The sequence below is a fragment of the Acomys minous genome (genome assembly GCF_964271855.1).
Source record: "Acomys minous genome assembly, chromosome: 4".
NCBI lineage: Eukaryota > Metazoa > Chordata > Mammalia > Rodentia > Muridae > Acomys > Acomys minous.
In genome coordinates, this window is record NC_140486.1 from 4,029,015 (window position 1) to 4,101,103 (window position 72,089).

Here is a 72,089-nt window from a genome sequence, read left to right on the forward strand (position 1 = left end):
AATTTCCAGAGCACAAATTTTCCCATTCCCTAAAGGTTAACAACAGCCCTCTCATCCCAGAAACTGGAATCAGGTAGAGAGTGTGGTCTTTTACTGACTACTCAGGGGTCTGTGGCACTTTATTTCCCAACACAAAGGCAGATACAGAGGGTGGTGACCTGCAGGAAGTTGAGCACAGTTCCAACGGCCTTGGCAAACAGGCAGTGCCACGGCCGCCCAGAGCCTTGCTGACAGCATCCGGTCAGTGAGGACTTGATAATGGATATGGTCCCCAACCAGTCACATTGCTAGAGTCACACAAGGCTCAGTGACAAGATCTTCTCAGCAAAACCTCTGACCCACTGGGCTGGAAACTGGCTACAGCAGCACCAGAGAGTCCTCAACCATGAGGAATTTTGCCCTTGCCTGGGGCCCATCCTGATTGATTAAGAAGCAAACAATTTACTTTGCATAAGAGAAAGATTGCTTTAAAGTCTGGGAAGAGACATTCCCTTAGAGTGAGCTAATTCTCCACTGATGCCTCTCTGAGGGCTTTTAGAACTCTGCCGCTGTTGGTGAATGCTGGCTGTTTCTCTCCATCTCTGTTAGACAAGGTGAATTAACCTATTTGCTGAGTTTTATGGAAAGAGACTCCAGATTTGTTACATTAAAGTGCTGGGATCAAAACCATTTAGCAGTGTAATGCTGGAGCCCCTGAACTCTACCTGGAACCCCGCACTCTGGGGACTCATCCCTGAGAGCACTGTCTGGCTCTAAGAGAGCCTATAAAACTACCACCTTCCAGACTTGAAAAGCTCTGACCACCGAGCTAACTCCAGGAGACACAGGACCTTCAGCATGGCTGAAAGGGATTTAACTCAGCTTGTGGATGTGAACCCTACCACTTATCAAGGAAACCAGAAACTCGGGTCTTTACATTGCTTTCTGAACCTGTAATGTGTAAGACTCCTACTGGAAAGAGTTTTTGGAATCAGTGCCTACAGACTATCTGTATTTTGTCAGACTTCTCCCATCTTCAATAAAGCCTGAAGTCCCTGATGGTATAACAACTAGATGTTATACTAGTTCATCCTGACCCACGAAGTACAAGCTGCTCAAGGTGAACCCCATTCCTTCCTCCTACAAGCAATACAATATGTAATTTTATATTTCAGCTCTTATTTGGTAGTTTCTGTTTGTTTGTTTGGTTGTTGTTGTTGTTGTTGTTGCTGTTGTTGTTCAATGGATCATTCTACTTTAAGTTTGGGAAGATGGGGAAGAGAATGGAAAGATGCATCCTTACGAAACACCTTGTGTTCATATGGTGTCTCTCACAGCTTCATTTTAGTTGCTGTGATACTAACACTCAACAGGAAGCAACTAGAGGAGGGGTTATCAGCGCACAGTTCCATGGACCAGCCCCTCACCTGGGGAAGACACAGTGGCAGAAGCTTGAGGCCAGTTAGTTATATCATATCTGGCCAAGGACAGAGAGAAACAAATGCATCCATGCAACCTGCTTCCATGTGTTCTTCCCTGTGACATAGTTCAGTGCCCACCATTACTTACACAGCCTAGGGAATGGCACTGCCCACAGTGCAGCAGGCCTCACTACATCAATTAACACACAAGACAGACAGTCTTCCACAGACAAGCCCATAGGCCAAGCTGGTCTAGATAATTACTCATTATCTATCTCTCTTCTAGGTTGACTCTAGATGGTGTCAAACTGACAGTATCTGTGCCTAGAAATCACCAGTGATAAGAAAGGAATGTGTCTGCACATTACCACCATCCATGGAAGGAATGCGTCTTTCATTACAAAAAATAAATAATAGAAGAGTAGAGAAACCATACTAAGTTAAGCATCACCTGCTACATCAAGTGCAACTAAATGAAACAATTTTATTAGTTATGATGCCGTTTAAATGGGTCATATTTTGATATGGCATAGAGAAGAGCCCTAATCTGTATGTGTTTGCTATAAATTTCTTTAAAAACATAAACAATGTCATGGTTCTTCTGGAAAAAAAATAGAAATTGGGCTGTTACAGGGTACTTCCTTAAAGTATGATATCATTCTGAGCACTCCGTGGGACAGGAATGTTGACTGTGAAGATGCTCCAGACTTGGAGGGAATAGAAAGAGATTCCATTCTGATATGAGAATAGTAATTAACTAAGATGGACTCAAACATGGTCAGGAAATGTTCCAAGCAAAGGAGAAACTTCAAAATGGACCTGATGTGGGGAAAAGGAAGACAGTAGTGAGCTGCAAGCTACACTCACAGTCCTGGGCGAACATACTGGATGCCTGGTTTCTACTCAGCTGGAGCTCAGAGTGAACACAAAGATGGCCACAAACTGAGGAACTGGTATCTTCACACGTAATAATCCAGCACAGTGGTCATGAGTAGCAGGGGAAAAGTAAATGATAGAATTATAATTAAGTTAAAGTTCTCTGCCCATATTCACAGGAAGAATTCTCTCTCCTGCCTAAGAGAAGGTCATGTAAATTTTTTCAGAGAAGTTTCTGTTGAGAGTAGGTCCTTCCCCCAACCTGCATCCCCACATTAGCCCCTCCTGTGGTGATGAGCTAACACTAGCAGTATGAGAGTCCCCCAAGCCTGGATTTGCTTTTCTGGCATATAAGATTAGAACAAGTCTCCACTGTTCCAACAGTCCCATAGGGTGAGAGACACCTTCAGATCAATGCATCGCTGCCCCAACCATGTTGTTTTTGTTTTTGTTGTTGTTGTTGTTGTTGTTGCTTACAGAGTGTCTATGCCTACATGCCTCCCTTTCCAGAAGAGTACTCCTTAGCCCCCACTTTGGTTCTAAATAGCCAGGTTTGAAATGCAGTTTTTTACCTGACAGATTGATGATACTTTGGTCAGAGGGGAGTCCACATGAAAAGTTCTAGACTGCTGCTTCCACAAGCCATCCCTCCACACCCCTCCTCATGCCCCAGGTGGCATTTCAAACACAAGGATTAACACAGGGGGGCCTGAGTTGTCACTTGTACTTTGCACTTAGCTGTATCTATATAAAAGAGCTGGTGGATGAGCAACACACACTCCTGAGAAATCTGAGCCAACAAACTCCGATGTGTCCCAGTGCCCAAGGAGATGTGCTCAAAGATACACCTCCCCCAGGCATTCCTTGTGCTTCCGATGTTTAATAACAGACAAGAAAGAAAGAGTTTAGTCATAGACAGACAAAATATGAAATTTAAAAAGGTTCTATAGTTTTAAACCCAGGTAATTGAAACAAACAACGTTATTTTCAGACATTACGAGGTGCTAACTACTGCATTTAGTACTTGGAAGTAGCATTCTGTAGTTACTTTATTTGAAGTCAGCCAGGAGAGTAATCTGCATCTGCACACTGGAGCTCCTTGCCATGGCTTTCTATGAATAACAAGGCCAGGCTTCCCAGCTGTGAGCTCTCACCCTGTGGAGAGGCCAGCTAGGCAGCAAACAGGGTAGAAGGTAGATACCACAACTTCTACACTTCCAGAAAAAAGACAAAGGAACTTTGGAGGTCTCTAGATGTAAACATGTTATGCATCTCATTGTCAATGTTCCCTTAGATTGAGCTACCAACCCTTTCAAGGCATCTAGACACTAAATCAATTAGAAGAAAAAGTAGGGAAGAGCCTAGAACTCATTGGCACAGGAGACAACTTCCTGAACAGAACTCCAACAGCCCAGGCCTTAAGGTTAACAATTAATAAATGGGACCTCATGAGGCTGAGAAGCTTCTGTAAGGCAGGAGACACTGTCAAGAGAACAAAGCGACAGCCTACAGACTGGGAAAAGATCTTCACCAACCCTACATCTGACAAAGGTCTAATATCCAAAATATATAAAGAACTCAAGAAATTAAACACCACCAAACCAAATAACCCAATTAAGATATGGGGCTCAGAACTAAACAGAGAATTCTCAACAGAAGAATATCAAATGGCTGAGAAACACTTAAAGAAATGCTCACCTGTTGTTTTTTAATTCAAAAAAAAAAACTTGATCTCTAAACTTCTGCAGGTCTACAAAGTATAAACTGTGCTGCCTGGGGTTGCCATGCATTGATCCAGGAGGAGTGCTGATTATTAGCAGCCACCATGGAGGCAAGTTCTCAGGGTCTGGAATTCAAAACTCATCCCTCCCCATGGCACGAGTGGTCAGTGGTCTGAGCTTGAAGGACTGAAATCTCTATGAAAATATTTTAAAGAAGACCGTTTTTACACTGATTTTTTTCTTCTTCTTATGTCATCCAATAAATATCCATGTTTGCCAAACATTTACATGAAAAAAAAGCCCAATAGCTGTGGGTATATTGTTCACAAAACAATCGTATATATCAAGCATAAAATATGGACGCTAATAAAGAACAGGGAAATCAACGACAGTGTGGCTGGCTGACTCTTCTCTTTACTCAGCTCGGGTTTAAAACTGAGGAGAGGAAAGAGGGGGGATACGGGGAAGAGAGGAGGAGGAAGGGAGGAGAAAGGGGTGAAGCAGGGGTGAGGAGAGGGGGAAGAGTGGTTAGCCGCAAAGGAGAGGCTGACTATGTGAGAAGGGATGAGGCGGAACAAAGCGGCGTCAGCAGCCAGGTGCAGTCCCAATGGTCCTCTACACCCTTACCCCTAAGGAAAGTGACAAATGAGAAATTATGTCATTTGCAAGCAATCTGATGCAATTAAACAGAGCAAGTCAGAAAAAAGAAAAATCACAGATCTCCTCTCATTCACTTGTAAATTCTAGATTATCCATAGGTTCATAAAGCCATATGTGGACATAAAATACGTATATAAAATTAGAATGTGAGATTATAAGCAAGACCAGTCAAGTGAGGAGGAGTTCAGACAGAAGCAGGGAGCTGGGGGTGTAGTCTGATTACATGACACACTTAAAGGAGAGCTGTCCGTGAGACCATGACTACGTAGAGTGGATTTGTGCCGATTGTTTATTTTATGTCTCTGAAGGTTTTCCCTGTCTTGGTCTTCTTGCGTTTGAACTTTATTCCATGGTGCTATGTTATGAAGAATTCAAAAGAGAAAACTATCTCTATTTATCACCACTTTGCAGAGCTGGCGAGTAGAAAAATAAGAGGCCATTGCTGTGCATTTACATTTTTCTCCACTGCCAGCTTCACACAGACAGGATTTGAAGAAAAATAAGTCTTGTGTGGCTTCTGATGTGCTTTCCACAACAGGCCTGTACTGTGCTTTTGTACAGGTTTGGGGTTCCTACCATGTCCTCTACATCCTCTCCCTAGTCCGGCTGAGACCAGAAGTGTTTGTCCGCAGTATCTCTTTGGGACCTAATGGGCAATGCCAAAAACCAAGTTCTCTAAGTGGTAATCTGATTCCAGTACTCAACATCTGATGCTTTAATGACAAGACAGAAATGAACTTCTGTGTACAATAGAGCACCAGCCACACATTGTTCAGCAGTAGACAACCAATGGCTAAGATGTACTGCACATCAGCAAGGGCCAAATGCCACACTCAGCAGTCTGTGGTGGAACTAAATCAGGACTGCAGTCACACAGCATGGGGAGACGGAATAATCAAGTAGGGTAAAACGTTATGAGCATCATGTACGGAAATTTCCCCTCTAATGGCAGGTAGCTTCTATAACTGACTCGAGTGCTTAGGCATAAACTTCCAAGTGCTGATGGACAGAAGGGGGTGGTAAACACTGGTATCCAGAGAGGATCACGTGGACCATCAGCCTGCGAGAAAACCCAGAGCATATCCCTCCTTAGAACTAACAAACAACAACCTGGTCAGGAGGGCCACCAAGTTCCACGGGCACCCTTACATCCTCAGAGAGCAAACAGTCACACATCACATAGTATCTAGTGCCCTGCCATGACCGGATGATTATTCAGAAATATAGTTGCTCTGGAAAATGGAAGTGCCAACACGGAAGAAAAATAATGAAGAAACGCAAGCAGCCATGGATGGATGATTCTTAGTCTCCCCACCAAAGGGGCTTGGGAACCAGGATCGGGAGCCCCTGCCTCTCACGCAGACCTTTTAAGCACTGAATTTGTTACTTTTCTTCTTGCTGTGACAAAAGCAATAGAGCAAAAGGTTTGTTTGGCCCAAAGTGTGTGAGGGTATGGCCTATCATGTGGGGAACCAAGAGCATGAGGGAGCTGGTCCCATTTCACCCACAGTCAGGAAGCAGGTAGAGACAACACTTGCTCAGCGTGCTTTCTCCTGCACCATCAGCCCAGGACCAGTCTGTGTGGTGGAGCTGCCCACAGCTAGGGTGTGGCCTCCCGTGTCAGTCAACCTCAGCTAGGTAACCCCTTGTGAACAGGCTCAGAGGGTTGTATCTTCAGTGATTCTAGATCATGTCTAATTAACAGTAAAAGTTAACTATATCAGATGTTTTCTAGTGACAAAACTCTTCCATCCTCACACCAACATCTGTGTATACCTAAAATGATGCCTGGATAAACATCATCTGCATGTGTTGTGGGTGAGAGATGGGCTCAGCTCTTAAAGGAACTTGTGGCTTTCCTAAATGGCCACAGTTCCCAGCACCCACCTAAAGGCAGCTCAAGGTCTCCAATAATTCCAGCTCAAGTAAATCTGATGCCCTCTTCTGGTCTCTGTTGGTACTGGCGCACATGTGGCGTACACGCACATAGACACACAAACAATAAAACAATTATAATAATCTTTAATATCTCCGTCATCATCCTCACCATGTTTATCATGCCGTAGCTAAATCATTTCCTTTGGTCTCTGCTTGAGCCATTTCTGAGACATTGGGGGAACAAAGACTAAAGTGAGCCATAAGGCTCTGATTCTTTGAGCGTGGCAGATGAATATCACCACCTCAGCAATTCCGAACTCGAAAACTCAGTTCATTTCTGAAGCCGTTCTAGTGACTAAAGGAAGAACAAAAACACCTACATTAGTATATGGCTGTAAAGATTTGTTTTGAAAAGCCCACATCTGGGTTTTAAAGATACCTGTCTAAGCTGAGGTATGAGATGAGGCAGAAGGAGCTGCTCCAGCCCCACTGTCCCTGGGACTCGGGAGGACTCCACACATGCTCTGTGGATGACCCTCATGTAACATCCAGAATCCTAAGCAACATCGGCCTCAGACTCCGTGATAGAAATTTCAGCGAAGACCTTAGATACCAGAATCAGCTTATGGCCAGGACAGGAAACTGTGAGAACAAAATGTCCTTCCCATGTCTTCGTATTGTAGAACGGGGCAAGATGATGCACTTGCTGTCGTGTTTTTGACTGAAGCAGGAAAAGCGTGAAATATGCCATTTTCTTTCTAAGCAGTCACTGGCTCCTGCAGGGCAGCTGGGTTCTTTCAACACACCACCCCCCTCAAAAGTGACTGACAGAACACTTTTCATGCTATTACTGCAGCTGTCCCTTAGGCCTGTGATTCATGTGCTCGTGAGCTAGATGCCCCAGGAATCCTACAAGCAGCAACGAGGGAGGAGATATCGATGCGATCAGCATGGGAAGAAGAAATGGTGCAAGCATGAATGTCAAAGCCCCGAGCGCAGGGCACTGCCAGCCTCATCATGCGTCCTGTCTGGGCGCTTCTGTCTGAAAATTAATTCCGTATTGATCACAGGGTTAAAGTAGGAAAGTATTTGCAGAGCTGACAAGTTATGTGGTGTGTGTGTGTGTGTGTGTGTGTGTGTGTGTGTGTGTGTGTGTGTGTGTGTTTTAACCAGAGACAATTTCATGCAAGTATCAGAATATCAGAAGCTTGATTATGTTATATTGAATTATTTTTTAAATAAAAGAAGGCTTTTTATTGAATATTTAATTTGAAGATAACCAAATTACAATATTTTTATTCTTTGAGAAGCTCATATGTGCATATAATGTTTTAATAGTCTTCACCATATGCCCCTGTCTCTACCTCTCCTGGATCCATCCTCGGCACTCCCCCACGCCCCCTTTCAATACCAATTTGTGACACAATACTTTACTGATTATATAAATGAAAGTTTCTGTAGTGAAGAGGACAAGTTGTGTGTGTGTTCATAAAATACGGTATTCACATTCATTTACAAAGCAGCAAAATAGATCACTGAGTCCAGTTTGTGCTGCCTGTATGCCCATTAGGGCATCCACTGGGACACAGTCCACCTACCACAGGCCTCATCTGTAAAGAAAACTGACTCAATCCATTTATCCACAAATTTTGGGAATTCCTTGTTTTTAATAGCTGAATACTACTCCATAGTGTATATGTACTACAGTTTCTTTATCCATTCTTCTATTGATGGACACTTAGACTGTTTCCATGTTCTGGCTATTATGAATAAAGCTGCTATGAACATGGTTGAGCAAATTTTCTTGTTGTGTGCTGGAGCAGTAGAGTGGAGAGTGGGATATGACTTTCTCACGTACTCTAGTGTCTCGCATTTGACCATGTCCCCTGAAGGGGGAGACTTGGTGGCACTCAGAGGAAGGACAGCAGGTTACCAAGAAGAGACTTGATACCCTATGAGTATATACAGGGGGAGGAAATCCCCCTCAGGAACAGTCATAGGGGAGGGGAGTAAGAGGAAAATGGGAGGGAGGGAAGAATGGGAGGATACAAGGGATGGGATAACCATTGAGATGTAACAAGAATAAATTAATTAAAAAATAAAAAATATAAATAAATAAATAAAAATAAATTAATTTATAAAAAAGAAAGAAAACTGACTCTCTCCCTCAGAAGCCACTGACTATCCATAGCGCCTCAGGCAGGCGTGGGGCTCGTGCTCCCTTCCTTGTCATGTGCTAGAATGACCACCGCCTTGATCATGTGCAGGTGTTGAGTTCACGAGCACTGTGGTCCTGTCACGTCCAGTAGAGAGTGCCTCACGCCCCTCCTCCCAAGACTCTGGCTTTTACAATCTTTAATCTTTATACATAAAAATTTTGAGTAATGTATAAAAACAGATAGGAACAAGTTTCCAAAAATATGATTTTAAAATAATCAATTCATATTTACTTTGTATATTTTATGCAAAATATTCCTTCATAAATGTGGGTGTGTTTGGTTGTGTTTTTTAAAAAAACGAAAAAAGAGTATGTTATGTAAATCTTTCTCTAAACCATCATTTGCCTGCTGGGGTTGCTTATATAATATCTTTCACAACTCTGGAGTTCCTTAGAAAGGGGTCTTCAATTGACTTCCAAAATTAAATAGTTGTTATAACTTTTGAATTTATTTAAAATTTGATATTTAAAAATATCTGTCCAATTTTATTTTCTTCCTGATAAATCTCTAGTTGTGCCTCCAATATTTATTAAGTGTCTTATGATTAAAATGAAGTTCTACTCATTGAATTTCAGTAAATCTAGACTATTAACACTACTTGGTAACTTTGATTCTATTTGAGGATGATTGATGCATTTTAGTACCAGCCATTGTTTATAATATTCTCAAATACACAACTTCCATGGAGAATATTTAAGCTAATTATAATGTGATTCTAATTAGATTTTCCTCAGTGAAAGAATAGATTAAGAAACTGTGGTACATTTACCCAACGGAATAATGCTCAGCCATTAAAAGCAAAGACATCGTAAAATTTGCAGGCAAATGAATGGAACTAGAAAAGATCATCCTGAGTGAGGTAACCCAGACTCAGTAAGACATGCATGGTATGTACTCACTTATAAGTGGATATCAGCCATATATTACAGGATAGCAATGCTGCAATCTATCGACCCAAAGAAGCTAAGTAACCAGGAAGGCTCAAGAGAGGATGCTTCAATCCCACTCATAAGGGAAAACAAAATAAACATGTGAATTAGATAAAGGGAAATGAGTGGGAGATGGGGATGAGGGAACGGTGGTGAGATCAGGTGTGGCGAAGGACTAGGAGAGAAAACAGAATGTGGGACAATCCTGGGAGTCTATGGGGGTGACCCTAGGTGAGACTTCCAGCAACAGGGGATATGGAACCCAAAGTTACCACCTCCTGTAGCCAGATGGGTTTTCCAGTAGAGGGAGGGGAACACCAATCCACTCATAAAATCTTCAATTCAAAACTTGTCCTGCCTACAGGAAGTGTAGGAATAAAGATGGAGCAGAAATTGAGAGAATGGCCAACCAAGGGCTGACCCAACCTGAGACCTTCCCTGCAGGAGCGAGCCAACCCCTGACACTATCAATGATGCTCTGCTAAGATTTTAAACAGGATCCTAACATGACTGTCTTCTTAGGGGATTCACTTACTTCCAAATCTACAGAGCAGAGCATCTCTCAATCCTCACCAGAGAAGCTTCTTCGCGCAGTGGACGGCAATTATCTCAGTGATCCACAAGTGGCCTGTATTCAGAGAATAAAGAGGCTGCACAGCCCTAAAGGGGACGTCCACAGCACACACCCTTCCTCATGGCTCAGGGACCGGAGTGGAGGATTGGGTGCAAGTAATGTAAGAGCCAGGGGAAGTGAATGATGTCAAGAAAGCATTGTTTTCTTTTCTTTTCTTTTTTTCTTTTTGAAGCATTGTTTTCTTGACACAGCATCACAGCTGCGGATGATCTCATCTTATGTGTGTGTTTGTATTTGCGTGTAAGAGTATGAACGTGCACCACGCACCATGTGCATGCAAGTGCTCAAGGACACCAGAAGAGAATGTTATGTACCCTGGGATTGGAGTCACGCTGTTTAGGAGCTGAACCACATGGGTGCTTGAAACTGAACTCAAGTCTTCTGAAAAAAAGAAGCAAGAACTCTTAGCTGCTAAGACATCTCTCTAGGCCCCACAATTTAATAAAAAAATTTTTTCAAGACAGTCTCATATAGCTCAGGCTTGCCTCAAGCTCACTGTGTAGCTGAAAGTGACCTTGAGATCCTGATCCTCCTGCCTACCCCTCGCTAGTGCTGGGATTATAGGCATGTGCAACCTGCTCATGACTGACTGAATGCAGGGCCTTGAGTAAGTGAGGTAAATTCTTACTCAAACTGACCTACAGCCTGTGGGGTGTTCGATAAAAGATTTTAATCACATTTGTAATAACTACTACGGCCTATTCAAGTTTTCTACTATCTTTAGTCTACCTGTTTACCATGGAGTCATTAACTGCCCATAGGTTTTCAGATCTGTTGTCAGGATCTGCACGCACATGATCATCTCTTACAATCACCCTTTCTTCACCTTTCCATTATTTTTCTTAAACTTACATAAATTTTATTTTTTCCCTTTGGATGCCTTACATAATTTATTGACACTTGTTTACTTACATATTTTCAAAATATCACTCTAAGCAATTTCAACTCTCTTTTGTGTGATCTCTCTTTTTTCTTTCTTTTAATTTTGTTCTGACGTGAGTCCTCGATGAAAATGAGCCCTCTGCTCCTAGCCCACCTACCTTACAAACCAGTGCGTGTAGGATGAGCATCCTTGCTGTGTGCATGTACTTCTGGGTGTCTCGTCTTTCTCTTCTTTTCACTGGTTCCTGGACTTATTTTTATATCCTAGTATTTTAGTTATTTTTATTACTTAGTTAAATAAATACATCTTACTTTTTCATGTTCTGTCTTTTATGGACTTCTGTCTAAGTTACCAGTCATACCTCTCATAACCAAATACATTTCTCCAGCCACGTGAGGGACAGACGCCAAACACTTCCCTGCTGGGTGATCATGTTTTTCTTCATTTTCATAAGATACTTAAAGTATAACTATTTTTGCATATTTTCTCTTCTTCCTTCCCTAGGAAAATTTTTGTAATACTTTTTCTTTTTTTCATCTCATTCTCAACACCAATTCATAACTTTTGGTGATGGGTCTGAAGACTCACATCTGGAAATTGGTTTATTGCCCAAGATTCCCTTTCTCCATGATCTAAGGTAGCTTTTCTTTCATTTGTTTGAGAATTGGCTATCATGCTTATTTTGAGATTTGAAGTTACAGGGTGATCTTGATTTAGAAACTTCGTTTCTTAAAAGGTGAAAATTTGATAAGTGATAATAGAATTTTTTAAAAGGCTTTGTTTCTACTTTGTATCTGAGGATGTGTATGTCTGTGCACCATTGTGTGCCTGGTGCACACAGAGGCTAGAAGACAGAATCAGATGCCCTATAATTAGAGTTGCAGAAGGCTGTGAGCTCTGAGACCTCATTTTCTCTTTAGCTTCATCTATCACTTCTAAGTGCTTTTTTATGACACGGAAGAGTCAACATTTACCTGGAACTGCCTTACACACATTGATCTTCATCAGGAATTGAAAGAGGAGGCATTTGTCTTGAAGAACACATAAAAATATAAGTAATTTGAGACTTGTTACTCTTCTGAAGGCTTGAACTGACACTTCTGCATATTTGCAAAATAAAAGCCTAACTACACTTATTGCAAATTATATTTTATGACTTGGAATCAAATAGCTGGCAGCCCTATAGGGAAAATGGGTTGCAAAAATGGCTTGTCCCGCGTCCTGTTGTTACAAGGACGAGAAGTGTTGCCTTCCTGCCCCTAGCATTAAAATTGCCTGATTGCCTGTTTTATTCATTTAAATTTGAAAAGACTGGAACATTTTAATTGTTCCTAAAAGAATAGGGCTCCCTTTTGACTAGAAGAAAACTCTGAAGGCATTCGGTGGATACTGAAGCAAGAGAATGAAGTCTGAAAGATCAACTACAGAGGAAAATTCAGTGAGAGCAGAAGAAAGTGAAGTCATTCAAGTGAATAAATGAATAGCAAAGGACTTTAATTTACCTCAGCCGCACTGGCTTGGCCAGTGTGAAGGGCTGCTGGACAAGGATGTAGGCAAGACAGGTTGCAGCTGTGGTTAGAGCCCACAAAGAGCCCAGTGGGCTGATCTCCCTCCTGTCAGGACCATGGACAGCACTCACAGGCACTCTTCAGTGAGATCAGTGTCTTTCTCCAGCAGAGCTGCTGAGAATCTATTCTATGCCCTTCTAAGATGTGCTTCTGGTCCAAAGTAAAGGCTCTGATATGGTGGCAAGAATGTAAGACATCTGGTTCACATTGTACCACAGATGAGGAAGCAGAGAGAGAGAGAGATGAGTGCGGAACTGAGCTTGCTATCTCTTTTTCATTTAACCAGAATCTGAGAACAGAATATGGGAACATCCAAATTTAGGCCCAGTCTCCCCACTTCAGTTAATAAGACCTAGAAACTCTGTCACAGTCATGCTCAGAGGCTTGTCTCCCACATAATCCTAACTCATGCCCAGGTGGCAGAATTAACCATCACACTGATACTATACCGGGCACCCTTGGTGAATATTTTGGATGGCTGTTGTTGATGGTAAATGTTCCTCTCCTCCATGGTCAGTGGCAGCTGTCTCCAGGACCATGTAGGTGCAGAGCATAGGGAAGTTGGGCAAATCACAGTGACAAACATGAATCAAAGTGATCTTAAAGGAGAACACCTAGCATTATGTTTCCTCACCCAAAGTCTCCAAAGTAAAGCGGCTCTCCCTTTTTCTCTCTACAACTTAGGACCTTCTCGGTGGACTCTTTAGTGAAACAGCACCATATTTTCGATGCAGCGGCATTCAGAAATCCAGGTGTTTTCCCTAGACATGCTAGCTGCTGTCAAAATCCCACACACCAATCTGCTGAAGCCACAACATTTGGACTCTGTGACATTGGGAGATTTCTCCTGAGCCTGACTTTTCTTCCCTCATCTACTCTGTATGTACAATTAGTACTTATCGCTTGCTGGAGACCACCATACTTCAATATGCCACCATCTCTGTTAGAGTAAGTCTCGCTCAGCCTCCTAGCCAACTTGCCCTAGTGAGTCTGACTCAGTATAGGAAACACTCCTCCCAGAAAGGCTCTGCAGTGCCCTATAGGCTTATATGCCCTATATTTGAACATAGGACCCTATTTAATATACATAATACATAATTCCTGTTTTAATAACAATACAAGACTATAAAATTCTTATAACTAAAGAATATGCCTTGGTTACTACCCTCTTTGCTACACCTCTCATTGAACCTGCCCAGAAATATTGATTCTTTGTGTCTTTGTGTCTTTGATCACACATTTTTGCCCTCTCTTCTAACAGCAGGTTTTTTTCATTACTATGATTTGTACACTGACAGTAGTCCAAACAGAAAACACCAAAATATGGTATATAATTAGAAGAACGATCAGTGTTCCAGGGTATAACTGTAATAGATAAGTGGGTAAGAGATGTTGCTAAGGCATCTGGGGTCCTTAAACAATGGCACGTTCTATTGATGAGAAAAATTCTTGATGCACATGCCTTTCTTCATGGTCATCTTAACTCCTGTTTGAGATTCTCATAATGCTCCTTCAAACTCTTGTGTATACTGAGAGAGAGTCCCAAAAAGAATCTTTAAATATAATGCCTCCATTGTCCATAGACTTTGTGAAAGATGAAGTGTTACACACAGAGGGGGCTGTGTGTAAAAGAATGTAAAAGGAGATTTTTTTTCACTTTAGATTTACTGTAACACAAATGATATTCTTCAGTCACAAGTTTACTTGGGGTACTTTGCTACAGTCCATGTATCTCATTCATCAGAGGGTTTATCTCAGTCTTTAACCCATCTGTAATGTAGGTATCACTTTTAAAGAAACTTTGTGGTACACACACTCCCCAAAACCATGGATCACTTGTGCTTTCCCTTGCTGGCCCAACACCATCTCCAGAGTCTCATAAGCTCACTGGAGTTTGTCCAAGGACAGACAGTTAACGAAGCCAAATGGCGCACAGTCAATTGTTGAACTCTAATGGTGGCTTTCTTCCCATTGCCATTGAAGACACATAAAATTCCAAGGACTGAACTCCGAGACAAGAGAAGATCTATCTACCCAGCATTTCACTTTATTAAATGGTATACATGGAGATAGTTACAGAAAGTTTAATTTATAACTAATCTATAAGTATAAAGACAACTCCAAAGGGAAGGAAGATTGAATGTATCATGACAAGTTTAAGATGAGGATCGTGAAAGCTTACATGAAGTTTGTACAGATGATAAACAAATGGTCTTGTTTCCCTTACTTATAGAATAAAACTGTTGCCTGTAAATGAGATCTTCTGTTTGTTAATATAGGCAGCTTTGTAAGGCTCCTGGGATACTGGGAATCTAAGATACAGGGCGCTATCTTTCTTGTCTGCCTACAGTTTGTTACTTCAGAGATGTATGGGAGGAAATTTCACATGTCTCCCTCGCTTTTCACAAGTGTTATCATGGATGGCACTTCTTACAACAAAGCATGTATTCTCAGGATGCCAACAAGAAATTAATTTAGCCATAGATGCACGTGACACAAGAGCCTTGAGAAATAAAGAGCCAAAGAGCCAAGGAATTCTACTTGATTTTGCTTGTTTGATATGGAATAAACATGACCTAATGGGATAAACTTCAGGCTAAGCAACAAAATCTGTCAAAACTGGTTTTGGCTTCCAGATATGGGCTGGCAACCTACCACACCCATTTTATCACATATTTCAGGGGAAGTAAACTAGAATATTCTGCTACGGACAATCCTGTCTTGAAAATGGGTAAGTCATAATGATGTCTAGCTTCGGCAGTTTTTGTAATCTCTGAGAATACACCAAGGTGCTATGCCTATGGGTACCCTGCTCTAAGCTCTGGGATGAATAAGAAGACATGTGATAATGAGAGAATCCAAAGCCCAGTGGACCCGTCTTGGTCATATACATTGGGGTAGGTCTTGAGTCACTAAAGTGCACATACTCATGCTTTGTACCCTTTAACTGTCTGCCCAGATGTCTTCATTTCTATTCAGATCATTTTCTATCTTCCAAAGTGTTGTCTTTACCATGAGGAAACTCCCTAGTATGGCCTCTGCCTGCCTTCCTGCGATGCCTGACAGTCTTCACCTTACATCATCTCACTTTGCTTCTCCTGTTTCTGCATTCTCACTCACCATCCTCCTTCCCTGGTGTTTATACAGACCTGACTGGTGCCCTTGGGGTGCTGCTCAGGCATTCTTCTTCCCAAGGGTTTTCCCTCATATACCTCCACCAATTCCTGCTGTCTTCCAGCTGTAAACATTACCTCACCTGAGGACCCTTCCCTGCCCTTCCTGACTACACAGATTACCCCTGCCATAGGATATTAAGGAATCATTTATCATACTTGTGACGCTTGTCACTGTTAAAATTTACTATGTTTATCTAGCTATATCATTGTCAGTTTCACCATTAAACCTTAAACTCTAGAGAATGGAGGGCGGGGGGGGACAGGGGGACAGGGAGGATGGGGGTAGGGGACAGGGGGACGGGGGGCAGGATCTGTAGTCGATATCCGTGTTCATTCACTGTCTGGTATATAGTAAGTACAGATTTGTTGAATAAAGCAAAGAAGAGGATAAAGGAAAGTGTCAGAGAGCAAAAAGAAAGGCGGGTAGTGGAGGGATAAAAATTACTTAGAAGGACTAGAGAGATAAATGTAGTCTGTGCAGTGAAAACTGGATTTGGGGCATATCTAATGGGTACGGGAGGGAATGATTCATATTCACGTCCCTATACCACTTCCTGAGCCATCCTCTCAGCTAGGTTGCTTCCAGCTCCAGCCTTATCCTATAAGATAAAGAAGAGCTGCCCTTTTTCTACACAGTTCTCTCAGTAAAGATGAGAAATGAGGTGTCTACAGAACCTTTTGAGATTGGTCTTGTGCATTTATGAGGAGAGGGGTTTGCTGTGTTTCTCTGTATGTAGATCTCAACATTGTCTTCATTAAGAAACAAATCATCCCCAAATTGATCATAATGGAAAGCCAATCCCAGTCTCTGAACTATTTCTTTTTTTAAAGATTTTTATTTATTATTATGTATACAGTGCTCTGCCTATATGTACAGAGATACCATGTGGTTGCTGGGAATTGAACTCAGGACCTCTGGAAGAGTAGTCAGTGATCTTAACCTCTGAGCCATCTCTCCAGCTCCCGAACTATTTCTAAAAAGATCCATCAGGACTTTCTCCACACTGAGTGTTGACGATTTTCTCTGTGTTAACCAAACTCCTAATTGGTGCTGCTGACTACTTTTGCTCAGTATCTGGGCACCTCTAGAGTCACAGAGGTACTGCCATAAGCAGTGGCTCAGGTTGCACAAGGTGGATGGTACACACTGAATTAAATGATAATGTATTATGTTATTGTAACAAAAATAACTTAATAATGCAAACCCCTGGAGCAGAGCCTGATGTGCAGTGAGTGCTCAAGACATGTCCCATGGACTTTGGAGGTTTTGCTTCCCATATGGACTCTGAATTCTTTTATCCACTCAAATAAGAACTCATTGAAATATAGACAATATATTCCTTAGACAATTCTGGGTGTGATGTTTCCATTCTACCCCTAATATCACACAGGGTAAAACTTGTTCCCTCTCATATATCCTTCCCTGAGAAGACAACAAATTGGAAAACATTTCAAAAGAACCTACTGAGTTCAGGATTTTCAAAGAAGCTGAATACTAGAAAACACCACAAGCTAACTGGATTTAAGATATTTAGGAAGCCTCTACCCACAAACTGAATTCATATTCTTCTCATGTGCACAGGAAATAGCTTCCAAACAAACTACAAACTGGCCACAAAGCACCTGTCAACACATTTAAAGGATATAAATCATATAAACTATGCTCTCTGACTATACAGAAGGAAATTAGAAATGAGTTTTTTTTTAAAAAAAAAAAGGAAGCAAATTTACAAAGTATGCAAATTAAACACACTCTTTGTGATTATCACATAAGCCTTAGAATGTGCTAATGCTGACCTCTTACACTAGACAGATGAGTTTATGGTACATGATTTGTGTCTTAAGAGAGCGCTTATTGTAAAAGATCATATGTAGCCATGAACACGCACACACATACACTGTCATCAACACTAAGTAAATATGGAAAAGGCAGTTTTCATAAAATAAATAATTGGAAGATGTTTCTTAGTTAGTATGCTCCTCTGCATATTCAAAATGATTATTTTATATAATTCTTTGTCTGGTCATCCTTTCCTGGATGATGTAAGGAATTCCTTTAAGGATAAGGTCATTATGTTTTGTGAGGTTTATTTGAGGATGGGGATGCAAGTTCAAGGTGCTAGGGATTGAAAACACTATGCAAATCCCCACCACTGAGCTACACACCCATCCCAGAGAATGACTCTCTTAAATAATATCCAGTCTCCTTTGACAGGAAGGCTCCATGGGAACATCAGTATCACACTGAGGTGTCCCTATCAACTTGAAAGAATGAAGGATGCGTTTTAAAATAGCATGATGCAAGACCTTCTCTTCATGAGAGAAATAATGTGTCAGCTTGAGTAATAATAGCACAGCAAACTAGAGCATCATTTTTGCATTTTCTCCCATCAGTGTTCTTAAGATCACTGCAAAATTTAAGCAGAAATATACGTCTAAGTAAAATCTAAATAGTTAAACTGACTCTTTTCCACCAAAAAGCTCCATAAGCACCAAGCTATTTCCATTTGTAACAGCAGTCACACCAGGCAGAAAGCACAGTGACAAAGCAACAAAAGAGCTGATGGACACTTCCTGCTCCCCAGGCACTGGGCTCGGTGCTGTGTGAGCATTATCTTATGAGATTCTGGAGGTCAGAGCATGAGTGACCAACACCCAGATAAAGGCACCAAAAGCCAGAGAAGAAAACAACCTACCTAAAGGCAATCATTTGGCCAAGATTTTAAAAAAATCGTCTTTTCATGGCATCAGCACACACTTTAAGAAAGCTGTGCCAGTTGTTAAATATCAAAATAACTGAATGTTCTTATAAATAGCTTCTTTCCAGCCCTCCCCAGTGTTCGGTCCCCTCTTCCTTCTCCCCACCTCCCCGGTCATCCTGGTGCATCCTTGCACTGCAGAACTCAGAACCTGTGCCTTGAACCCTGTTCCATCCTGATGGCTTGGCTGTGCCCATGTCTTTGTATTACCATTTAATGAATGCTTGTTTGTTTGGTATGTGTGTGTGTGTGCCTGCATTAACTTACATTTACCACACACATGTGGGTGTACACAGAGGCCAAAAGAGGGCAACAGATCCCATGGAGGTTCTGAGCTGTCATGTGGGAGTAAAGAATGGAAACTGGTCTTTTAAAAGAATAGCAGTGACTCTTGACCGCTGAGCCAGATCTTCAGCCTCGTGTCAAATGTTTCAATATCGTGGCCAGCTCTTGGCCTCCAAAGTGCATGCAGGTATATACACTTTCACAAAAGGTTGTGAGAGAACACACTGAGCAATGGCGCCAGGCTGGTGGAGGTATAACCTGAAACCTCTCGGCATGTGTATCATCCCTCACAGGTCACTAGTGCTAATAGCAATTTTAGCAGGATTTTGAATCTCATTTTTATGCTTCAAAAACTTAGCATGCCAGAGATCGTGTGAAAGTCAGACCCCACTCTCCACTCAACTGTGGAGAATGTTCTTTCCATTGGGTAGATCTTGGTAGGGGTTCAAAGTTTACTGCATGTATTGTCCTTGCCTGGTGCCATAGTTTGAGCAGGACCCCTGGGCCCAGATCCACCCATTATAATGTTCTTGTAGGTTTCTAGGACCCTCTGGCTCCTTCTATTTCCCCATTCTCCTATAAGGATAGTAGGCTACCAAGAAAAGACTTGATACCCTATGAGCATACACAGGGGGAAGAGGTCCCCCTCAGTCACAGTCATAGGAGAAGGGAGTAAGGGGAAAATGGGAGGGAGGAATGGGAAGATACAAGGGATGGGATAACAACTGAGATGTAATATGAATAAATTAATAAAATATATTTTTTAAAAACTCAACATGCCACTTGGTGCAGTAGCCTCTGTTTCTGATGCAACACATGACCTCATGCAGCCAAAGAAAAGATATTGGAATTCCACCAGAAAGACTATCTTCTGTGAAGGTGTCTCCTGTACACTTGTTATCGAAGTTGTCACCACCACCAGACACCTCCAGAACTTTTCATGTCTGATGGAGACTTTCATCATTTGCTTACAGGTTTCAAGGGAATCCATCTAACTTTGCCCTCACTGTAAAAAGATGAATGCCAAGCATTGTGTGTTGCAAACAGCATTCCCAGTGATGCTGGAGATTCAGAAGAAACCAGTAATAAGATGGAAATGCTGTTTATGACTGGACTGTGACAAGAATGTAACATTATCAAATATTTGAGCACACAAGACAATTTGGTTTGACTGAACTAAGCAATTGAGAAAAATGGTCATTTCTGGGCATAAGTTATTCTACCATCTCCCTTACTTTCCCCTGAATAATAAATTTAATGTCATAAAGGGGTAATAATTGGCATGTAGAATCTGAATAGTAAGGAGTAAAGGTTGACTGTTGGCCAATACAGGCACTTAATGGTTCTTCACAGACACACGTGCCCAGAATATGTCTCACAGTCATTAACATGCCAGCTACTTACTGTGAGCACCTCAATATGGTTCTGTGGCTACTCAATGCCCCAGGTTGGATATGTAATCATTTCCAGTGTAACAGAGTGCCAGGATCACGGCATCCACAGAAGCAAAGCAGGAACCGGCGCTGCTCGGATTGGAAGTTGATAGACGTGAATGCAAGAGGTAATCTCTAAGCCTCCCGGCCCATTCACTCAACAGCTACTGTATGATAAAAGGCTCTCCTCTGTCCCTGACTGACTTCTATGCCCAGGATTTTTCTGTTGCACCACAGAAGCCTCAGGACATCCTCTTCTGACAGGGAGCTTCAACTGTAAGCGGCAGAAGTGCATATCGAAGGCTCCACCCACGATCCCTGGAAGCTAGAACTAATTGCCGTTTGGGCTGTGACACCTCCTTTTCCTTAGCCTTTAGTGCATGCTAATTGCGCAGATAATGGAATCCAATGTGATGTCTTTATACACGCATAGAACATGTGTAACATACTGACCATGTTCGGCCACTGCACGCTCCTACCAGCTGCTGTCTTATCCCCTTCCACACACTGAATAGTCCTTTACTTTGATATCCTGCGGCCCCAAACTCCCCATGTGAGAGAAAACAGGACACCTGTCTCTCTCTATTTCACTCATCCACTTAATACAATCTTCAGCTCCATCCATTTCCCTTATTCATCTATTTAAAGATTTTATCATTTTAATTCTGTGGATGTGTGCACACGAGTGCAGATGCCTACGGAGACCACATACGGCAGATCGCCATGGAGCTGGAGTTACAAGCAGTTGTGAGCTGCGTGACGTGGGTGCTGATAACTGAAGCTGGGTCCTCTACCACAGCGGTCTGTGCTCTGAATCACTGGCCTCTCCGGTATCATTTTCCTTCAGACAACGGAATGTTACTGATGTGGCTGAATAGCAGTCCACTGTGAGTACGCCGTGTTTTCTCTGCATTCGTCCACTGATGGGTACCTGGGCTGACTGGATAACTCAGTGATCATAACAAGCACAGGGATAATCATGGACCTGCAGGTGTCTGTGTGGTGTGTCGGCTTTGATTCCTTCAGGAATATACCCAGAAGTGATACAGTCAGATTAGTTAGCAGTTCTGACCTTGGTCTCTGAGGACACTGATTTTCAGAGTGGCTGGACTAATTCACGTTCAACAAGCAATTTATAAGAGCATTTCTTAAATATTTTTGATGATAACTATTCTAACTGGGAAAAGGTGAAATCTCAATATAGTTTTGACTTACATTTTCCTGATGGCTAAAGGCAACAGATGTTTGTTTCTTGTACTTGTTAGCAATTTGTATTTCTTCATTTGAAAATGGTCCAGTTACTTTGCCCATTTATTGCTTGGATAATTTGCAAACTTCTTAGTGTTTAATTTCTCAGCTCTTCATGTACTCTGTTTATTGGGTCCCTGTCATTTGAGTAGCTTGAGAGGATTTTCCCTTTCTGTGAGCTGTCTCATTATCCTGGTAATTGCTTCTTTTATTATGCAGAAGTGTTTTAATTTGATGCAATTCCCACTGTCAGTTCTTGGTATTATTTCGTGAGCTATTGAAATCCTGTCCAGAAAGTCATCATCACTACACTTTGAATCATCTAGTATCTAGAGTTCTCCACATACACCAGAGACAAGCCTTTCCCGTGTGCTGTCTTCCATGTGGTTACACTGAGCAGCTCCCAGCGAGTGACACCAGAGACAAGCCCTGCACCTTTCCCATGCGCTGTCTTCCATGTGGTTACACTGAGCAGCTCCCGTGAGTAAGGGCTTCTCATGATCAAGAACCACATTCTGTGTTTGCCTGTTTGTGAAAGTCTTCTCAGGCCTCTGCATTTGGCTATTTTTATTCTTGACTCTTTTACTATACTTACATAAGAAATCAGCATATATGAGGACATCCTATTGGGACTCTAGGTGAGAAAAATATAGGAGATAGGGAAATAGAAGGATCCAGAGGGTCCTAGAAACCTACAAGAAGAACACTATGATGGGTGGATCTGGGCCCAAGGGATCTGCTCAAGCTATGGTACCAACCAAAGATAATACGTGCAGTAAACATCAAACCCCTATCCAGATCTAGCCAAGGGACAGAACATTCTCCACAGTTGAGTGGAGAGTGGGGACTGACTTTCACATGAACTCTGGTGCCCCATATTTGGCCATGTCCCCTGGATGGGGAGGCCTGATGGCACTCAGAATAAGGAAAGCCGACTACCAAGAAGAAACTTGATACCCTAGCTTCATATTCAGGGGGAGGAGGTCCCCCTCAGTCACAGTCATAGGGAAGGGGAATGGGGTGAGAGCGGGAGGGAGGGAGGAATGGGAGGATGCATGGGACAGGATAGCAAATGAGATGTAATGTGAATGATTTTATTTTTCAATAAAAAATGTATTTAAATTTAAAAAACAAAGAAATCACCATATGTATTTTCCTAGAAGATTCAAAGTTCCAGGTCTTATGTTGGCATCTCTGATCAACTCTGAGCTGGTAATTTTACAGGCAGAAAATGAGGAATCTCTCAACTCAGTCTTCAAATGTGGACATCCAATTTCTCCAGAGTGTTCTCCTTGGCGGCTCCCAAAGGGTACTGTTCCATCCAACAGTACCCCACTTCTCTCAGAATCCCTCCTAGGACATAATGAGTTCTACCCCCTGCATCCAGATGGTATCAGCAATGTCTCTGCATCACACTGTCTTACTGTAGGAGAGTCACCTCAACATTGCGTAAAGCGTGTGCGTCCACTTGGAACAGGCTGCATATATCCTGGGATATTACTCAGTGAAGGAACTAAGGTACACCAGTTGTCCTTCTTTGATTTCGATTTACAAAGCATTTACAAACTAATGTGAAAATCAAAGTACGTGACTGCAGAGAATGCATTCCAATTCTGCCAACCATTAGGACTTTTCTTAATTGCATTAGGTATTGCAACCTAGGATTACTGACTTGCCACTCTTCAAATTCTCTAAATATCTGTTAGAAAAATCTAAGCTGTTTGAACATTTAGATCAAAACAGTGCTGACTTTTAAACAGGGAATTCTAGAACAAACTCTGAAGAATTTAGAAAATCCTGTAGCGCACATTGAATCTTCTGAATTTCATTAAATTATCAACTTTCTCTTTCTCCAGGGTCTTTGTAATACATTTCTTGGATTAAAACCCAGGCCATAAACTCATGTTTATCAAAGCGTGTATGTAAATATCCAATAAATAAACACAGAAAGATCTATACTAGTCTTTAAAAACTTAGCTGTAATTGTAAAAAAAAAATCCACTTTGAATCTTTGGCTGTAATATCATAAAGAATTGTATAATTGGCATGCATCCAATAATGAGCAGCAAAATCCAATGTAACCATCATCTCCAATATCTTGGTCAAAATAACACATAAAATAACTTATTAAAATTTAATGTTTCTTGTTCCAAATAATCTTTTGGTACAAGTAGATTATTTAATATTATCTTTTAATCTGTCCTTCCTAGCCATCTGGACTAAAATACTTCTTTGATAATACAGATTTTTATTGTGTTAAAATATTTCTGCATCTAAAGGCTTAGAATGAATGCATAATAAATAAATATAGAATAAGCAAAATGTTTACAGAAATCTGCAGTTTTAGGATAAAATGAAGCTCTTCCAACAAAAACTTATCTAATAAGTGCTTCAAATAATGTTCCTGATGTATGTATGGTGTATGTGTGATGTATGTATGATGTATGTATGATGTATGTATGGTGTATGTGTGATGTGTGTATGATGTATGTATGGTGTATGTATGATGTATGTATGATGTATGTATGGTGTATGTATGGTGTATGTGTGATGTATGTATGATGTATGTATGATTGATGTATGTATGATGTATGTATGGTGTATGTATGGTGCACTGCTTTTTGTTGAAACTAATTATATTCATACAATACAATTTGATCATGTTTTTTCCTCCCTCCGTTCCTCCTGAACCCTCCCCAATTTTATGGTTTTTCCCTCTTCTCACTCTTAAAAAAGAAGTAGACAAAACCCAAAAACAAAACAACAAATAAAATGAACCAAGAAGCAAACACACATTTTTAAAAACACAAAAACAAAAATAAACAGGCAAAAAAAAAAAAAAACCAACCACACACAACAGGACGAAAAGGATCCAAATAAAGCAGCATGAGACAAAAAGTCTATAAAGTACCACTGAGCTTCTTTTTGTGCTGCCCAACTCCTCCCAGGCATGGTGTGGGGTCCAAATAAGACCCCACTGGAGAATTCATCCTTTACCAGAAAGTGTCTATAGCAGAAAGCTTCTTGTTAGGGATGGGAACCATGTCTTCTTTCTGGTCTCAGTGCCGAGGACCCCTCTGGCTTGAACTGCCCAGGCCCTGTGTTGCTGCCTCAGTCTCTGCGAGTTCAGCTGTGCATCAGTCCTGTGTGGCTGGAAGACACTGTTTTATTGGAGTCATCATCACCTCACGTTCTTACAACCTTTCTGCCTCCTCTTCTAGAAAGATCTCTGATTCCTGAGGGGAGGAGTTTGACACCCCATTTAGTGACCCAAAGTCACTCACCATCTGCACATTTGATACACTACTTTTCAAAACGGATTTTATTGTGCACACAGGATGTTCAGAACATGATATGGTAGCATGTGTAGAGATAGTAAAATGGTTACTATCATGAAGCAGAAAATATTTGCATATAAATTAATATTAATTGAAAATGTTTACATATCAAGCACCTAGGATATCCCAATAAGAAAACATCCTTATAATTTTAGAAATAGTCCTTGCTTTAAGTTTTTCAAAGGTCAAACTGCCCTCCCAGAGCCAGTAGTTGATGAACTTGGGTTAGAAAATGACTCTGTGTCCTCCTGAGACTGTTAGCAGCACTGACTTTATGAAGTGGGTACTATCCTTAGATTATATGCCATTTGTAGTTTTTTTCTGTTTTATAATGATAGTGCTCAAGTCTGTTCATATAACTCTTTCTCTGGTCTGGGATAAGTATAGTAGAGTCTTTCATTAGTTTGGGAAGACTTTGAAGCATTGATTATGACCCCAAGGAAAAGGCGGGTTACTTTAGAGAACACTGTCCAAGTGTGCAATGGGGTAGCTCTTCCCAGCTTAAGGTTAGATGTGCAGTAGGGTAGACATAAAGGGGGTGACCCTTCCTTGTGTGTGGTTGTTGTAGCCAACTGCACTGAAGAATTGTTTTCAAAAATCCTATTATTGCCAATTATGGCATGAAATTACTACCAAGTATTAATCATCTAATTCAGTCATATGAATATGTGATCAGTCCATTACTGACCTGCCATTTCCATCACTGAGAGCAGATCCCACAGACACAGGAGGAAGAAGATAGCAAGTCAGGGAGAGCTTCTGGTCCTCCCACAGAGGCAGCCTAAGTCTAAGCAGGGTCTCTTGGATGCCACACACTCCTTAAAACCCCCAACCTAGTAGTCATGCCACATTCCATGCCTCTTTATGTAGAGGAACAGAGAAAGGTCAGAATTGTACAATGACCCCTGAGATGCCTCCACTTCTGGGCCACATTGTCAACACAGATCTGTTGATCCCAGATCTCAGCAGTCCACTGTGGCATCCTCCACAGGAATGGGCACTCAGTGTGGGGCATCACAGTGACACTGGTTATCCTTGACTTCTCAGTGCAGCACCTGGGTACCACATGCATGCGCAGCAATAGCATGTATAATTTCTGGCAATAAGCCACACAAAATCAGATCTGGGTTTGAAAAAGAAAAGGAATAAATATGTCACTGCCTCTTTCATTCTTTGTTTCAATGACATCTTTGGAGCAATGTTAAGAGAAAGATGGTCAGACTAGCTGAAAACAGGAAGGGGGGAGTCAGCCAGCCAGCAGGTGCAGAGTTGTAATCAACCTCTTCTCTTCTTCTTCTTCTTCTTCTTCTTCTTCTTCTTCTTCTTCTTCTTCTTCTTCTTCTTCTATCCTTCTCTCTCTCTCTCTCTCTTATGGAGGCTTTTTCTCGGTTGAGGCTCCCTCCTCTCAGGTAACTCCAGCTTGTGTCAAGTCGGCATAAAACTATCCAGCACACTCACCCTAAGACACAGTTCCGGGGCCCTTTCTGAAACATGTGGAAGCCGACTGCTGGTGCTCTCAGAAAACCCAGAAGCACAGCATGTCCTCCCAAGGGGACAGTGACAAGGTGGTGTTCTTGTGAGGATTCAGCTTCATTCTGTTAGGAGATCAGGCTGTCCCCCTCCAGGCATCTCTGCGTGGCTCTGCTCTGAGGCACGTTCCCTGGAGAAGATCCGATAAGCACAGAGTTGCTGTTGGCGTCATGTATGAAAACAGCCCTGTGGGGCATCAGAGTAGGTCTGAAGGATCTTTTTAAAAAAGCACTCCCTTGGAGGACCTCCGTTACTTTGTTCAGCAGAGCATGCTCCAAGTGTCCTTAAAGTTACAGTTCCTTATGCCTGTTAGGTATTTCGGAAACGCTTAAGAGACCAGTGGAGAGTTCTTTGGACCCTTGGGTGGGGAGCGCACTCTTCGTTTGACCCACTGCCGAGAGTCAGCATTCTTTTTTTTTTATTATTAATTTATTCTTTCCTCTGAGTGCCACCAGGCATCTCCATCCAAGGGACATGTTCAAATATGGGGCACCAGAGTTTGTGTGAAGGTTAGATCTCCTTCTCCACTCAACAGTGGAGAATGTCCATCAGCTAGTCCGGGTAGGGGTTCAAGGTTTACTGCCTATTTTTTCCTTGGCTGTTGCCACAGTTTGCGGAGGACCCCAGGGCCCAGACTCGCCTGTAGTTTTCCAGGACCCGCTGGATCCTTCTATTTCCTCTTTCTCCCAGGCTTCTCACACCTAAAGTTTCAATAGGATGTCCTCCCCTCTTACCCACTTTCCTGGTAGGTACAGTTTTTCATGGGGACGTACACCTTGGACTAGTGTCTCGATATAAGTGAGTATATACCATTTAGCTCTTTTTGCTTCTGTGTGAACTCACTCATTATGACAATTTCTAGTTCAATCCATTTGTCCACAAATTTTGGAAATTCCTTGTTTTTAATAGCTGAGTAGTATTCCATAGTGTAAATGTACCACAGTTTCTTTATCCATTCTTCTATTGAGGGACACGTAGGTTGTTTCCAAGTTCTGGCTATTATGAATAAGGCAGCTATGAACATGGTTGAGCATATGTCCCTGTTGTGTGGTAGTGCATCCTCTGGGTATATTCCAAGGAGTAGAATAGCTGGGTCTTGAGGAAGCCCTATTCCCATTTTTCTGAGAAAGCGCCAGATAGCTTTCCAAAGTGGTTGTACTAGTTTGCATTCCCACCAGCAATGCAGGAGTGTTCCTCTTTCTCCACACCCTCGCCAGCATGAGGTGTCAGTTGAATTATTGATCTTAGCCATTCTGATGGGTGTAAGATGGAATCTCAGTGTCGTTTTGATTTGCATTTCTCTGATGACTAAGGAGGTCGAGCATTTCTTTAAGTGTTTCTCAGCCATTTGATATTCCCCTGTTGAGAATTCTCTGTTTAGCTCTGCGCCCCATTTCTCTATTGGGTTATTTGGTTTGGTGGTGTTTAATTTCTTGAGTTCTTTATATATTTTGGATATTAGACCTTTGTCAGATGAAGAGTTGGTGAAGATCTTTTCCCAGTCTGTAGGCTGTCGCTTTGTTCTCTTGACAGTGTCACCTGCCTTACAGAAGCTTCTCAGCCTCATGAGGTCCCATTTATTAATTGTTGATGTTAAGGCCTGGGCTGTTGGTGTTCTGTTCAGGAAGTTGTCTCCTGTGCCTATGAGTTCCAGACTCTTCCCCACTTTTTCCTCTAACTGGGTTAATGTCTGTGGTTTTAGGTTAAGGTCTTTAATCCACTTGGACTTGAGTTTTGTGCATGGTGACAAATAGGGGTCTAATTTCATTTTTCTGCATGTAGCATCCAGTTAGACCAGAACCATTTGTTGAAGATGCTGTCGTTTTTCCATTGAATGGATTTGGCTTCTTTGTCGAAAATCAAGTGAGCAAATGTGTGTGGATTCATCTTTGGGTCTTCAGTTCGATTCCATTGATCCACTAGCCTATTGCAGTGCCAGTACCATGCTGTTTTAATTACTATTGCTCTATAGTACAACTTGAGATCAGGTATGGAGATTCCTCCAGAGGATCTTTTATTGTATAGGATTGTTTTTGCTATTCTAGGCTTTTTGTTTCTCCATATGAAGTTGAGAATTGTTCTTTCAATATCTTCAAAATATTTAGTAGGTATTCTGATAGGGATTGCATTGAATCTGTAAATTGCTTTTGGTAAGATGGCCATTTTTACTATTTACATGTTGATTCTTCCAATCCACAAACAAGGTAGATCCCGCCATCTTCTGATGTCATTTTCAATCTCTTTCTTCAGAGGTTTAAAGTTTTTTTCAAATAAATCCTTCACTTGCTTGGTTAGGGTTATTCCTAGATATTTTATATTGCTTGTGGCTATTGTGAAGGGAGTAATTTTTCTAATTTCTTCCTCTGCCTGTTTGTCATTTGTATATAGGAAAGCTACTGACTTTTTTGAGTTTATTTTGTATCCTGCCAGTTTGCTGAAGGTGTTTATCAGCTGTAGGAGTTCTCTGGTGGAATTTTGGGGGTCACTTATATACACTATCATATCATCTGCAAATAGGGATAATTTTGCTTCTTCCTTTCCCATTTGAATACCCTTGATCTCCTTTTGATTTCTTATTGCTCTGGCTAGAACTTCAAGAACTATATTAAAGAGATATGGGGAAAGTGGGCAGCCTTGTCTGGTCCCCGATTTTAGAGGGATTTCCTTGAGTATCTCTCCATTTAATTTAATGTTGGCTATTGGTTTGCTGTATATAGCCTTTATTGTGTTTAGAAAAGTGCCTTGTATTCCCGATCTCTCCAGAACTTTAAACATAAATGGGTGTTGGATTTTGTCAAATGCTTTTTCTGCATCTAAAGAGATGATCATGTGGTTTTTCTCCTTCAGTTTGTTTATATGGTGGATTACATTGATGGATTTCCGTATGTTAAACCATCCCTGCATTCCTGGAATGAAGCCTACCTGGTCATGGTGAATGATGTCTTTGATATGCTGTTGTATTCGCTTTGCGAGTATTTTGTTGAGTATTTTTGCATCAATGTTCATAAGAGAAATTGGTCTGAAATTCTCTTTTTTTGTTGGGTCTTTGTGGGGTTTAGGTATCAATGTGACTGTGGCCTCATAGAAGGAGTTTGGTAATATTCCGTCCATTTCTATCTTTCGGAATAGCTTGAATAGTATCGGTATTAGCTCCTCTTTGAAGGACTGGTAGAATTCTGCGCTGAAACCATCTGGCCCTGGGCTTTTTTTGGTTGGAAGACTATCAATGGTTGCTTCTATTTCTATAGGCAAAATAGGGCTATTTAATTTGTTTATCTTGTCTTGGTTCAATTTTGGCAAATGGAATCGGTCGAGAAATTTGTCCATTTCCCTTAAATTTTCAAATTTTGTGGCATAAATGTCTTTGAAGTAGGTCCTTACGATTCTTTGTATTTCTTCGGTGTCAGTTGTTATGTCTCCCTTTTCATTTCTAATTTTGTTAATTTGGATAGCGTTTCTTTGTCTTTTAGTTAGATTGGCTAACGGTTTGTCTATCTTGTTAATTTTCTCAAAGAACCAGCTCTTGGTTTTGTTGATTCTTTGGATTGTTCTCTTTGTTTCTAATTTATTGATTTCAGCCCTGAGTTTGATTATTTCCAGGCATCTACTCCTCTTGGGTGTTTCTGCTTCTTTTTTTTCTAGGGCTTCCAGATGTGTTGTTATGTTGTTTATGTGGGATGATTCCATTTTCTTTTTAAAGGCACTTAGTGCTATGAATTTTCCTCTTAGCACTGCTTTCAATGTGTCCCACAAATTTGGGTATGTTGTTCCATCATTTTCATTGAATTTCAGGAAGTCTTTTATTTCTTCCCTTATTTCTTCCTTGACCCATGTGTCATTAAGTAGAAAGTTGTTTAGTTTCCACATGTTGGTATGCTTTTTGTTATTTCTATTTTGTTGAAGTCCAGCCTTAGACCATGGTGATCTGATAAGATACAAGGTATTATTTCAATCTTCTTGTATCTGTTGAGGTTTGCTTCGTGACCAACTATGTGATCAATTTTAGAGAACGTTCCATGGGGTGCTGAGAAAAAGGTATACTCCTTTGCGTTTGGGTGGAAAGTTCTGTAGATATCTGTTAGATCCATTTGATTCATGACATTGGTTAATGAGGTTATTTCCCAGCTTAGTTTTGAAATCAAAGTCCTATCCTTGAGTGAAAGTGGGGTGTTGAAGTCTCCCACTATTAATGTGTGGTTATCGATGAATGGGGCAAGCTTTGTTAATAACTTTTTTACAAATGTCGGAGCCCTTGTATTCGGAGCATAGATGTTCAAAATCGTGATGTCTTCCTGGTTGACTTTACCTTTGACAAGTATGAAGTGACCATCCTTGTCTCTTTTGACTAATTTTGGTTGAAAGTCTATTTTATTAGATATTAGAATAGCTACCCCAGCTTGTTTTTTGTGACCATTTGCTTGGAATATTTTTCCCCAACCTTTTACTCTGAGGCAATGTCTGTCCTTGTGGTTGAGATGTGTTTCTTGAATGCAGAAGAATGTTGGGTCGTGTTTATGCATCCACTCTGTTAGTCTGTGTCTTTTTATTGGAGAGTTGAGACCATTGATGTTGAGAGATATTAATGACCAGTGATTGGTAAGTCCCTTCATTTTTGGTATTTGTAACAATCGAGTTTTTATGAAGTTGTGATTTTGCAATGGTGTAGTTATTTATTTCTTATGTATTTTTGGTTGTAGTTTGACCAGTTGGGGTGGAGTTTTCCTTCTAGTAACTTCTGTAAAGCCAGATTTGTTGCTAGGTACTGTGTGAATTTGTTTTTGTCATGGAATATCTTGTCTTCACCTCCAATGGTTATTGATAATTTTGCTGGATATAGTAGTCTTGCCTGGTATCTGTGTTCTCTTAGGGTTTGCAGAACCTCTGTCCAGGCCCTTCTGGCTTTCATGGTCTCTGTTGAGAAGTCAGGAGTGATTCTGATAGGTTTGCCTTCATATGTTACTCGTCCTTTTTCTCTTGCCGCTTTTAATATATTTTCCTTGTTCTGTATATTTTGTGTTGTTATTATTATGTGGCGGGAAGATTTTCTTTTTGGGTCTATTCTATTTGGTGTTCTGTAGGCCTCTTGTATGTTCGTATGCATCTCCTTCTTCAAATTGGGGAAATTTTCTTCTATTATTCGATTAAAGATATTTTCTGGGCTGTGGAGTCGGTTGCCTTCTCTTTCCTCTATCCCTATTATTCTCAAGTTTCATCTTTTCATGTTGTCTTTTATTTCATGAACACTTTGTGTCAGGAACTTTTCAGATTTAGCATTATCCTGGATGATTGTTTCCAATTGTGCGATTGTATCTGCAAGTCCTGATATTCGTTCTTCCATTTCTTGCAATCTGTTAGATAAGGCCACCTCTGAGGTGTTTGCTTTCTTTTCTGATGCTTCTCGATCATGTTTTTCTTCCGTGTGTTCTTTTATGATATCTTCCATTTTTATCTTCAGGTCTTGAACTGTTTTAATAATTTCCTTCATCTGGTTATTTGTGTTTTTCTGAAATTCTTCAAATGCCTCTTTATATGACTCTTTTAAGTCATCAGCCCTCTTGTTTGCTTCCTCCTGCATTTGTTTACAGATTTTATTTGTTTCTTCCATTATCATCTTACTTACTAAGGATTTGAGGTGGTTTTCATGTATATCCATTGTTGTTGGGTTCTCCAGGTTGTTTTCATTAGGATTGTTGGGATCTGGAGATGCCATCCTGTTTTGGTTTTTGTTAGCATTCTTTCGTTGTCCCCTTGTCATTTTGGTGACTCTAATGTTGGGAGGTGGTTTGTGGTGACTTTCCCTACAGTTCTCAAAATCCAGCAGTCTGTGGTTCCATTCAAGTCCCTGGTCTCCTTGGAGAAGATCAGCTATGGTACCTACTGGTCGACACCATCTTGGAATTCTGAGAGTCAGCATTCTTAAGTATGAGTCAGCAACCCACAGACACAAGCAGCAGGGTCTCTGTCTTTGTTGCCAGGAAACACAAGCATGTTTTCATTTCACTTCAAAATGGCCGCAACCCTCTCAGACTCACTGCTTCGTAGTTGCCTGTGTGCAGCCAGACGGCATCATTTAACGTACTGTGTTTCTCAAATTTGGTTTAGGTTTTTCACTGGCTGCATTCTAACATAATTTGCTTCCTTTGTAGTCTCAGTGTTTTCTCCGCTTAGAAACATCCCGTTAAGGATGCATAGGTTTCCCCTGACCAGCAGCAGCAGTGAGAACACCAGAGGCTCCTCTGCTTGCTGGGCTCTCAGTATGCTGCTAGGCAGGCCAGACTGATGAAGACACACTGTCTTCCTAAAATGGTATTTAAAATACCCCGTGGGACACAGGACAGTAGGAGACAAGGACTCAGTGGCATGGGCCTTGCACAGAGCGGGAAGAGGGGAAGGTGTCCCATGAGGATCTAGCAGAAAGGCCACACTATCCCTTTCCCTGGTGCCTTGAGCAACCTGGTGGGTCTCAGAGCCACAGCTAGAGCTCTGGAAAGAAAGAAAACACAGGAAAGAAAACCACAGGCTGAAAAGGACAGGAGTTCCTCTTGGAGAACCTTATCTGTGTGTCGAATTCTAAGCGTAAATGGACAGTGGAGGGCTGATGCGATGGCTCAGTGAGCACAGAGTCTTGCTTCCACATTCACTCCTAGGAGGCCACATGGTTGGAAGAGAGAAGTGATTCCCACAACTTTTCCTCTGACTTACGCACAAGTGGCCTGCCATGGGATACGGACAGACAGATTGACACACACACACAGATACACACCAAACAAACAGAAAAGAATAAACAAAAAGAATAAAGGAACATTCTAGGTTCTCCAGAGAACCAGTGGCTAAAGAGAGGCGTACTGTAGTCGCACTGGGATGGGGAGTGAATGTCAGGCCCAAGGCCGGTGTTGCAGCTGACAGCCAGCATGCTGGCCTCAGCCTGTGGGCAAACACCTGGCATACACAAAATTAGATTCGAACTCCCCTCTGTGACTGGCAGGAGAAGGGCCTCACTCTGACTTTATCAGAGGAAGATGTGGCTGTGAACGGGCCTGACAAACAGGAGGCAGAGGCATCAAGATGTTGTATCTCCACAGCATAGCAAGTACTGTGGAGAAATAATTACATGCACACATTTTTTGTCATATGGGCTAGAGAAGACAGCCGGGGGGGTACAGCCGTAAATGCAGCAGCCACACAGAACACATCCTAAAAGGAAGGAAAGGAGCTATTCCCTTAAACTACTGGTGTATTCCTTTTGAAAGTTATAAAACACAAATGTCTGGAACCCCAGGCGCAACACACTACAATCAACATCTCTGAGGCCTGAACTCCAGTTCCCGCAAAGCCTCCCACCCTCAGCCTCGTGACCGTGAAGCAGGTTGACAATCACACTGTCAGCTCAGCTCTCCAACTGTCTCAAAGTCTCAAGCATCAACAAAAGGCAAGGTCAAGCAAGCATGCCCAACTGGTGGCCAGCCTTTATGTGCCGGTAGTCAAGCAGCAAGCAGCTGACTGGCAGCATCCCTGGCTAGAATTTCTTAACTGACTTCCAGTCCCAGCCCAAGTGCTCCTGTCTGATGACAGTAACTAATTACTGCTGGCAACATTCCCACTGTCAGCTGGAAATCCTCCTGCAGGGGGCCTGAAGAGGGCGAAGGGAGGAAAGAGAAGCTTCCAGATCCAGAGAAACAGGATCCACTTCTCTGTATGATTTTGCATAAAGTATTTAACCTTCATAGGGTAAACCAATGGTGAAGTAAATCCATATTGCATTATGAAAGAGTGCGTGTGAGCAACCACTGCATCTCCATAAATAAACTCTGATTGGTTTTCTAGCAAGAAGTGCCTGTTTGTGTTTTACTGTAGTGAGTGCCACTGTAGTTTGTCTTTGCTGAAAATTTAGCTTACCTAAACCTAAACTTCTTACATCGTATGCACCAGAAACCAACTCCATTACACTGCGCCAAAAGAGCACCAAGGCCCAGCACAAGACCAGAATTCCCCATACCTGTTACTGTCTTGTATGCAGCAGCACCCATGGCACAGTCCTAATGGGAATTTCATCTTGACTCATCTGTGATGTACATTGCCACATCATCACAGATGCCCGGTGTATAATACACCATGATTTCCACAACATAGTAACTCAGGATAGAAGGAAAAGGATAAAAGTAAAGGCAACATTTGAAAAACTACAGTTTCATACTTTTCATGTACAGATCAATTTCATTTTCCCATAAATACATACTCCAAAAATCAACCTTTTTGCTTTAACCCTATCTGTATGTAATGAGGTATATAAATATATATACCCGTGTGTGTGTGTGTGTGTGTGTGTGTGTGTGTGTGTGTGTGTGTGCGCGCGCGCGCACATGTTGGAAACCACTGCCTGAGGTACAGGCAGCAGTACAGCATGCATGCAGGTATCTGTTTGTAATGAGAACACAGGAGAACAAAACCAAAAGTTTTCTTCCAATTTAATTATCATAATGAAATGATAATTGAGAGATAATTTACATATTTTAAGATGGTAGCATGAGCTAGGTAATGGTTACTCTGAATATTAAGGCTAAGTATACATTAGTGAGAATGAGAAATCAATCCAGTGGTTCTCATATCATCAACCAGATAAGAAAAGAGAAAAAGAACAGGAGGACTGTGGGTTGGAAACACGGGAAACAGTTGTGCTTCCAAGGGCTTGCCCATCAAAGTCTGCGTGAGTGTGAAGACGCTATGGAAATCATGCTAGCCCCTTCCCTAGTAAAGAGTGGTGGTAAGTCGTCAGCCAATCACCTATATTTATACAAAATATTCCAAAACTTAGTGATTTAAAAGATTAATTTCATTTCACTGATGGTTTAATAAACAGAAGTTGTTTATCTCTGACCCATGAGCCTTCTCACCTGAGGCACTGAGAGCCAGCAGGTCCACTGCCGAGATGTAGTAGACACACACACACACACACACACACACATCTTCAGGGGCTTCCCCACAGGCTTTTCATACTCACAGTCTGGTCATCTCAAGAGAATCAGACTTCCTGAATAGTGACCACTAAGTCCAACACTTCAAGGTCAAGTGATTGCTTAAGCCCTGCGTTTAGACTTGGGAATCCATCATTTTTGTAACGTTGCTCCCACCTTTAAGGTGGTGGGTCTGACAGCAAGGATGTAACCCAGAGAGAAGGGACCAACATTGTTAAGGAGCAGTGGGGAAAAACCAAGAATTCTATGAAACAGCATAGTGCCTAGAGAAACAGCAAAGTATAATAGTGCCCACGCATCCCCTGTGACCACGGCTAGCCATGATGTCATCGCTTCCCTCAGCAGAACCGAGGGATTGCTGAGTGTCACTTTCTCCACGCAGCCTTTGGAGCCACAGCAGATTTCAGAGGGAAGTGGAATCCATAAGGAAGGTAGCGTCGTTCAATGATTTTTAAATCAAGAGGAACACTGGGACCCTGACGTATACTGAGCGCCATAGGGAGGCCAGAGACCTATAATACATGATGCTTGCCTTCAGGAGAGGCGGGGTCCAGTAGGTACAGTGTGTGCACCAAAGAACAAGTGAGCAAATCACGTTTATAGAAGGAGAGAGCAGAGATAGAGCAGTGGCTCTGCTGTTAGGAGCATTGACTGCTCTTCCCGAGGGCCTCAGTTCAGTGGCCAGCACCCACCTGTAACTCAGCTCCGTGGAGCAACATGCTTCTCTGACTACCCTGAGTACCCAAACACACATGGCCTACACGCATAGACATGTACACACATAATTTAAAATAAATACTAAAAAATGAAAGAAGGAAAAGAAAACCACACCTGACAGGCGGATCAACAGCTCTGGCTTGAGCTAGGTAAGTTGCAGGCATACCACAGTTGCTCCATAAGTAGCTGTCAAAAGAACAGTGGATCTGAGTTAGCAAGAGAGGGGCATATCTAAGGCAAGCCTGGCTTCTCCTCATAGAAAAAGACAGAGCTAGCACCCAGTGCCCCCCACTCCCAGGGACCCTCGAGGGGCCACTCCTCACCATCAGCAAGGACACACTGACTAGCCCACACTAGGCTAATAGATGAGAAAGGGACAAATGAAACTCCAGGTCTGGGTTGAGGCCGTGACCGCTGCCTTGAGGTTTGTATGGCTTCTCTGTCATTTGTTTGCTTCCTCTTGTTTCACCACAGTGTAAAGCCACCTGATTCTCAGTGTTCTAGCTAATTTTCTGTTGCTGTGATAAACACTATGAGCAAGAACAATTTAAGGGAGCAAAGGGTTTGCTTCAGCCTACGTTTCGGGTCAAAATTTAACACTGGGGAAATTCGGGGCAAGCATGGCCGGAGCTGAAGCAGAAGCCGTGCAGGAGCATCTTTCGCTCCCTTGCTCCTGCCACGCTCTCACCCCATCTTTCTCTTACAGCAAAAGCCCAGCATCCTAGGGATGCAGTCACCCACATGGGGCTGGGCCTTCCCACATCGACCGTCAGTCCAGACACTTGCTCATAGTTATGGTCAAAGGCTGGTCTGGTGTACACTGAACTTCTGTCTTCCCAGTATCAACTTGACAATGGAAACTCACCAGGATGATCACTGAAAAGAACAAAGGACAGAAAGTTCCAGAAACCATTCTCCAGAGTAACCCAAATGGTAAGAGGAAAGCGCCAATCAGTACCCAGACTGGAAAGAAAGCTGACAAGGGATTGAGCCCTGTGAGCAGGGGAAAGGACCTAACGCTGCCTGCCAACATGGCGCAGAGGTCTTTGACCTGTTGTAGATCATGAGGTAAAGCCAGGTTTCACACAGGGTTAGGGTGAGGATGGGAGAAAATCTAATCCTTGCTATATTACATTAATTTGAATGATCATTATTTTAAAAATCCCTAGGTCCCACGAAATATAGGTGTACTTGGTGGAAAAGTGTGTTTTAAGTTTTTACAAAAGTCACAACTCAAAAAAAAAAAATACCTAGCACACATAACAAGAAATAAAAATACAATCCTCATACTTAAAATCTAAATAATTAAAAAGTAAAATGCCCACCTCTTGTAAAAGTAATTGAAGTAAACCTAAGATAGGAATGCATTTGGTGAAAGATGTGTTATTCAGTTAGGCATTAGGCCTAATGTTATTTTTCTAGGAACAAAACATGTTCATCCTGAAAACACAGAAAAGGGGTATGAATAGGATGATTATTGTGTAAAAGAAATTTCAATGAATGCGTAGAATAATGCTCTCTCCTGATAATAAAAGCAAATAAGCCCAAATTAATAAAGTATAAATTCAGTTATTTTGTGCAAAAATATTTTTAAAGCACAGGCTATGAATTGTTAAAAGAAATTTAGGGACATTTAGCAAAGAATTTAACAATATACTAACCTTTGAGCTACAAATTCTATTTCCAGAAATTTGTTCTAAGTAAATTGGTGAAAAATGATCGAAGGATGTAATAAAGGTGGTTCTAACCAAATTCGTAAGGAATCTGGTCATCTAAATTCAATGAGTAAATGTTGAGTCAAGTGAAGATAGTGTTTCCGTTCACAGTGGGATGTGCACAGTTATGGAGATGGGAAGATGTCTGTGATATTAAGTGGGAAGAGTAGGATGCCAGAATGCATTTAATATAGGATTCTGTTTTATTTATGTGTTCACAATTGCAGGAAGAAATAAAAAGTTTAAAATGTGCAGAAGCTTAACGTATTGTTCTGTGATTGTTGAGTAATATTTTCACCAATAAGCATTTTAAGAGTAAAAAGTAAGGAATGCAAATCTTCATTAAAGTATCAGAGCTCTGCCAGTGTATTGTAAGATTCTAAGTGCAGATGGAAAAGGAACCTTGAATAAAATTCATGATTGTTTTTATAGTCCCCTTTCTATAGTCAAGACCAAGGTACTAGTAAATTGAGTCCCCCTACCCCAAGAAGATGTCATTTCAGAGAATTGTTGACAGCTTTAATTTTTTAATACTAGCCCAGTTAATGTTAAATATAAATGTCACTGTCTCGAAATAAACATTTGTTTTTGAAAGTCTACGGTATCTGTTGATTCAGAGTTAGGGTGGAAAGAAATATTTAGCCACTGCCTCCAGATACATTGTAGCAACCCAGGGAGAACAGGAGGGTCTAGGTTTGTCTGCAGAGGGCATTCATTGATTCACTCAATTTGGAAAATCTCTAGTGATTGACTCAGCATTATCCATTGTCCCCCTTTCCTTTTCAGAGAGCCTAATAAAAAAAATCCAAGTAAAATTCATGTGTGAGCCGCAGTAATAGTTTAGCATATGAAAACAGGTTTTTTTCTAGGTCTACAGAAAATCCACCTAGGTATTTGCTGCTCTTCATATTTAACTAGGTGCAGCATTCAAGATCCCACTCACTCACTGCATAGAAACTTTAAAGCACTTTTTCAATCCTGCACCGGTGGTGTGGGGACAGCTCTCCCTCCTCTGTGAAGACCACACTGCCTGACAGACGGGTGGCTCGAGGAAGGAGCGTAAGGAGCGAGAGAGCGCACTCCAAGTTCTGATTCTGCCCTTCTCTCTAGCTTTGTGCTGCTCGTATGAAAAGCAGGAGAAATAATGGCTTCTCTTACCTGCCTCCTAAAAAAACTAATGAATAATTGTTCAGCACTAGGAATGGAGAATTCAGACTGTGGAACTGGCTTTGGCTACACATTAAATGAACAGCCTAAGTTTAAAACACAATTTCATGTATACCGAAGGCTCCTTTATGGAGCTGCCACTAAGGAAGTTTACGGGTAAGAAGCCTCCTTGATGTCTTACTTCTTGTCAAAGCTGTTGAGCTCCCTGAATAAATGAGGTGAGGCTGGCCTCCTTCCCCAGGCCTGTTTACACTTAAGGCCAAATGCAGCCCCCAGTCATGCTTCACAGTTTAATTGCTCATGATTTTGTGAGTGCCCAGGGCTCCAACCACACTCCAGCATCAGTGAATACCAACGAGGGACCAAAACGAAAGGAAAGAAAAAAGCACACATGAAAAAAAAAAGTTAACTTTGCAAGATCTGAAATCCAAATACTTATTCAACCTTGCTAGCAATAGCTAAAGATTGAGTTATTATCTGCAAGCAGCTCACAGATGTAACTATGAAAGACAGAGGGACAGACAGGCAAGGAGAGAAATGGTGATACCTAAGCCAAGTGGATGAGACAACATATTAGTCTCTCTCCTCTTCCTCGGGTGTCAGATTTGAATATAGATGTCTCTGCAGGCATAAATGTTGCGTGCTTGGTCCCCAGTGCATAGCAGTGCTTGGGGAGTTGGTAGAAACCTTAGGAAGTGAGGCCTGGCTCAATGAACCGGGTCGGTAGGCGGGTGTCACTGAAGATTTAAGTTGCATCAGATCCCACTGTTTCTCCCTCTGCTCTCTGGCTGTCGTGAATTCAACAGGCCTGCTTCACCGCACCCAGACCCTTCTATTATAGTGGAGTGAAAGTGTTGGAAATCAGTTCTTACTGACTTGCTTATTTTGTACTTTTTAATATTTCTATAATTCTTTGAGAATTTCATGCAATGTATTTTGATCGTGTTCACAGCCCACCCAACTTTGTGTTCTCCTTTCAGGCACTCTATGACTGAGGAGGGCTAAGCCGCATAGTAAGTAACAGAAATAAGGAAACAAGATTTAATGCTCTGCCTTCCCCAACCAAAGAACTCATTTCACACATATACATGAAGATGAATATGAATATGTAACCTTTCCTGAAGTGTGTGCACTATATAAAGGACAAAGGGAAAATAATTAATGCCAGCATTATCTGCTGTGTATATTTTTCAATGACTGTGATGTACCAGATGCAAATATTTGAAAATAAGGCATATATTTGAGAAAAGATGCTTATGAAAAACAAAAACAAATAACAAAAAAAACCCCAAATATTTCTGACTTGAATCTAGCCTGCATAGCAGTTGAATAACCACAAACCCATCTAAACCATCTGAATATTAATATATTTGTGTACCTCCCTCTCCAAGGGGCCTCCACACGTGTCCCATATTGTGACCTACCCACTCAATCAGACACCTATATTGCCTTCATAGAAGCAGACCAGCTCAACAGACCAATAGCAGCTGCTGGGGATTTGAGGAGAGAAGATGCAGACCTTGGACTGGATGGTTTAACCATAGCGTTCACTGCCTACCTGGCTTGAGCTTTATTAGCTGCCCACACTAGCCAAAAGCACACTAAATGGTCACTAGTCATTTCATTTGTATCTTGGTTGAGAAGGTCGTGTTATCCACAAAATTAGTTCAGTCCAAGTAAGAAGGTAAAGACTGGCTGCAAAGAAGCCATTTCTTACTCAAGGAGGGCTAGTTCCCCCAAAGCAAAACAGTGAGACATGTTTTATTTTCACCACATTGCCTCGGAAGCTTCCGCGAAGCAGAAAGGCTGGGAATGTAGGAAACACTGAGACTAAGATGAAATCAAATGGCCAAATGAAAACGCCAAGTTCAATTCAAAAAATAGAAAGAATATTGAATTTCTGAAAATGATCGCACAGCGTTTCCTGGAAACACTAGAGCAGCAGTTCTTATACTTCTGGGGATCATTTCAAGATGTGGAAAGGCACAGGCAGTTCAAAGACACTTTGAAGGCTGCATGGACCACACAGTACGTGAGGGGAAACCGTTGCTTCTGGGCATCTGCAGATCTCCTCTGCCATCCACTCAAGCCCGTGCCGTGTAGAACACTTCATCAAAGTGGCTCTGGTGAGCCAGAAATGAGCATCTCTGTGTCTTGCAAGTAATCCTTACAGGAGAAATTCAGAAGAATTGTCATTCCAGTTCTAAATTGGTGTTGCAGAGAAGTTAGGGACTGAGGTGCTGAGGATGGGAGCACACACCGGGGAAAGGGCAGCCCAGCACCCTAGGTTTGTGCTGTAGGAAAGGAGAGAAAAGAACCATGGAGCTACATGCATAGGCGCCTCGGACCTCTGGACCACAGTAGCCGAGACACTTTCTGTTTGTGTGATATGCGCTCTCTGGTAGGCTTCCCAAGCTGTGTGACCAGCTCACCAAACAAAATGATGAGCATATATGCTACCTCCACTCAACACTTCCTGTCATGATTAAAACCTGCCCTTCATCTCTGGGCCACAACTTTAAAGGGAAGAGGGAAGAAGAAAGCGAGGCATAACGTTAGCATGATATTTGCTTACTGGTCAAATAACCAAATTCATTATTAAATACTCATGGCTCATAAATAATTGGAAACAGTTGTCTAGCCTTATGCAGATACACCTGGAAAGAATTGAGGGTGGGAGCTATGTGTGTGTATGTTTATGTGAGTGTGTGCATGCATAATAATGCATATGTAAAGGTCAGAGGACAACTATCTCAAGCCATTCTTTCTTTCCCCTGGGAACTGGCTAACAGACCACCAGGACTACATGCTGAATGCCTTTACCCATGCTGGGCCATCTTGCCAGCACTGTTTCAGACTACTGAAAGACTCTATTAAACAAAAAAACAAGCCAACAAACAAAAAGGTAGCACCTAGAGAATGACAGCCAAGATTGACCTCTGCCCTCCACATCTCTCTGCTCTGTCTCTCTCTGTCTCTCTGTCTCTGTCTCTGTCTCTGTCTCTCTCTGTCTCTCTGTCTGTCTGTCTGTCTGTCTGTCTGTCTGTCTGTCTCTCTCTCTCTCTCTCTCTCTCTCTCTCTCTCTCTCTCTCTCTCTCTCTCTCTCACACACACACACACACACACACACACACACACACACACACACACGTAAGCATCATTTAAAAAGCAACTCTGTCCTATAATGTTGAAGTTTGTTCTGACTTCCCTCCCTGGACCATGACAAACCTGAGTCCTGGGCTCAGATCAAGGAGCATGGGCCACTGGCAGAAGTACTCTCTCTGTGGCTCCTCACCACTCCCACGCTGCCTTGGTTTCCGAGGTCTCTTCAGCACTAGAAGTGCAAACCCCACGTAGGGGACCACAAGCCCAGGTGTCATAGCATTGAGCTCATCAGTGTTGCCCGGTTTGTCTTTTACTGTTGGGATTGATTTTCAGATTCACCTATCACAGAAGATCTGGGCACATCGTCAAGGACAGATGCATGCTTAATTAAGCTCTGAGCAGCCTCACTCTTGATCTCACGCCCTTTTGTTCCTAAATTGTAAATCAGGCAAATGTCAGCACAGTCAGGTACCCTGGAATCATATGCAGGGAAAGTGGCCAAAGCCCCATTAGGCACTTCTGGGCAGGCAGACACATTCCAACAACGCACCCTTGCCATGCTGGTACTCCAACACCACACAGGGCTCCCCCTCAGCCTGACAGAACCACTTCCAGAGGGTGTTGAAGGCCTGCCTGCCTGCACAGTGTGGTTGCCAAAGCTTTGTGTAGAAGCCCAACTCAATAGCTATGCCTGAGTAGAAAGATCATGGTGTAAACTGAAGGATCACTGCCCAGGCTTGGCTCCTAGGTTTTTGTTTGTTTGTTTGGTTGGTTGGTTGGTTAGTTGGTTTTAGTTTTTCGAGACAGGGTTTCTCTGTGTTAGCCTTGGCTGTCCTGGAGCTCACTCTGTAAGCCACGCTGGCCTTAAACTCATAGAGATCAACCTGTCTCTACCTCCCAAGTTCTGGGATTAAAGACCTGTGCCACCACACCCACCTTGGCTCCTAGTTTTTAATCTCCATTGTTCCAGGATCCCCATAGGATTGTCTGCAGGCTCAGAGCTCTGGGGCTGCGATGCAAGCTTTCACTCAGCTTCTGTGTGGTCATGACATCTGTCCACATCTTCACCATGGACTTAGCAGAGGCTGTGGATCCAGCACTTGTAACAGTGTAAATGTAGCTCATAGTATAACACCTCGAATATAGTATAACAATTTGCTTTCAGGCTGTGCCGTTCCTACCCTGCCCCCAGCATCCAGCCACATTATATCCAGAGGTGCTTGTTTTGTGATCAGGTGTGTATGATACTGAGTGCTCTGACGCTTGGGAGGCCATTGAATCTCTTAAAGTACCCAAGACAGCACCACACAGAGCTATTGGCCCCAAATGTCAGTGGAGCAGATTGAAACCTCCAGACTAAGGTACCCCAGTCTGATATCTGGAGTCTTTTCAAAGGTTAAAATAATTACCACCTACTGTAACTTGACTGTTTTTGCATATACCTTCAAGCCAGTCCACTTATTAGCAGACATTTTCAACATATTTAAGATGTTAATTTGCCATGCCTCGCTCTTAATTTGCATCATGTTTCAAGGTTTTTCCTTAAACATGTTCGGACATTGAGTACCTACCTATTCTGAGGCAGAGGTGTAGTCTTTCAAGAGGACAATGCAGACCCCACGTGTCCCTCTACCAGTCAGAGACTACCTACCCGCTTCCTATTTTGAGGAATGTGGAAGCACTTTTGCTCATGGATCGTAACAGCATTATGGCGCATCTACAGTCAGACAGCGAACACCAACAGAGAGTAGAGATGACTACAGTGGTCAGGAGACTTAGTCCAGAGAGACTTCCAGGAAACTGAGACTTGATGTGGCCCTTCAAGGAAAGGCAAGGTAGAACATCCATGGAGGAGAACAGTGGGGTCAGTCGTGACCACAGGCTTTGCTGTACAGACCAAACTCCACACTAAGAGCAAGGAAGAAACTAAAAGTGGGCGTTCAGTGGCAAGACTTGAGTGCAGCATATATCAAATAAACTGGAAGCCATGATTACCGAATGTGGGGACTTTGAGCTGGAGCTATGGAGGGAAATGGGGTGTATTTGAAAATCAGTGCATGACTACGGAGAGTCAAGATGCGAGTCGGAGGACAAGCAGGAGGCACATAACGCAGTGATTTGGAAACTGCGAAAAGTACCATGGTGGGGGTGAGATAGCCCCAAAAGTAAATGAACAATGGTTGTTCTCATAAAGAAATTACAGTTTTCCAGAGGAGGAAGGAGAAATAGATGTTTGATCAGTTCTATGGGTGAGGAATTAAAAAAAAAAAGTCATGCTATTTCCACAGTATTCCTCAGCACCAAAGCATGTATCCTTTTTTGGAAAGGTCTATAAAGTCTCAATAGCCACATAATTGTCCCCTCTAATTGCTTATTTTTTTAACCATCATCTTATTTCTCTTAAGAAGCTTTACTTACTTGAACGTTCTGTGTTTTAAATGCACTTTCAATCACATTAAAGTGGTATGTTATATACCAGGGCTACACCCACATGGTTTCTTCCATCAGTAAGCTTATGTCCACAGGAAACATCCTTTAAGCAAATAATTGAGCACAAACGCCTTGCACACATGTAGTCGTGGTAAGTATGATAAGAAAGCAGAGTTGAGTTCTTGGGGGAGTGGCTAAGTGGTTAAAATGTTTTCCAAGCAAGAGGACCAGACCTTGAACCCCCAGATCCTATATGATCATGCGCCCTCTCGTGAGGTGGTTTCATATTCCATACTTGGGATCAAAACAAAAACATGTTTACCTAACATAACCAAAATCTCCACTACAAATGACACTGCCTATGACATTTACTTTTATAGGGGTTTGTGCAGGGCTCCTCTTTGAACTAGGGTAGTAGCAGTGATGTGACAAGAGATCTGAGGAGAGGTGGGCAGAGGTAACTTCCCTGGGAGGGAGGATGGAGAAGCCGGTGTGGATGTATGTGCAAAGTATGATTTGCCTGTGACACGCCAGGTTCAGTGTCATCGAGACGCAGTAGAACACAGCCTTGAGCTCAGCACTCTCGCTGCAACGTCCCTCGCCACAGCCTGCTCCCCCTCCCCGCTGCCACTCGTCCTCTTGTCTAAAGTCCTTCCTCAGGCTCCTCCTGGACGCATCATTAGCTCAGGTCCCCTCATAGCAATGATGAGCAGCTGCATGCAAAACCCACAAGGCTTTTCCTGGCAGCCTTTGCACACTGGGCTGACCTCTCCCTCACACAGGCCCTAGCTCAGTGCCTGTGGATCCCAAATGTGTCTGAATCATCGTTAGTCACATGCAGGTCAGAGCCACCCAGAAGCTCTTTACCTGTGTCTCCTTTGTGGTACGTTCTGCAGGTACCACACATTAAATGATCCAACCCTGTGTGCATCTTTCCTAAAAGAGAAAGGAAAAGGGCCCCCTGCTCTGTGACCAGCTCCTACAGGAGGCATTACTACCCACCTCAACGCCTGCCTAAACATAAATATTACTGTCGTTAGCATCAATTTGGTCACTCATGAAGACATGCCTTAGGGCCCAGATCGCTCTTTGTCTTTTCCCTACGTCCTGCCCCCAAGACATCCCTTGCCATGTTGCTGACCTGAGGCTACCGCTACCTCCTCTTTGGCTCAGCTTTTCTGACTCTGTACTTTCTGCAGTTCATGCTGAGTGTGCTATTTTAGCAATCCAAACGGACCGTGTTCCAACTGGAGCCTCCGCCAGCCCGCATGCCTAAGGGCACATGTTGAGTTTGGCTGGCAGAGTCCTGCGCAGCCTGGTCCCTTCCTGCTCCGTGTAGCTGTCTTCTCGCCGTGCCTCCGCTTTCGGTTCCACTGCCATTCCTTGCCATCCCGCGAACACAGACTGACTCACAGAGCTGTGTCTTCGCAGCTGCTGCTCTCTCCACCTAAACACCTCTTTCCTCTTAGGATAGCTGTTCTCTGTTCAAATGCCATGTCTCCTCTGAGGCCCGCCTGCTGCCTCCAAGTGAGCTTCATGTCGCATTTGCGCTCACAATAGTCCTCCCTCCCTTCTTTGTATCCTTTAGTTCCCTGAATCCTGTCGCCAAGGGTGAGCCTCATCACTGTTCACCTGCTCTAACCCTGTCTCCCTAGGAAGTGACCTAAACACCACCCTGCCTGAGAATCACCTCAGAAGTCCCTACTCACGTGGTGGGGGGTAGACTGTTAAGACAAGTCCCGGAAGCCACCCAGGCAATGATGGAATAACTGCCGGAGCCAAGAGCAGGCACAGGAAGTGGCAATTGTCGCACCAAAGGATTGGGAAGATGTGGCCATAAACGAGGAGAAGAAACCGGAAAATATCCCACCTCCCCACACTCAGCTGGGACTGATGCACCAACCCAGGCAACTTGGCAGTACCGGAAGCAAGCAAGCTGCAGGGCCCGGGAGGGGGATGATGGGCTGGACTTTGCCTAACAATGCCCGGACCAGATGGAGAAAGTGGAGATGGGGTGCTGTGCGGTGAGCAGGAAAGGGACCCTCCTCTCGGTATTCACAGAGATGAACACACAGTGCATCTCCACCTATAATAATAGAATAGGCGGTCACACTCTTAGTGTTCTCGCTCCAGCCCTCCATGTACCTCGCGGATCACAATACTTTAGAGTGAGTCCATTACCAACAGAGAAGGAGAAGTCGGCATAGACACCACCTCACAGACAAGGCTGGCCAGAGACACCCTCCCCACCCCAGCTGCCTGCTTTACCTGCCTTCTGTGGCGTGCACCCTGACTCAAGCTGCTCTCATTCCTACTGATTCTGCTCACCAGCACTGACCACTGGGAGCCCTGGTGACCAGAGTCAGGGTAAGCAAGCGTTCCTGACTTTCCACACACAGCTCAGGTTCAGCTCAGTCGCACATGCAGGACAATAGACAGGCTTGGCTGGAGTCAAGCCTGACCTTCCCTAAGCACGGGGTAAAGTGCCCACCCCCACCCCCACCCCCACCCCAACCCCCCACCCCACCCCGGGACGTTTGAAACCCTCTCCCTAGGGAACAGTGCCTGTGAGCACAGGCTGACATTTGGGGAAGAGCAAAACAGAACAGCGTGTAGGAAGTGGTGAGCAAAGGATTATTTAATCCTTTTTCTCGGAGCTGGCACGGCTCCAGGAGCGGTAGGCATAAGACCAGTTTAGCAAATGGAAAGCTAATCTGAATAATGAGGAGCAGAGAGCACTGGTGCAGGAGTCTGGCCTTGCGGGCTCATTTATAGCTGTGTGAATACGGGAATAATTGAATCTTGTGAGGATGAGCACACCGCAGAGGCAGAGATCAGAGTGGCTCTCCTTCCCCACCCCCAAGTCTCCAACAATGACTCATGCTTACACTCCATGTCATTGGATAAACAATTATATAACCAAAGGAAATACATATTCACTTCAGAGTCCCACCAAAGATACTCCTTTCACTCCGTTATATCTGATGCCACCCTCACCGGTTCCAGGTTGCGTGGCTTGCTCCTGGATCTTTTTCTCTGAGTCCTGAAATAAGGCTACAGCTGAAAGCAAACTCTAAAATGCATACTCATTTCTCAAAAGCAAAACTAGCAAAACTAGCAGCATGTGGCTGTGGGTAGCACTCTGCCAGATGATGAGATGTTGCCAACTGTGGCTGTTTGTCCTTGAAGACAAAGCCCATGGAGCTGTGCCTATGCTACCTTACCTCACCAGAAGCACGTTCAGCCCGTCTGCCATGTCCGTCTACAAGGCCTCCTCAGGGCACACTGCTTCTGGGTCTGGAGTCTGTAGTGAGAGGTCAAGAGCTGCTCCTAAGATTAATGAGTAGTCTTGTATTTGGAGAACTCCTGGGGCTGGTGAGTAGGGGGTCTCGGTTAGCATGCCACATTCTATGACTGGAGAAGAGGCCGCAGAGTGTGAGACCACACAGCCTCGCTGGCTCCCAGCTTCGGGAGCAATCTTCCCCTCCCCTGCTTTACTGCTTCAAAGCCAAAATATCATCGTAGCACTAAAATAGCTTGCTCGTCTTAGCACCCCCATTATAACTGACAGGTGCTATGTAAATAAAGTACACGGAGCTTATTTGTGGCTAGATTAAAATTATTCAAAAGTCATCAACCAGAAAGTGAGTGCATCTCGGGATAAGGAGTCTAGCTGTGGACCCCAGTCCATGGAGCAGTTTCCTGAGAAGGCTGACTATGAAGCCCACCCAATAATCTCCCAGCCTTATTCAGTAGCAGCCCCCTGACCTAAGCAGCCAGAGGTCAACCCCCTCCTGCTTCACTACACACTATGGGCTGCACTTGGTGAGGCAGCTGAACACAAGAGGCTGTTTCGTTCCAGGCAGAAGGGATATAACTAAGAAATGTTAGCTCTGGGAAAGAAGCCAGGCCATCTGCGGCTGGAGCCCACTGAACTGCCGCGCTGTGCTGGCACTTCTCACGGCCACCTAGAGTTGGGAATGGCTTTAAAATGAAGACATCACCGTGCCCTGTACTGGCTGCAAACAACCTTTTCTGGTAGTTACTTACCTTAGACAACAGATGACAGGAAGTGGCCCTTCCATGGGGTCTCTGAGCTCTGAGTGGAGTGATTTGATGGAGGCATCCCATTTAGGGCTGAATGTTCCAAGGTGGTGTTGCCCCTCTCTCTCTTTCTCCTCTCTCTCTCTCTCTCTCTCTCTCTCTCTCTCTCTCTCTCTCTCTCTCTCTCTCTCTCTCTCTCCTGCATAATGTCCAGCTGTAAATAATTAAGAGCCAGAGGGAATGGAAGACACCAAGAAAACAAGGCCCTCTAAATCAACATGAGCAAGGCTCCTATGAGCTCACAGAGACTGAGACATGGCTCAGCACTGGGTCCTCTGCGTGCACTATGGCTTCCAGTTTGGTGTGTTTATGGGATTCCTGGGTGTGTCAACGAGTGAGGCTCTGGTTTCTGTGCCTTCCCTTGGGTTCTTTTCGTTCTCTTGATTGGTTTTGTTCAAATTGGATGGGATGGTTTTTGTTTTAATCGTATTATATTTTATTTTGTTATATTTTATTATTATCTCTTAGAAGCCTGTTCTTTTTCAAGTGAGAGACAGAAAGGGCCTGAATCCAGACGAGAGTAGAGGTGAGGAGGAACTTGGAGGAGCATAGGGGAGAGAAATCACAATCAGGATATGTCCTGTGGGAACAGAATCTGTTTTGAAAATAAAAGGGAAAACATGGGGTTAGGAGGGAGATGTACTGAGGGGCACAAAGGCGTTAGAGGGAGGCTACTGAGAGTGGGCATCATCAAGATATATGGTCTACACGTGTGAAATTTTCAAAGAATGAATAGGAGAAAAAGGTGGTTAGGGCTGTGCTGATTCCAACAGCCAGGCAAGTAGCCATGGGGGAGAAAGAGCAGGGAACCAAGAGGGGCACCCTGTTGCAACATGGTGGACAAGGTGGATGACCACACTCAAGGTAGCTGCTGCTGCTGCTGCACACAAACCCCCAAAGCATCCAGCCCTTGATCTGGAAGCCAGTTCTCTAAAGAGCCCCCACCTCTCCAACTGTTCCTTCAGCACGCATGCTCACCTCCACTAAGAATGAGGTCTGTCTCACATTCTCAGGGTGGATGCACATAGGAGAAAACAGAACCCTGAGTAGACTTCACTGTACACATATGCACACACATGTGTACCTAGACACATACATGCACTCACACATATGCAAACACTTGTATATCTATGCACACACATACACACAGAGCTGCATACACATATGCACACATGAACATCAATAGGTGAAGACATAGATATACACCACACACATACAGACAAAGAGAGGGGGGAAACAATCATTTTCCACTATTAAAATATTACTTTTTCATAGGAAAGAAAAAGAAAAACTGCTCCTTATAGTTATGAACCCTCCTGAGAGAGGATACTGCCAGAATCTTCTGAATGGCTCACCAGGAGTTTGTTCTTTGAAGTTGAGAAGAACTAGAGGTAAACGATTTTTTCTTTTTTTTTTTTTACTATATAGTGTTTCTTTATTTTTAATTAAATTATTCAGATTATATCTAAATTGTTATCTCCTCACTTATATCTTCCCATTCCTTCTTCCCTCCCTCTTTCACCCTATTCCCCTCCCCTAAGTCTATGACAGAAGGGGACCTTCTCCCCCACTATATGGTCACAGCCTATCAAGTCTCATCCTGGTAGCCTGCTTATACTTTCTCTGAGTGCCACCAGGCCTCCCCACCAGGGGGAAGTGGTCAAATATGGGGCACCAGAGTTCATGTCAGAGTCAGTCCCTGCTCTCCACACAACCGTGGAGAATGTCCTGTCCATTGGCTAGATCTGAGTAGAGGGTCTAGGTTTACTGTATATATTGTCTTAGTTGGTACAGTAGTTTGAGTAGACCCCACCCCTGGGTCTGATCCGCCTGTCATGATGTTCTTCTTGTAGCTTTCTAGGACCCTCTGGATCCTTCGATTTTCCCATTCTTCCATACGTCTCTCACCTAGAGTCCCAGTAGGAAGTCCCTGCATCTATCCCAATCTCCTGGTAAGTGAAGACTTTCATGGGACATCCTTTTTGGGCTAGTGTCCAATTGGAATATTGAAAAAAATCTCAAAATGACTCTGAGATTTTTTCATATTAAAGGGGTGGGACATTGGAATTCATGAGAAGATCAAGGGAATGAGGAAAGTGGCATATGGCAAAAGGCCAAATGGTGTACAGTGTTCCCTCTATCAATTACTATGATGCCTTTGCAGTCACCAGGGCTATAGGCAGACTCTGGGGCCTCTTTCTACACCAAATGGCTTGGAAATACCCCCTTAAGGATCATGAGGAAGCTGAGGAGGTGGAAGCCAATCCTCCTGGACCGTCACAAATATCACCAGAAAATTCAATGATGACCCATCACATACTAGGGAAACAGTGAACCAGTGTTCCTCCCAATGAAAGACAGCATCGTAACTCCCCCAGCTGCGTTTATAACGAGGACGCACTGTTCACATTTATAATCATAGACACAGGAGCTCAAAGACAAGGATCAAAATGACGCATCTGTTATCCTTACCCTGGGAAGGAGAGGCTGAACCTGAGCCACATAATACAATTTTCTCCTAATCTACTCACTGAAAAAGCCCATGCTCATTCTTCCCAATAGTTGATCCTTAACAAAGTACTCAACAGGCAGTAGGTATTCAATGTTACTTTAAGATAACAAGAAACTCTAAATAAATATCTCTAGCCATGGTGCAAGGCCACTAGAAAAATTTCCATCAAAGTGAGTCAAAAAACACTGGTAGGAAGTTTTGTCTCTGCCATAATTAGGAGACTTTCAAACTCTCCTGATCTCTCTCTCTCTCTCTCTCTCTCTCTCTCTCTCTCTCTCTCTCTCTCTCTCTCTCTCTCTCTCTCTCTCTCTTCCCCCAGGAATCCCAATCCTACCCTTTATCACAAAATGAGCCATGGTATCTTGCTAAAAGACAGCCCAGATTGGCCTACAAATCCACATAGAACTCTCATTGTGAGGGAAAATTCAATTTTTCACACCTTCCCCACCTGGCCCATCTACCTTCTATTTCATTCTCTCTCTTCCATCTCCTCCCTCACAAATATCTCCTCCATAGAACCATTATCCACTTCCACAAGACCCCATCTGGCCCACTGTGTCAGTTACTTTTTTCAATGTAGCCACCAAATTTGTGACAAAGTAACTCAACGAAGAGGAGATTTCTATGGGCTCACAGCTGGAGGGGTTACAGTCTCCATGAGGAAAGCATTGGCTCCACAGTAGCACAATCAAGCAACTCCTCACCTCCTCACATCCATGTGGAACAGGAAGCAGAGACCAGATAAGAAGTGGGGCTGAACTATAGACCCCCAAGGCCCATCATCACTGACCCACTTCCTCCTATTAGGCTCCACCTCCAAAACATTTACAACTATCCAAGTTACTGTCACCAGCTGGGGACCAGGGTTCAAACACATGAGATACATTCAACCTATATACAATACCAGCACTGCCTGATCTCATTTAACATTCTTCCCTGCTTTCTGCCAAGTTCAGTTTGATGGCTTAAGATCCAGCTGGTGGCTGATCCTGGCGACTTACTGCTCATATTCTCCTTCAGAGATACCCCTTTTACTAGCCCTGACTTCTCAACAGCCCTAAAAACATCATTAACTCTTCTATTAAGTTACCCACACTGAATATCTTGTATATACACAAGTACAAAACTTAGAACAGCAAGCATTTGTTGTCTTCACTACTTTTCTATCTTGTGAAGAGGCACCGTGACAAAGGCCACTTATGAAACAAGGTATTTAATCAGAGACTTGTTTACACTTTCAGGTGGTGAGTCTGTGGCCAACATGGAGGTGCACAGCTGCAGGCAGGCATAATGCTAAGACCATAGCTGAGAGTTTACAATTTGCCCCGTGAGCCGGAGCAGAGAGACAATGAGAGCTAAGTGGGTATGAGATGTGCTTCTGAAACCTCAAAGCTCATCTCCTGGTGTCACATCTCTTCCAACAAGTCTATACCTCCTAACCGCTCCATTAACTGAGGACAGAGCGTTCATCTATACAAGCCTATGGGAGCTATGGTCATTCAAACCACCACACTGGTGACACGTCAGTCACCATGGCCGCCCTTCCCCTGCGCACTGCATCTCACCTCACAGTAGGAGCTTGTGAGCCCTGAGTATGTACAGCCTTCCAAAGGGAAGATGATGGCTGCCATGGTTTCTTCAAATGAGTAGAGAGACCCCAGGTTTATTTTCTTCCTAGGAAAAGAGACATCTCTCCAAAAAAAACAAAAAATACCAGAGCCATTTTAAGGCATGCTGTTCCATTTTGTTCTCTATTGCTGTGATAAACACCTTGACCAAAAGAAACCTGAAGAAGAAGAGATTTATCTCACCTCATAGATCACAGGCCATCATCAAGGGACTCCAGGTCAGGAGCTCAACCTAGGAATGTGGAGGTGGGAACTGAAGCAAGAAACATGGGGGAACGCTGCTTACTGCTGACCATGGGGGGTGGTCTGCTCATCCTGCTTTCTCCTACAGGCCAGGACTACCTGCCTAACTTTGGCAGGTCCACTGTATCCTACATGAACTGGCAACAAGAAAATCCCTCACACACATTCCTACCAACTATTATGGTCCAAGAACCCCCCCCCCATTGAAACTATCTCAATGGCCAACTTGGGTTGTGTCAAGTTGACAGCTGAAGCTAACTAGGAGATATGCCATCCTATAGAGTGGGGTGCCATCTTGTTTTCTACAGCAACAGCCCCTAGTATTTGATGCTGAAAGAAGTCAAATTGAGAACAGGATGTTCTTGATGCTGTTTGGACTTTTTGTAGTGTGTGCCAGGGGAAAGTACTGGGAGAAACTAACTTAAAGGTAAGAATTACTTGTTTAGGCTCACCATTACAAAAATGTAAGTCTGTAGTCCTTGGCTTCAGTGATCCCAGCCCATGGAGAGGCAGAACATCATGGAAGCAGAAGCCTGTGGCAGAACATGCTCCCACCTTCCCTCACAGGAAGCAGAGCAGTAAAGAAGTTGAAACTAAGACTAGGTTTCAAAGGCATGACCCCACTGATCTGCTTGGTGCCTTATCCTATACTTTCTGCTGTCTCCCAAAATAGCACCACTGTCTAGGAACTAAACATTTAACCCATATGCCTGTGGAGGACATTGCGCATTCAAGCCATAATATTAGGCCCCAGGTTCCTTACAGCTCATGGCCACCTCATTAATCAAGTTGTGTTTAATGCATCTCTAAAAGTCCTTGAGGTCTTAACGATTCCAACACTGTTTAATAGTCCAAGTTCGAAGTCTCTTCTGACAGTGCAAAGTCCTAGTTGTGAGCCCTTGAAGAATCAAAAGAAGATATTATATACCTTCTCAGATATGACGGTAAATAATAGGCATACCTATTTAAAAATAGAGTCATAGAAAACATGAATGGACCAAAACAAGACGGAAATCCTGCGGGGTAAATTTTCAGTCTCATGGCACCACGTCCAGCATGGGGACGTAGTATGAAGTTCTAAGTGGTGGTGGTGGGGACTCAGAGACGCACAGGCAGCCTGTGTTCTCACCACTTTTAGCCCAGGTGATCCCCCTCTTGGGTTGACTCTCCATACCGCCTGCGGCTTCTCGTGGTAAATATTCTACATAACTTTCTTGGATATCCTCTGCAGCTTAACTTACCTTCTCACATCCTGAAAAACTATTCTATTGAGTTGTTTGATTGTTTGTTTGTTTGTTTGTTTGTTTTGAACCTGGATCCTGTCACATATTGCCTGGCCACTGAGTCATTCCTTCCAATTTTTCACAATGGCATCATCCCTGACGCTAAAATATGTGAATTTTACTCTTGTGCCTGATTAGATAGCATCACATGAATGACAGACAGATATGTTGCCAACTTGAGTAGTGTTGGCATTCAAGCCTCTGGGTAATTGAGGTGAGCTACAATGATTCTTAGGGGAGCAGCCTCCTCAGTAGGCAGCCCATTGAGAACAAGGCACCTAAGAAACACCTTCTACTCAAGAGACATTCTGGTGAGTTTAGTTTTACACATCCTTGAGCCTATCCATAGACTCCTCCAGATGCCTGGGTGCTCTCAAGACATATTTACTGTCCTGATGCAAAAAAAAAATGATCATAACCTGTTCATAAACCTTGCCTTTGTTAGCCCCCATTTTACAAGGGCTGTTGTGGCAGAAGTGCAAAATTTTAGTGTTTCCGCTCTTACATTTGCCCCTGGTTACTGCTTAACAAAGTGCAGCTAGCAATAATCATGTTGTAGTCTGAGTACTGGAATATCTTAAATTTGTCCTCCCCATAATACTCAACCCATCCCTTTAAATACATCACATGAAGTCTTGGTACATGGAGAAAAATATAGGCAAATTATTTGACAGAGCTTGACATAATTGTATTAAATGCAATTCCTAATGTTATTTTCATTCCCATCTGATAGTTTATGACCACAGTGTTCACAGCGTTCCTATGAGCATTTTGGTTTTCCTAATTCCCTCCAAAGTCGCCCACCCATGCTATGTCCACCCATGCTGTGCCCACCCACACTGTGCCCACCCATGCTATGTCCACCCACACCGTGCCCACCCACACCGTGCCCACCCACGCTGTGCCTACAGGGTTCTGGGCCTTCTCTAGACCACACACCCAAACTCTTGGAAATACCCTCTAAAGGCCACTTCCAAATGCTACGAACCTCATGGTCAGGTTTTGTCATGGCACTGACTTCTCTCTGACAGAGTTTCTGTGGCATGAGAACATATCTGAGACATGTGGGACAATCAGTCACCTCAGCTCAGTCCATAATCCTTGACTTTGCCATTACGGATCCCACGTCAAGGTAGAACATGACTGTGGAGACTTGTGGCAGAGGCTGCTCATCTCAGGCAGGGGGGGGGGGGGGGACACAGATAACAGACAGTAGGCACGGGAGAACATGTCCCTGAACCAGACATAAGCCTCCAAAGTATATTCCTGGAAATCTACTTCCTCCAACCATAGTACTTCCTAAAGTTCTGACTGACACCCAAGAGCATCAGCACTTGGAGGCCAAGCATTCAACACATGGTCCTATGGGAGCTCTCCATATCCATGCCATAGTAAGTACATACTCCACACCACACCTGTGCTGTGGCCACACACGCGCTGTCTTAGGAGAAACAATGGTAAACCAGATGGAGTTCCTGGCCTTGTGAACTTTAGGCTAGTAAAGGTAAGAGTTTTCAAAGTTGGATTAAATATCTTAAGGGAGGTGCTCAGAAAGTAGAAAAATCAAAAGCTGGTGGGCTAACCTGGGCTAACAGCCAGAGAATGCTCTAAAACAGAGTATGGTAGTGGGAAGTTAGCCAGGGGAAGAAGAGAAAGTTTTTCTGAAGTGCTCATAATTAGCACAGGTTCTCAAGGCCAGGGAGCAAGTGGACCATGGAGACTGTTTTGGTGCTTCCTCATGGCTGTGATAAAATATCATTACAAAGAAACATAAGACGGAAGCGGCTTATTTTTTACTTACAGTCCATCATGGTGGGAAAGACGTGATAGGCAGGAACGGCATAAAGACATGAGCAGAAGCCTCACAGTCACGTTGAGGCCTCAGGAAGCAGGGACTGAAGCAGAAGTGAGGCTTGTTCTACTTCCTCCAAGGCTTGACCTCCTGAAGGTCCCACAACCTTCCCAAACAGTGCCACCAGCTGTGGACCAAGTGTTCAAATATCCAGGCCTGAGACAATGGGGAAGATTTCATATTTAAACCACAGGGGCTTTAAAGACCTGGCCAAGCAAAGCAAGGAAACAAAGAAACTGCTGGAAAAGTTGTGACCATTGGCCATCACAGAATGGAAGAAATAGAGAAGAAACTTGCTTCTGTGGCCCAGTGGAGAAATGAAAACTAAGCTGAGGAGATGCTAAATAATTACATTGTTACCACAAATGGATGCTTCGGTTGAAAACTGCTTAAGGGACCGGGAGAGGAAAACAGCAGCGCTAGGAGCTCCACTTGTCATTTACCACTCCCTCGTATTTCAATGATCTGTGTAGACTTCTGAAGGTGAGTGCCCCGGAGAAGCCTGCCAGCTGCTGGGGGCCGGGGGGGGGGGTAAATTCTTGTTTAGGTTCCAGTCAAATGCACCGTCACCTGGTTACTTGAGAAGCTGTCTCTGGCTACAAGAATGTCACAGATGGTTGCTTGCTGGATTATTTTTATTTTGTAGATTAATTTATTGATTTTTTGAAGTACTTGGAATTGAACCTAGAGCCCTGTTCATGCTAGGCAAGAGCTCTACCGCTGAGCTATATCTCCGTCTACTTTTATCATTTTTTTTTTAACCTGGGAACATTGTCTCACTCAGTTGCCCCGACAGGCAATGAACTAACTCTGTAGTCCCGACAGGCTTTTACATGCTGGGCCCACAGGCCTGTGTCATCAATTCTGTTTGAATTTTTATTAGTAAATGATAACTATTCTTACCAACTCACATTCAAATATACGCAATCAACACTCCTGCGAGTGCTACCAGTGTCTGCTGTTTCCTGCCAGCATCGTTTGTTCTACTATGGATTGAAGACACCTTTGCTATCTCCCCACGTGGGACCAAAATGAAGTATAGACAACTAGAAGAAAACCATGGCCCCTGAAGCATTATGTCATTGTGTGTGTGTGTGTGTGTGTGCAACTTTCTCATCCTCTCCTCATCTTTCACTAATTCTGCTTTTTAAAATGCCAGTGCTTGTTGACTCTAACATAGATATAACTCTACAGACTTTTATCTGTTTTTTAGCTCCTTTCCCATACATCTACTCTGAAATCATTTCCCACCAAGCAGCCTCCTCTAGAGACATTTTCAGAATAAGTGGATACACACAGCACTTATTTTTTCTTTTTGCCTAGACAGAAATTAGATCCCTAAATAGAAGTAAGAAGATATATTCACTAAGGAATATCAAAGCCAAGATACATAACTTACACTGTAAAGCTGGTCACTAAATTGAGAAGTAATTTTACCATAAACAGAAATGATGAATTTCTTTTCCAAATGGAAAATTCTCTGATGGAGTAGCTATAAAAACTACATTACTATTGTTACATATTCATGTGACTAGAAATGGATCGATAAATAGACATGAAAGAGGCCATACATTCTCTGCATATGGACACCATATGTCTCAGGTTTTCTGGGAAAGAAATATTATGTCCTGTGTACCCATATGTATAGTCATCATGGCTCAACCATGTGTCCCAAATTTTAGCTGAAAAAAATAATACGGTCACTGTAGCTTATATAAACAGTTATGGCAAAATTCAACCAATGTACCCAGAAGTGTGTGTGTGTGTGTGTGTGTGTGTGTGTGTGTGTGTGTGTGTGTGTGTTTGGTTTCAACAAAGTTTGTTGAGAGAGAAAGCATAGGACAAAGCTTTGTGTGGGTCTTATAATTAGCACATGATACAGAAGACACACAGTATGCTTATGAACATTGCAACAATAAGTCTGCAGCAAAGAAATAACTAGAAGCACTCCTAATCGTCTTGCAGGGGACGAAAGGAATTTTGCAGCCAGCACTTCAACACGTCTTGCCCTGGCATTGTGGATCCAGCAGTTAAGGGAGAGAAGCTGCCAGAGAAGAACGAAGAAGCTAATAAACCTTAAAGGCTGAAATCAGAGAGAGCACCGACATAGCCTGCCAAATACAAATTGCCAAAACACTATCAATATAAAACGTATATGATTCCTGGTTGTTTTGTGGTTCTTCTTGCTGTAGTTTATTGTATATATGTGTAATAATATAAATGTATATGTAAAAAAAGAAAAATAAAAACAGATGTATATTCACTTGAGTTCATTGAGATCTATAGAATATGGGCCACCAAGTCAGTGAATTGTCTGATTCCAGCATGGGTGATGGCTCGGAAAGTTACACGGCTGCAGTTCTCTGTACAGCATTTAGATAGTGCCACTGGAGCCTCCTCTCTCCCCATGGTTGTTTACTTCTTATAAAACCCTATGGAGGAACTAAGGTAGTTTCACTACCTTCCTAAGCCTATTGAGTATGTTGTGGGTTTCATGGGATGCTTGCCTACTTCCAGGAGAGTATGTTTCTATCTAGAGGAAATAGCTATAACAAGCAGCCAGGCGAGAGGCTTCTGAGAGTTCCCAGTTGGATCTGTTAGTGGATTCAAATACAGAATCTATTCCTTTCAGCAGTGCTGTGTAACAACATGCAGAGCACAGCCAATCAGGAAGACTGCCCATGCTTCACTGTGCAGAGCACAGCCAATCAGGAAAGCTGCCCATGCCTCACTGTGCAGAGCACAGCCAATCAGGAACGCTGCCCTTGTCTCCCTGTGCAGAGCACAGCCAATCAGGAAAGCTGCCCCTGTCTCCCTGTGCAGAGCACAGCCAATCAGGAAAGCTGCCCCTGTCTCATCGTGCAGAGTTCTGTTTGGGCCTCAGCCACACCTCAGAATAACACCTGACATCTCAAGGGAGACTCTATAAAGACAAAAGAGCTTAGACAGGTGGCATTCAGACTCTTAATGAACACAAATGTTACCCCAGACTTCCATTCCCAACATAAAATTCAATCTCAAAATGGAAAAATTAGACTTTCCATTAGAAAACCAAAATTAAGCAACATTTATCTATAAATCTAACTCAACAGTAGGTTTAGAAGGAAAACTCCAACCTGTAAAGGTTAATCATGCCCAAGAAAACAGAAGAAACAAATAATCCAGACCTCAAAATCAGAAAAGAGGAAACACACACACACACACACACACACCCCAAAATAAAAAGAATCATTGAGCACTGCTCATTGATTTCTGAAGATCATTGATCTCAGTTTCCCCCAAAAAAGTCCTAGACAATCAGAGAGGAAGTGAAACAGGATCCATCCTTCTGCTGCATCCAAGAAGTGCACCTTAACATCAAGAATAGACATCACCTCATGTTTGTAAAAGACCTTGCACAAAGACCTAAGAAGCAAGCTGGTATGGTCATTTTAATATCTGACAAAATAGACTTCAAAACAAATCAGAAGAGATAAGGAGAGACACTACATACCCATCAAAGGAAAAATCCATCAAGATAACATTTTAGTTCTTAATGTCTATGTCTCAAACACAAGAGCACACAAGTTTGTAAAAACAAAAAACAAAAAACAAAAAAAAATCACTATAGCTTAAATTACATATTGTCCCTCACATACTAATAGTGGGAGACTTCCATACCCCACTCTTGCCAATAGAGAGGTCATCCAGCTAAAACTCCAAGCAGAGAAATGCTAAAGCTAACTGAAGTTATAAGCCAAATGTACCTAAGAGATATTTATAGAAAATTTCACCCAAACACAGAATAATATAACTTCTTCTCAGAACATCATAGAACTTTCTCCAAAACTATGTACATGCTTTTAAAAAAAAAAAAAAGCAAGTCTCAACAGATACAAGAAAATTGAAATAACCCCCTCCATCCTATCTGACCACCATGGATAAGAGCTGAAAATCAGCAAACACAGAAATAACAGAAAGCTTACAAACTCATGGAGACGGAACAACTCACTACTGAATGAAAAATGGGCAAGACAGAAATAAGAAAGAAATCAAAGACTTGCTAGAGTTGAGTAGAAATGAATATACAACACATCTAAACTTAAGGGACACAATGAATGCAATTTTAAGAGGCAAGTTCAACTAAGTATCTGTACTTATAGATGACATGACAGTATACATAAATGACTCTAAAAATTCCACCATGGAATTCTTAAAGCTACCAAACACTTTTAGTAAAGTAGCTGGATGAGGATGTGGAGTAAGGGGAACATTTATCCATTGCTGATAGGGGTTTAAACTTGTACAGCTGCTATGAGCATCAGTGTGGCAACTCCTCCAAGGACGGGATTGACCTACCTCAACGTCCAGCTATGCCACACTTGAGCATATACACAAAGGATGCTTCTTTACCTCAGAGACACTTGCTCAATCATGTTCATTGCTTCTTTTCTTATAATATTGGAAAATTGGAATCAACCTAGATGTCTCTCAACAGGTGAATGAATAAAGAAAATGTCATACATTTACAAAATGAAATATTATTTAGCCATTAAAAATTAGATAATAAAATTCACAGGTAAATGAAAGGAAGTAAAAAAATCATCCTAGTGAGGTAAGCCAGAGAGACAAATACTTATATGTGAAGATTAGCTGTTAAATCAATAATAACCCAGCTATAATCCACAGAGGTTAGATATAAAGTAATGGATTAGGGTAACAATAAGAAAGGGAAATTGGACAGGTAGCATAGATGGTTGAGTTGAGGGGATTGGAATGGGGAGGGTGAGGGAGGAAATGAGGGGAGAGACAGCTAAAATTAAGGGGCATTTAAGTGGCGGTATGAAAACCTAATACAGTAGAAACATGTGTGGGTCGATGTGGGGTGGGTGTGTGTGGGTGTGTGTGGGTGTGTGTGTGGGTGTGTGTGGGTCTGTGTGGGTGTGGGGGGGTGGGGGTATATGGATGTGGGGGTGTGGGTGTGGGTCTGTGTGGGTGTGTGTGGGTGTTGGTGTATGGGGGTGTGGGTCTATGTGGGTGTGTGTATGTGTGTGTGTGTGGAAGTGTGTGTGGGTGTGGGTCTGTGTGTGGGTGTGTGGGTGTGTGTGGGTGCAGGTGGGTGTGGGTCTGTGTGGGAGTGGGTATATATGGGTGTGAATGTGTGTGGGTGTGTGGGTGTGGGTGTGGGTGGGTGTGGGTCTGTGTGGGAGTGGGTATATATGGGTGTGAATGTGTGTGGGGGTGGGGGTGGGGGTGTGAAGGTGACTTGAATGAAATCTTCTAAGTCAGTGGAGACACAGCCACAACTGGACATCTCTTGCCAACAAATGAAGCTTCCAATACCAGCAATGGGTTGCATCTAAATAAGTTGTTGGCCGAAGGGACCCCATGGGAACCCCCAAACAACCCAGGCAGTTGCCAGATCTATAGGTTTGTCTCCACAAGCTCAAGGCAAGGTCTCTTTCCTGGAGACAACACCTACACAACTCACTGAACATGGAGTAGGGGCACATAGGGCCTTCAGCCCCATGTTGTAGTGTCTCTGGTGCAGTAAGGTACTCTGCATGCCACCAAAGGAGAAACATAAACACCAAGCCAGTCACAACCCTTTATCTACAGTGGTGTATTGCCTGCACGACACGCTAGTGCAATGATGGCACAAAGCCTGTGGGAGAAATGAACCAATATCTAGTTGGACTTTAAGGCCCACTCCATCAGATAGAAGCCATACCTACCACTTCTTGGGTGACCAAGAACCTGAGACTAGATATCCCATGGACCTAGGAGAAAACCAAATACTACAGCTCTAAAAAATAAAACATAGCAATAAAAATGACATTCTGCTATACTCAGATGAATGCTTTGTTCAACCATCATCAGAGAAGCTTCCTCCAGCAGCAGACGGGAACAAATGCAGAGACCCACAGCCAGACGTTACGCAGACGACAGACCTTGGAACACTCAGCCCTGCACAGGGCTTTTCTGTCAAATGCTTCCCCCTCAGGACTCAGGGAACCAAAAGGAAGAGGAAGTGAAACTAGTGCCCTTTGCATAAATATTATGGCTTCCAGTTTAGTGTTTTTATGGAATTCCAGAGTGGAACTTTAAAACCCATCCAGCAAGAAGGAAACCCTTCCTGGTACAGAAAACCTAACGAGCTGCCCAGGGACGGGGAAGTGACGGGTCTTGAAGGAGAATGTACAACCAGCACTTTACTAAGCCAGCACAACCCTTAACTGCATTGTAGGTATCCCACAGGTCCTCACACTTCACCAAGTAAACACCTTTACAACAGATGGCGATCATCAGCAAGAACAACCAATCAAAACGCAGGCGATCATCAGCAAGAACAACCAATCAAAACGCAGACGATCATTAGCAAGAACAACCAGTCAAAACTCAGGTGATCATTAGCAAGAACAACCAATCAAAATGCAGGCGATCATTAGCAAGAACAACCAACCAAAATGCAGGCGATCATTAGCAAGAACAACCAATCAAAACTCAGGTGATCATTAGCAAGAACAACCAATCAAAACTCAGGCGATCATTAGCAAGAACAACCAATCAAAATGCAGAGTCGCGGAACCCAGCCCGAACTGATACGTCTACCAGAGCTCAAGGTTCAGGTATCATTGTGGAAAGAGAGAGTGAAGGTGTGCTTGCTGTGAGATTGTGTCTCCTACTAATGTCAGAGAGTGTGACCAGCGTGGCTGCCTAAACATGGCATGAACAAGGAAGATACCGGTAGACACGTGCTAACATGGAAGGGGGAAAGCCCATCAGTTCTTAACTCTAGACAAGAAATACAGGCAAGTAAGGAATGCTTAGAGTGGGAGAAATAATCTTCCCCAGGAGAGAACACACCAATTGGTGTGCAAATGGTCAGCCCTGATCACATACACACATGGGAAACAGTGTAAGGATTTGTTAAGTTGTATTTATGTATTTTAGTATATATTTTATTATCTATTTATACACATATGTAATATACATACATACATACTTCAAGAGACTGCAATAATTCAAGATGCTGCAAATATGAAAGAGAGGAATGGGAGGAAAAATAATATAATTAAATTATAATCTCAAAAAAGTAAAAGTAACAAAAAAGGGGGATTATAAATGAAACCTGAGGTGTGACTTACAGGACCTTTTGATGGCTTCATATGAATACTGAGATGTGTGCTAGAGCCTTACAAGCATAAGCTGTTACTCAGGAGTGTAAAGTCCTAGGAAGACACAAATTATTTACATATGGTATCATACATGGCTAGGGAGAGAGGCCTGCAGAGTGCTACATGTGTTGTACCAGCACAGGCTTAAATTCAAGAAATCAAACGTCATCATAAGTTTCAAAGCAGATTTCTTGTTCCTTTATAATTGGCAGAGAGTGAGAGCCTGGGAATTGTGATGGAGGGACTAGTACTCAGCCCTGAAATTCTTTCTCTGAGCCAATATCCCAGCATGATGTAACAGGACACAGTGAAGAGAGAATTGGCTTTCTGTGAAGAGCCAGGTGCCAGGCCCCCAGAACAGTGCTGAGAGCGATTGGAAAAGGTGTGAACAGGAGACATAAAGACAACAGTCTAAGAGATCTAGCAGCAGCCAAATGGACGTGAGATAAAAGTTCATTGAGAGGATTAAACCTCAAGGTGAGGAGAGAAGAAAAGCTGGAGGGCCGCTGAGCTTACAAGAAGGGAAAGGGAGGGAGGCTAAGACCAGCTTGAAGACAGAGTCCTTTCCAGGGCTGGGATGTGGAGAAATGGCAGTTATTAAGGAATCACATGCATTGTGAGGTACCAAAACAACTGGCCTTGGTTGGCATCAGATTGGACAGCCACCAACTTCCCGAGAGTCTACTGCATACAAAGCCTGCTGGGTAAAGCTGTTGATGCAGGACAGAGATTGTGTGTTCAAATGTCTACACACACTCCTCTGGTAATCATAGTTGAACTAGAAATTCCTGCCAGCTAATAAACTTCCATACACCACCACCACCACCACGACTGTTCCTAGTGGCCGATGCGTGCATGCTCTTCCCAGCACTCCCTGCAGTTGTGTGAGGTTGAAAACACAGAAGGCCCTGGAAAACCAGATAATAGGATATGCTCAGTGTGAAAACTCAGAATGGGGCTCAGCCGAGTCACCACGAGAAGGGAGTAAGTGCACAGTCCACGGTTTTCTTGCCTCCGTGCATCTAGCAGCCTGAGATGACGCCATTGCCTCCTTCCTGGAAACATCCCTGCACATTCCTCTGCAAGCTTAGGCATCTGGTGCCCAAGAGAGGCAGTTCCACTGTGTCACCCACAGCCCCTCCTCCCAAATCAGAGCCACGCCGGATGTTCTGGCAGGAAGGAAGGATCGTACGTGTTAGTCTGAACTCGCTTCAAATTCCTATCCTGCTTCTGGGGACTTATCCAAACTCAGCACACCTCCGTTAGGTTCTTGAGGGCGCTGACACAAGCTAGTCAGGCTCTTTAGACTTTTCCTGAAGAAAGCCTGAAGTACCATTTGGATTTGTTCACTTTTCATGGATCTGTGCTGTTAGAAGCTGCTTCAGGTGCTAGAGCTCTAGCAAGAAAAGAGTAAATTTGGAAGCTCTGATGCCTTGGGCCCCTGTATCTATGCCTAGGGTCTTGGACCAGTAGAAGCTTCTAGGCTTACTTCTCTACCCTGGCTTTCTTTCCCCGAGGACGATCTGTGAAAGCTGCATACAGACAAGCAAGAAAAGGTTTCATGAGCTAAGGGCTGTCCACCCCTGACCTCCGACCTCCACACTATGCACAGGCCTACAGGTGAAACCTGCTAAGGTGTGGGAGCTCAGAGCCCTGCAGGAGGTCTTAGATCAAGGCAGGGTCCTAATTCCATGGATCCCCTAAATACTGATATTTTAATCCATTTGCCCGAAAGAAAAGTGGTCAGTAATTATGATAGTTAATCTTCATTATTGACTTGACTATATTTAATCATCCAGGAGACAAACTGTGGGGATGTTTCCAGAAAGGATATCACCAAAAAAGAAAAACCCACTCTTAATTTAGACAGCACTATCCCAAAGGATTGGGTCCCTGACTGAAAGGAGAAAGCCAGCTGGGTACTACGATCTCTGTCTCTGTCTGTCTCTTTCTCTGTCTCTTTCTCCCTAATCACCCGTGTGTGTGTGTGTGTGTGTGTGTGTGTGTGTGTGTGTGTGTGTGTGTGTGTGTTTCCTGACCACAAACACAGTGTGACAAACTGTCTGGTTTGCTGTTGTCACACTTTCTCAAAAATTATGGGCTGTGTTGCCTTAGAGTGTGAGCTCAAACCTACACCCTAAAATTGCTTTTGTCATGGGTTTTGCCACATCAAAGAGAAAAGAAACTAATACAGTGAGTGTGCCCTAAATGTAGGCAAGTTATTTGCTGTAATACACTGAGTATTCCCAAAAGTAGTCAAGTTATTTGCTATAATACAGTGAGTGTGCCCAAAATGTAGGCAAGTCATTTACTGTAATACAGTGAGTGTGCCCAAAATGTAGGCAAGTTATTTGCTGTAATACAATGAGTGTGCCCAAAAGTAGGCAAGTTATTTGCTGTAATACAGTGAGTGTGCCCAAAATGTAGGAAAGTTATTTGATGTAATACAGTGAGTGTGCCCAAAAGTAGGCAAGTTATTTGCTATAATATAGTGAGTGTGCCCAAAAGTAGGCAAGTTATTTGCTGTAATACAGTGAGTGTGCCCAAAATGTAGGCAAGTTATTTGCTGTAATACAGTGAGTGTGCCCAAAATGTAGGCAAGTTATTTGCTATAATATGGTGAGTGTGCCCAAAATGTAGGCAAGTTATTTGCTGTAATACAGTGGGTGTGCCAAAATGTAGGCAAGTTATTTGCTGTAACAATTTTACTTTCTAGAAGGGCGGTAGAGAAAGCAAGCAAAGAAATGAAATGTACACAGGGAGTAATACTATGAAGGCAATAAAATATGGACACAGAACATTGGGTGAGTGCTTCCAATTTAGGCAGGCTAGAATACCTGACCTAGCATGCTCACCTCACAACTCAGGTGCCATTCCTCCCTGTACACTTGTAGTAAAGGTGAGTAAGATTTTTAAATAGATACTAATAGGTGTTTGAGATCATACACTGATCCTCAGTTACTATTGGATGGTGTGTGTCTGAGTCACAAGTAGTTTCACAAATGCATTTATCCAATAAGCGTCCACATGTCAAGAACCAGAGAAACTGTGATGAGCAGTGTAGAACTGTTCTCTAGTGGGCTAGTTTTTACTGCTTCTGTAAGAAACTAGCATAGACATTGCAGTTTAAGTGGCAAATTATTACTTTACACACCTGTAGGTTAGGGGTATATGTTGTTTCACTTGGTGACTGAGAAAAAGGCCAGTTTCCCTTGCAGCTCTAGAGGAGACCTGCATCCTTGCCTGCTGCAGCTTCCAGAGCTAATGGATTCCGTGCCTCGGTGGCATGTCCCCAGAGTCAACCCCTCTCGCTTCACCTCGCCCTGAAGGCCATTCGCTTTCTTCTCCACTCTGGAGACTCCCCGGGACTACACCGGGCCACTGGGTTACTCCCCTCACCTGCACATCTGGCGCCTAATTTTATGTGCAAAATCTCTTTTCCTCTTTCACAAGTTCCGTGGACTATGGCTGTGAATATCTCCGAGACAACACTATTTCCCCTGACGTACTTGGCTTCGTAGGCCCTCATGGAAGCAGTGAGCCTTTTACCCAAGGTTTCCAGGCTTGTGGTATCCACACCCCCTCCTATCCTGAGTCCACAGAAGTGTGATAAACCAAGTGTTACTCTCTGCCACCATCCTCAGAGGAGGACACAGTGTTTTCCCATGAGGGAAAGAAAAGAGAACAGAGCTGCTTCCTTAGACACTACGAGTGATCTCACATTTTGGGAAGCCGAGATGACACTTAATCAAAACACAAACCCTGCATCATTAGTCTTTATCTGCTTGATTATTGAGCATGAGCTGACTTCATAACACACAGGGATTTAACCTCAGTATCCTAATTAGCACTCATGAATGAGTTTTGCATGGTTAAATCATTAGATAAAATATTTACTCCTTGAGATTCTCTGGTTACTTGAATTGTCATCATGTTATAAATTATGTTATTGCAGATTTATTGAAAAACCATTCATAGCTTCCCAGGTTAAGCCAAAGTAATCACCATCAGCTACTTTCTGGCCCTGTAGTTCAGCAATGGAGTAGTTATTTTTTGCACCATTTAACATTCATGATCATGCCAGCCCCTGCTGTCTCATATTTCACAACCAGCAAGTGGAATTCAAAGCCCAAAAGTGATCTGTATTTAGCCTTAAAATCCCCTGTGTAGGACTGATGAACCATAAATTCTAAATTTTGAATGAAATTCTGAATTTAAAAGACCAGAATCAGGAGAGCAATTGGTCTCAAACGTGATTTTTTAAAAAGCCACTGAACAAGCAATGTCAGGTGTCAGCCTTCCTTCGTCCATCAAAATTTGTGCTGTCCTATCACATCCCATAAGTTGAGAAGGGTGGTTCACAAGTTTGAAGAAGCCAGGCATGGAAGTCAGAAAGATGTGTCCAGGAAAATGCCAACCTGAGAGAACCACAGGCCTGCCTGCCCCTAGTTCCAATGGTGACAAAGAACCTGGCCTCCCATTGGTGAAATAAGAGGGCTATCCTGGAGTTAGCAGTGCAGACAACTGGAGAAGGTTTCCCTAGCTGACATTCTCGTCACTATTGTCCTGCGCAGACCACAGAAGGATGTCTCTTAGTCTGGTTCTTTACAGAGTAGATTGTGCTACCTTGGAGACAGAAGGACCATGTGTTTAGCATGCCCCTCACTTCTTCCCCTCGTATTTTCCTACATCTGTGATCCAGAATAAGGTGAGGAGGCACTCTGTGAGCAGCTGCCCCACACCCTCTCCTGGTCAGTGAGATACAGTCCTGTCCCTGGAAGATGAGTCCTCACTTTTCTCAGTGTTTGACTTTGTGCCCCCATGATTTTCTGAATTATTAAGGAAATTTAGCCAATTCAAAAACACAGAAGCCATCAATGGCCAGGAGCGGCATGGAAGCTACTAGTGGGATTGAAAAGTCACCCCAGAGCAAGTTGGGTTAGTGGGTAGTGTAAGAGCTAGGAGCAGGAGAACACTCGGCTTCTCTGAGAACAAGGCATACTCAAACCAGAGCATTGGAGCTTGGAGCACTGCCTTCCTCCCTCTCTCTCTCTCTTTCTTTCTCTCTCTCTCTCTCTCTCTCTCTCTCTCTCTCTCTTTCTCTCTCTAACTCTCTCCTATCCATCTGTCTCTCTGTCTTTCTCTCTGTCTCTTTCTCTGTCTCTCTCTCTCTCTCTCCCTCCCTCCCTCCCTCCCTCCTCCAAAACACCACACTGGCTCCACACTCCTACTAATTTATCCACTTTGGCTCCAGAATAACCTAGTCTCTGATGAACTTGAGCAGATCCTTGCATGCTCCATGTTCTCTATTATGCTGGAAAACGAGGGGATGCCTAGTTAGGATTTTCAGGAGAAATAATCTGTTTTGTTCTTTTGAAATACAACCAGCCCATTATATCAGCCTAAGGGTGCTGTGTTCTGGGTCATGCAGCCATGCTGACAACCAACTATGGCTGCAATGGCATCTAGGACTGCCTGTAGAGTGAGATAAAACCAAAGTAGTTTTCAAAGAAATCAGTAACCACTAAAAAGTAATTCTACGGTGGAAGATGCCAAAGCTTAGTGCGTTTACCCAAAGCTATTCAGGCATGAGATATGGGGTATCCCAGAAGAAGAATGGGCACACACAAAGAGCATCCCTGTCCTTGGGGGGTCTCTGCATCCATGACTTTAGCAACTGAATGATTTTATGTTTATTAATGAGTTGAAGTAGCTATAAATTCACAGTCATCTACCTTACTAGGCAACATCCATCTCCATTTGTGTCAGGATGCATTAAAATTATAATTAATCTTTCTAGTATTGATTCTTAGACCTTGTCCTGAGCAAGGGCATCGTTTCCACCAAGGCAGAGACACTTTCCTTGCTATCTAAATATCCCTCCCTATTTTTCCCTGAGGACCCATTCTTCAAGACCAAGGCCACTCCTCAGACAAGCCCTGAGTTTACTCTGAGGTCTGACAGCATTGACTTGGTGACTTAATTTACTGTTCATGTTTTTGTGGAACTGTGTCTTGCTGTGACTATCGCAATATTGAGTTCATGGTGATAAAAAGTATGAAAAGGCCGCCCAAGAAATCTAGAGTCATGTTTTATTAGGAACAGTTCATAAAGCAGGTATCCAGTCAGTAAGAGAAACGGGGAGCCGCTGTGAGTTGAGTGTGATCTTGGACAACAATAGGATGGAGCCAGAGAGAGCAGAGTTAATCTTAGTTCTGCAATGTACCAGCACTGTACCCTTGGGCATCTCATCATCTTCAGCCTCGGCTTCCTTCCTGTGAAGAGGAAATGATAACGCTTGTGCAAAGGATGGCCTGGCAGATTTCACAAACATTGTGTTCTGTATGTTTCATACTACTGTGACAAAACGCCCAACAGGGATAACTAAAAGATGGAAGAATTCATTTTGACTCATTTTAGATGTTTCAGTCAACTTTTTCAGTGGGAGAGGCCAGAACATAGTGAGACAGACATGATGCAGGCTAGACCCGTAACAGAAGTGAGCCAGTGCTTGTTACAGCTCCCAGAGTCATACCTTACCCCCACCTGGGTCAGTTCCTAAAATCAGACCATGCCTTCCACACTTCCACCACCACAATCATCTATTCAGACTCTTGCTCTGTCAACAGGTTAATCATTTGTGAGGTCAGAGCCCTCCTGTTCAAAGTCTTTGGAGACATCCTCATGGATATGCCCAGAGGAGAGGTTTAGTAATCCCAGGGATTTCTCAGTCCAATCCAGTGGGCAATCAGTACAATCAACACTGACACAAACATTTGCCTAAATGTCACCAGGCAGCTGCTTGATATTTATGCTTTCCAACTTTCTTACTAGCAAAGGCTCAGTTCTGTTCAGTTTGACAAGATGTTCTGTTTAAGACACTTTCAGGTGATTTGCCTTAGCCAGCAAGTCAGATGTTTGTTTAAAAAAAAAAACTCAACTTTGCTTCAATTTTCATTTGATAGATGCGTCTCTTTTCTTCTTCCTTCTCTCCTAACACATCTGTCTTCCTCCTTCTCCACCTTTTCCATACACAAACCTCTTTTTTTTCTTTACTGTTTTACCTTCTTTTTCATCAACTTTCTTTTTCTGCCTAGAATCTGACCACAAGAGGGAAATTATCAATTCAACAAACATTACTGAGATCTTACAATGCCCCGAGCATTGTCCTCAATGTCATGGGGAACAGAACAAATGTGGAACCTATATTCTAGTGGGAATAAGTAACAGTTAACAAATTCAATAGGTAAATTACATAGCATGTCAGATCTGATTAATGCTGGGGATGGAGGAAGAGTAGGAACAGATCATAAGTTGTGTGGATAGCATACATCGTAAACGGTTTGGTAAGGATAGATGACCAGGAGGTGAATTTAGGACAAGGCTGTAGAGGAGTGAGAAAGAAAGAAACCACACCCTTAATCCAGAGGGGAACACAGGAGGAGAATACAGGAGGGGAACACAGGAGGGGAACACAGGAGGGGAACACAGGAGGGGAACACAGGAGGAGCAGCCAGTGCTCAGTGGTGGGGAAGGCACTGGCTAGGTTAGTTTGAGCTTCGGCACCATATAAATCATGCATATCAAATACATGCTTAGAATTCCACCACCAAGGAGTGACATGAGTTTAAGGCCATTCTTCCCAAATAGAAAATTTAAGGCCACTCTGGGGTACAAGAAGGCTTAAGTCAAAAAAAGAAAAAAGAAAGAAAGAAAGAAAGAAAGAAAGAAAGAAAGAAAGAAAGAAAGGAGAAAGAGTGAAAATAAATAAACAGATGATAGATGGGTAGATAGATAGATAGATAACCATTCTAGATCTTACAAATTGAATTAGACTATATGGAGGAATGAATAAAATAGAAAGCAATGATGACAGGATGCCAGGGTAGCACCAGTATTCCTGAATATAAGTCCAGAAGCTCACATCACCAAAAAAAATGCATAAGAATAAATATTGGCAAAAAAACCATTAAGTTTTCAAAGAATGGAGAAGCTGATACTTTGCTTGTCAACCATGTTGTTGATCAGAAGGAGTTAAGGAGTTATAGACATATGATTTAAAAAATGAAAGACAGACTAGTCAGTAAAATGCTTGTATCAGAAGCATGGGGACCTGATTCCTCAGGAAAGCCCACGTAAAAAAAAAAAAAAAAGCAAAACAAAATAAAGCTAAGCAAAGTGTCACAAGCTTATAACCCCAGTTCTTGGAAAGTGGAGGCAGACAGGTTCATTGGATTTACTAGCCAGACAGTGTAGTTTACATGGTGAGTTCCAGGCTAAGGAGAGAAACTGTCAAAATACTGATAGTGCTCACCCAACACCCATTGGCCATGTAAGCCCAAAACCCCGCATGAAAAGCCCTCTCTTGAGTTGTCAGTCAAGATTGGTCAAGAAAGGTCCAAAACATCACAGACTCAATATCCAAAATATATAAAGAACTCAAGAAATTAAACACCACCAAACCAAATAACACAATTGAGAAATGGGGCTTGGAACTAAACAGACAATTCTCAACAGAGGAATATCAAATGGCTGAGAAACACTTAAAGAAATGCTCAACCTCCTTAATCATCAGGGAAATGCAAATCAAAACAACTCTGAGATTCCATCTTACACCCATCAGAATGGCTAAGATCAAAAATTCAAGCGACACCACATGCTGGCGAG